General features: G+C 46.7%; 4 protein-coding genes and 2 pseudogenes across 4 annotated transcripts in view; 4 read left to right on the top strand and 2 right to left on the bottom strand.

The window, feature by feature from the left end:
- LOC125547187 (cytochrome P450 711A1) overlaps positions 1–1,540 on the bottom strand; it is a 4,608-nt gene extending 3,068 nt beyond the window's left edge. Inside the window, exons 1-2 of the mRNA XM_048711169.1 lie at positions 1,326–1,540; positions 1,099–1,251 (exon numbers count right to left, since the gene is read on the bottom strand). Coding sequence (XP_048567126.1) covers positions 1,099–1,251; positions 1,326–1,540 — 368 coding nt within the window. The remainder of the gene's footprint in view (positions 1–1,098; positions 1,252–1,325) is intronic.
- A 36,697-nt stretch (positions 1,541–38,237) lies between these two features.
- Positions 38,238–40,468, bottom strand: LOC125549186 (annotated as a pseudogene).
- A 151-nt stretch (positions 40,469–40,619) lies between these two features.
- On the top strand, positions 40,620–43,739 carry LOC125547186 (annotated as a pseudogene).
- A 4,818-nt stretch (positions 43,740–48,557) lies between these two features.
- Positions 48,558–50,268, top strand: LOC125545945 (chitinase CLP-like). The gene has a single exon (XM_048710002.1). The coding sequence runs from the start codon at positions 48,760–48,762 to the stop codon at positions 50,041–50,043; it is 1,284 nt and encodes a 427-aa protein (XP_048565959.1). The 5' UTR covers positions 48,558–48,759; the 3' UTR covers positions 50,044–50,268.
- A 2,305-nt stretch (positions 50,269–52,573) lies between these two features.
- On the top strand, positions 52,574–54,148 carry LOC125545946. The gene is made up of 2 exons (XM_048710003.1): positions 52,574–52,876; positions 52,981–54,148. The coding sequence occupies exons 1-2, from the start codon at positions 52,618–52,620 to the stop codon at positions 53,700–53,702; spliced, it is 981 nt and encodes a 326-aa protein (XP_048565960.1). The 5' UTR covers positions 52,574–52,617; the 3' UTR covers positions 53,703–54,148.
- A 6,117-nt stretch (positions 54,149–60,265) lies between these two features.
- On the top strand, positions 60,266–61,597 carry LOC125549185 (nicotianamine synthase-like 5 protein). Its single transcript, XM_048712655.1, has one exon. It carries the CDS (start codon positions 60,358–60,360, stop codon positions 61,369–61,371), a length of 1,014 nt encoding a protein of 337 aa, XP_048568612.1. The 5' UTR covers positions 60,266–60,357; the 3' UTR covers positions 61,372–61,597.
- The last annotated feature ends 10,492 nt before the right edge of the window (positions 61,598–72,089 follow it).

The following is a 72,089-nucleotide window of genomic DNA, read 5'->3' as shown; positions in this document are numbered from 1 at the left end:
TTGAAACGGTCAAAGTTTAGCTATTCAAACTTTTGAGTATCTATGCAAGAACAAACCCAATAACTTATTATGTTTACATGCCGATGTAAATGGTGATACCAGCCATGTATTGGAGACGGTTTTAGATCCAATTGTCTCTATCTAGTCCATTGTCACTGCATCATACCAGACATGGATATTTACATATGTACATATTTGTATCTATAATCTCAATCACTATAATTAGGATCCACCATATAATTAGTTAATGAAGTGAAGAACATAATTTAAACTTTTTTTCTCTTGTTCAATAATATAACATAATATTATCTAATTAATTAGTTGGCCACCCTCGTTGGCGTCTCACATGTTTGTCCTAACTTTGCATTTATCTTAATTTTTAGCATTTATTTACTAAATATGTTTAACTTTGACACGTCTTTAAACTAATTGACTAGTTTTCTCTCTTACTAGAATTTATAATTGATTTACTGTTGGTTTGAGTAAGCCCGATGGCGAGGTGGAGTTGTGTATGCTTGTTGACGTCTCATCGTGTTTCCCCAACCTTGTAATTTCGTAAGAATTATTATGTTAGAAATGTAATTTTCCCTTTTAGTTTTGATAAAATTGATCATATTATAAACACTGATTGACTCTAACTTATATCAAACCTTCTGATGAATTCATCAATTTATGTATGGTTACCCTGGTCTAGAGTGAAGAGAAAAACTCATGCAGTCTGAATTGTGCTGATTTGCTGACATCAGCACTTATGTTAGCTGTGACTTCCGGCTACCTTCAGCTCTGATTATCGATATTGGTTTTATATTTTTTTGCGGGTGATATTGGTTTTATATAATAACCTATGAATTCTTGGGCACTATAATCAGGACCTAGCATATTAGAATAATAACAATAATGATGATGACGATGATGATAAAAACAATAACAACAACAATAAAATAGACATGAAGATGAATGCTGCGGTTTGTTTATCTTTTTATTCTTTGACCGCAAAGGCTCTTCACCTGAATATTTTTTGTTTCTTCAGAAAGGTCCAATTTTACAAGATCACGTGGAACGCGAGGAAAGGAAGTCAGATTACCCATAGTTAGTTACCTGGAGAAGAAGAGGCCTTTCTGATGTATGGGGGAGTTTGCAATGGCCGAAGGCATGCTCCGGTTAGAAATGCTCTTGAACTTCTTGATGCCTGCTTCCTTGCAGAGCTCGGCATCTGCCACCACGATGAGCGGCTGCCTTCCCATGTGGAACCTGCATATGAACCCAATCAAAACCACTGGTACTATATTTTTACTTAATAGTAATTGCAATAATACGTGGGTCACCTGAAGACCGGGCCATGCTTCTTGGCGAGCATGGAGAAAACGTCGGGGCCGTGCTCGGCGAGCAGGTGGACGTGGCCGATGAGTGGCAGCAGCACGGGTCCTGGCACATGCCGGACTCTCCAGTAGGGCTCGTAGAGATATGCCACCACCAGGAAGCCGACGGCCATGGCCACCAGCGTGAGCGCGTACTCCTCCACGACACTGACCATCTCCATGGATCTCTCTTCCACGCCGGCCGTATTGCTGTGCGCGTCAGCGCGTGTGTGTCACACAGGACAGAGGACACCCTCGTTGCGTGATACCTGGCTACATATATGTCCATGGCATTGGTACTATCGAACGTATTTTATGCTACCTGTAACTGCCAGAGCACCGATTTTCTACCGCTGTTATCCTCTTCACTGATTGCCTGATTGGTGGTATCAGTCAAGCTTAGGAGTAGATGCCAATGGGACGGCCTGGTGCTATCAGTCCCTTGTCTTTGCCTTTTTGCACTCTACTGGTGGCGGGGGCAGGACGAGATGCAAGTTGCCAGCTCTTGCCCTCATCTACATCGGTTGATATATACGAGGGCGCCTGAAGCGCAGTGCGTCTCAATCAAAACATACGTGGGCGATGAGGCAAACATACACTACTACGTACATTGCTCATATGTCAGGTGCCTGAATTTTATTTATGTTTCAGTTACTTTTTTCTAGACCCTTAGATTAATATCCAACGGAGAAAGTGACGTGCTTCCCAGGGGTGAGTCTGCACGGTGCACGCTGCCTCTCGAGTCGAACAAAAGCTTCATGACAGGTCCGTTTCTTGTTGGCATTGACCCATCATACAACGAACCAACCTGTGGTTGGATGGTTAGAGGGATAGTAGTATCCCGGCGATGCACTTTCAGTGGGAAGAGATGTTCCTGTCGAGGACGAGGCGCCTACGGTGACTTCGTAAATCTCAAGATGATATGCCGGCTCAGTCTCTCGGAAGCGTTCATAGAGGTAGGGTGTGCGTGTGTATGTTCATAGGGGTGAGTGTATGAGCGCTTGCGTCTGTATTGTGTTACGAAAAAAGACACACTATACATGCACGTAGTTGCATGCAATGCAAGTTTTCTTTCCGGGATGTGGATGCATGCAAGTTTTGCATTTCTGCTGATGCTACAACATGTACGAGCGTAATCTCATCATATCTTGGAATGCATGATTGTGCTGCTGCATCTTGATTGGAAAGAATTTTTAAACATGACTGGTAACTACGCATATTGACTCATGATGTGTACAAATCTCCATATTCTTTAGTCTTGCACCAGAAAAAAATATAGTCGTCTTCTTGTTCTCCACAATGAAACAATATAATTTATAATTACTAAAAAATACATTTAATTTATGTCTGCATGTAATATCTCTGGTTATATCTGAACTACACATGTCCAAATCGTACCTCAAAGAAGAAATGCACAAAGCAAAAATCAAAGAGGAACATGTTTCTTTCTAAGAAAGAAAGTGATCAAAGTCATGTTACTAACAATAGAAATGAACAAAGACAAAAAAAATAAGAAACTATACCTTACTAAAGAAAATCGAATTATGGAGACGGCTTCACCCTATGAAATTTAGAAAATGCAAGTTAATTACACACGAAATTAACAAATCATAAATACTTGTTGTCAAACTCTTCTCATATACACACAAATTGAATATATTGAAAATTTGCACGCAAATTACACAAAACTGGCAGTTTTTTCGTACTGTGCAATAAACAATTGTAAACTAGTAGAACTTCAGTACTAATTATTATTTAAAGAGACCAATTGTAGAAATGAGTTTCATTTCAAGTCCCTAACATAATATTAAATATTGACACATGACTGCAAAAAAAATCATGATGGACAAATATAGGAGAAAATCCGACAACCAAAGTTTCACTAAGCAACAACAAGAAAAAAAGAACCATTTTTTTTCTTGTTGGACACTTTTTCCTTATTGGTAAATAAATAAATAAACTAATGAGAACATAAACTAACAACAAAAACATATATTATTCTAAGGTAGAATGAATTAAGGGCATCATTATTAGCCTTAATGAAAAGCAAATGAAGAAATAAAACTTAAAACAAACGATGACTAAAACTTGCGCACGTGTTTCATAGAACTTCCACTGGTCAACGTTATGCTAGAAGAAACATATATATTATGGAGATTGTTTCAACCCCAAAATAAACAACAAGAAAATAGAAAAGGAAGTTAATATTATACAACTATGCCTAAAATGAACAAATCATAAAAGATTATTTACACTCTTTTCTTATATTCAATAATTAGACTATATCTCTTTGTATTGTCCAAGTGTAAACTATTGGAACTTCAATACAACTAATGATTTAAATATATAAATTAGGAAATGAATTATATTTTAAGTTCATCGCAAACTTAAGCAAGGACATATGACTGCTACATCAAACCACCACAACATGCACAAAAATAGGAGAAAATCTAACGGCCAAAAAATCAACTAATCCACAACAAATAGCGGAGAAAACATTAGTGTATATGAGAAAATAAACAGTTTTTTTATTTTGTGTCAGTCATTTTTTCCTTGTCATCAAAGAAAGCAATATATTTTAGGAAACAAAATATTTTTCTGAGGTAGAATGAATTAAGGATTTAGGTGTTACCCTAAAGGAGGAAATTTTTGAAGAAAGAAACATTAATGATGAGAAAAACTTGCACATAGGTTCATAGAATTTGCATTGTACCACAATATGCAAGAAGAAACATATCGTTGTGCAATTTTCAAATAATTGTATGATTTGCACACATATTGCATAGAACTACATGTATATATCCATGTGTATACTGAATGTTCAGATAGCATAATAACAACACTAAAGATTGACATGAATGAATGGGCACACACACACACACACACACACACACACACACACACACACACACACACACACACACACACACACACATGGAAACACCTACGTGTGTGGTGCGCGCTCACAGAAGAACAATAAATTGATCGAACTTGGACATAATAACCTCCCCCCCCCTCCACCACGCGCTCATAGAAGAGAACAATAAAATTGTATTTGAGGCTTACATTACGATGCCCCCCCCCCCCCCACACACACACACACACAGACACGCACACATGTAATGGCAGAAATCAATTGAAACAAAAAAAGGCAAACTAAAACTAAAAAAAGGAACAATATAAAACAAAAAAGACGAAAACAAAAAAAAGTTCCAAGGAAGAATGGATCAAGCAGGGCATTGGTATTACCATACCAGAAGGAAGAAACTGGAAATAAACACTTAAAAAATATGATCACATAAAAAACTGCACACAATTGATACGAAAATTGCATTATTTCATATATGCAAAAGTACATGCTACCATCGGCCGGTGGATAGTTTTAAAAGATCCGTCGCCTTGCGAGCCACTCATTAGATATGAGACAATCTAGTGGCTGTGTGCCGTCCTTTACTTTGCAACAAAAGCCTTGTTGCGGAACCTTTTGTAATAGAGATCATATTACAGAAATTTTTGCAACAATCATTGTGCTGCAAAATGTTTTTCAGCAGAGATCATGTTCATAGACGTCTTTAGAATCTTTTTGCAGTAGAAATCTTGTTGCAGAAATATTTGCAACGGAGGTTGTGTTGTAGATTTTTTTTGCTGCAGAGATCATGCTGCGGAAATGTTTGTAGACATTTTTTGCAGTAGAAATCATGTTGCATAAACATTTATAATTCTTTTTTGCAATGGAAGCCTTGATGCAGAAAATTTATGCAACGAAGATAATGTTGCAGGAATTGTAGTGCGGCGGCACCAGAGGTTGCGAATGAGCTCAAGGAGGCCACAGCCATGGATGCCGGTGCTCCTTTGGAACGCCGCGACGTGGAACGACAGGAGATGGCGGTCGAGGCTCCAGCGACAGCGGGCGACGGCGGGGCGGTACAGTCCGTGCGTTGGTGCTGCTCGAGTTAGAGGCGACGCTGATTGAATCGGTGTGTGTGTGTGTGTGTGAGAGAGAGAGAGAGAGAGAACATGGAGGAGGAAGGAAATGAGGAGGGACACGCGCGGCCGAGCACTTGCTCACCCACGACGGTGATAGGGCCTCAGGAGGCATGGTTCAGTTGGTTGTGGCTGCGCACGTAGGCCATGGGCGTGTTTGGTTGCCCGCATTAGGCCCAGCCTGGCCCGCGCGGGAAGAAAGTGGCCCGTTTGATTGCCTGCATTCACTGTGCGGCCTGCATCGCACGAACCTTAAAGCACGTCCAGGCCAGGCCCAGGAGAAACGCCCGAATCGGCAATAGCTCGCGAGCCTGGCTGAGGCGAGCGCACAAGGTGGGCCACTTGCACGAGGGGAGATGGGAGGGATACGAGCTGGTATGCAGCCTGTGCGTGCTTATCTTCTTGTACCTCGAGTAACCTTCCCTCTAATTCTGTTCTTCCTATCACCTTTCGATCTACACAACGGTGCTTCGATTCGAGGTAAGCTCTATACGGAAAAGATGCACCTCGATGCTACGGTTCCATTCAGTCGATCGGTTCGTAGTTTCGTCGACCGTAAGTTCTTAATTTCATCTTCCCGTTTGAAGCTGTTCTTGACGAATTTTGTCAGATTCATCGCGCACGATCGATCGTTTGAATTTTCCTTTGACCAGCAGCCTAATCTCGCAGTTCCTCACAACATTCGTGTTGTAAGTTTTTGGTTTCGACGATCGTAGCTTCATCTGTCCTTGAACATCAGCTTACTGTACTCACCCCGCCATGTCGAGATCCTTTGTCCACGTCCTCATCCTCGCCTTCTTCTACTGCAATGCCACAGCGGTTGCCGCGTCGCTCGTCGTCATCGTCCTCATCCTCGTCCTCGCCATCCGCCATGACAAGAAGGGGAAGGACAGCCGCTGGGTCGTCGTGCCCCTGCGGCTGGTCATGGTGTTGGACCTGCTCAGCCTCATGGGCGCGTACAGCGCCGGCACCTGTCGGGACAAGATCTCAACCGTCTACTCTGCGGTGCTGGTGGCCATCGTCTTCCTCTACATCCTCATTCTCAAGACGATGGACTACTGGGACAAGAACTCCAGCACCGGCACCGGCACCGGCTCCTCCTCTGTCAAATGTCTTTGCGCGATCACCACAACTAGTTCGCCGACGGTGTCACTCGCCGTGCCGCCGACGGGGTCATGTTGGGGAACGTAGTAATTTCAAAAAAATTCCTACGCACACACAAGATCATGGTGATGCATAGCAACGAGAGGGGAGAGTGTTGTCCACATACCCTCGTAGACCGAAAGCGGAAGCGTTAGCACAATGCGGTTGATGTCGTCGTACGTCTTCACGGCCCGACCGATCAAGCACCGAAACTAAGACACCTCCGAGTTTTAGCACACGTTCAGCTCGATGACGATCCCCGGACTCCGATCCAGCAGAATGTCGGGGAAGAGTTCCGTCAGCACGACGACATGGGGACGATCTTGATGTTCTACTGTCGCAGGGCTTCGCCTAAGCACCACTACAATATTACCGAGGACTATGGTGGAGGGGGGCACCGCACACGGCTAAGAGATCAATGATCAACTGTTGTGTCTGGGGTGCCCCCTGCCCCTGTATATAAAGCAGCAAGGGGAAGGAGGTGCGGCCAGGCAAGGGGCGCGCCAGGAGGAGTCCTGAGTAGGACTCCCCCCCTTTCCATGTTGGACTAGGACTTGGGGGGAAGGAGATGAGAGAGGGAAAAGGAAAGGGGGGGGCGCCGACCCCCCTCCTTGTCCAATTCGGACTTGGGGGGGGGGGGGGGGGAAGGGCCGCGCGGCTGCCCCTTGGCCTCCTCTCCACTTCCTCCACTAGGCCCATTAAGGCCCATTAGGTTACCGGGGGTTTCCGGTAACCTCCCGATACTTCGGTAAAATGCCGATTTCACCCGGAACACTTCCGATGTCCAAACATAGGCTTCCAATATATCAATCTTCATGTCTCGACCATTTCGAGACTCCTCGTCATGTCCGTGATCATATCCGGGACTCCGAACAACCTTCGGTACATCAAAATATATAAACTCATAATGAAACTGTCATCGTAACGTTAAGCGTGCGGACCCTACAGGTTCGAGGACAATGTAGACATGACCGAGACATGTCTCTGGTCAATAACCAATAGCGGAACCTGGATGCTCATATTGGCTCCTACATTTTCTACGAAGATCTTTATCGGTCAGACCGCATAACAACATACATTGTTCCCTTTGTGTTCGGTATGTTACTTGCCCGAGATTCGATCATCGGTATCTCAATACCTAGTTCAATCTCGTTACCGGCAAGTCTCTTTACTCATTCCGTAATACATAATCCCGCAACTAACTCATTAGTTGCAATGCTTGCAAGGCTTAAGTGATGTGCATTACCGAGAGGGCCCAGAGATACCTCTCCGACAGTCGGAGTGACAAATCCTAATCTCGAAATACGCCAACCCAACAAGTACCTTCGGAGACACCTGTAGAGCACCTTTATAATCACCCGGTTACGTTGTGACGTTTGGTAGCACACAAAGTGTTCCTCCGGTAAACGGGAGTTGCATAATCTCATGGTCATAGGAACATGTATAAGTTATGAAGAAAGCAATAGCAACAAACTAAACGATCAAGTGCTAAGCTTATGGAATGGGTCAAGTCAATCACATCATTCTCCTAATGATGTGATCCCGTTAATCAAATGACAACTCATGTCTATGGCTAGGAAACATAACCATCTTTGATCAATGAGCTAGTCAAGTAGAGGCATACTAGTGACACTCTGTTTGTCTATGTATTCACACATGTATTATGTTTCCGATTAATACAATTCTAGCATGAATAATAAACATTTATCATGATATAAGGAAATAAATAATAACTTTATTATTGCCTCTAGGGCATATTTCCTTCAGTCTCCCACTTGCACTAGAGTCAATAATCTAGATTACACAGTAATGATTCTAACACCCATGGAGCCTTGGTGTTGATCATGTTTTGCTCGTGGAAGAGGCTTAGACAGCGGGTCTGCAACATTCAGATCCGTATGTATCTTGCAAATTTATATGCCTCCCACTTGGACTAAATCCCGAATGGAATTGAAGCGTCTCTTGATGTGCTTGGTTCTCTTGTGAAATCTGGATTCCTTCGCCAAGGCAATTGCACCAGTATTGTCACAAAAGATTTTCATTGGACCCGATGCACTAGGTATGACACCTAGATCGGATATGAACTCCTTCATCCAGACTCCTTCATTTGCTCCTTCCGAAGCAGCTATGTACTCCGCTTCACATGTAGATCCCGCCACGACGCTTTGTTTAGAACTGCACCAACTGACAGCTCCACTGTTCAATATAAACACATATCCGGTTTGCGATTTAGAATCGTCAGGATCAGTGTCAAAGCTTGCATCAATGTAACCATTTACGATGAGCTCTTTGTCACCTCCATATACGAGAAACATATCCTTAGTCCTTTTTAGGTACTTTAGGATGTTCTTGACCGCTGTCCAGTGATCCACTCCAGGATTACTTTGGTACCTCCCTGCTAGACTTATAGCAAGGCACACATCAGGTCTGGTACACAGCATTGCATACATGATAGAGCCTATGGCTGAAGCATAGGGAACATCTTTCATTTTCTCTCTATCTTCCGCGGTGGTCGGACATTGAGTCTTACTCAATTTCACACCTTGTAACACAGGCAAGAACCCTTTCTTTGCCTGATCCATTTTGAACTTCTTCAAAACTTTGTCAAGGTATGTGCTTTGTGAAAGTCCAATTAAGCGTCTTGATCTATCTCTATAGATCTTAATGCCCAATATGTAAGCAGCTTCACCGAGGTCTTTCATTGAAAAACTCTTATTCAAATATCCCTTTATGCTATCCAGAAATTCTATATCATTTCCAATCAATAATATGTCATCCACATATAATATCAGAAATGCTATAGAGCTCCCACTCACTTTCTTGTAAATACAGACTTCTCCAAAAGTCTGTACAAAACCAAATGCTTTGATCACACTATCAAAGCGTTTATTCCAACTCCAAGAGGCTTGCACCAGTCCATAAATGGATCGCTGGAGCTTGCACACTTTGTTAACTCCCTTTGGATCGACAAAACCTTCTGGCTGCATCATATACAACTCTTCTTTTAGAAATCCATTCAGGAATGCAGTTTTAACATCCATTTGCCAAATTTCATAATCATAAAATGCGCCAATTGCTAACATGATTTGGACAGACTTAAGCATCGCTACGGGTGAGAAGGTCTCATCGTAGTCAAACCCTTGAACTTGTCGAAAACCTTTTGCAACAAGTCGAGCTTTGTAGACAGTAAAATTACCGTCAGCGTCAGTCTTCTTCTTGAACATCCATTTATTCTGAATTGCTTGCCGATCAATGGGCAAGTCAACCAAAGTCCATACTTTGTTCTCGTACATGGATCCCATCTCAGATTTCATGGCTTCTAGCCATTTTGCGGAATCTGGGCTCACCATCGCTTCTTCATAGTTCGTAGGTTCATCATGATCTAGTAGCATGACTTCCAGAACAGGATTACCGTACCACTCTGGTGCGGATCTTATTCTGGTTGATCTACCAGGTTCGGTAGTAACTTGATCTGAAGTTTCATGATCACTATCATTAGCTTCCTCACTAATTGGTGTAGGTGTCACAGAAACCAGTTTCTCTGATGTACTACTTTCCAACAAGGTAGCAGGTACAGTTACCTCATCAAGTTCTACTTTCCTCCCACTCACTTTTTTCAAGAGAAACTCCTTCTCTAGAAAGGATCCATTCTTAGCAACGAAAGTCTTGCCTTCGGATCTGTGATAGAAGGTGTACCCAACAGTTTCCTTTGGGTATCCTATGAACACACATTTCTCCGATTTGGTTTCGAGGTTATCAGGTTGAAGCTTTTTCACATAAGCATTGCAGCCCCAAACTTTAATAGATATGCAAATTTATTCGTATTGCAGAACCGCGGCTATATTTTGAGTGTTCAGACCTCACGATATTTACTATGCTATATGCCTACATGATTGTCTCTTATACGATTGCGATTGACTCTTCTAGTCCAAGCCCCTGCCCCCCTATCGCCATTTTCTGGCTCCGTCCCTGTACATGCAGGAAGAATAAAAAAGACACCTGCACTGGCTGCATGCTGCTTCGGGGACTTCTCTACATGTACTGCCTGCATGCCAGTTTGCCTACTTTTCAAGCTAACTCAGCAATTGCCGTGCGTTGTTGTTATGGGAGTCGAACAAATATCAACCAAATAAGAGGAGCACAAAGAAACATGGTGCTCCGAGATCACGGGACACTACAATCTTTATCTATCAACATGTTATTTTAAGCTACGTTTTAATCAATTGCAGAGAGACACAAAGGAGACTCGTGCAGAGATTTGTAATTTGTGGCAGTTTCTTTGATCAAAATCGACGATGGCCGCCCAAGCTCCTCGTAGAAAATAGTACCAGCAAAAGAAAATGTGTGATACTTCAATAACTGTGACATTGTAGCAAGCGATTGACAGACAAAAAGGACAGAGTAGCAGAAAACAATGGCAACCACGACCTCTTCAATGCAGAAATCCTCTGAGCCAAACGCCATTCAAAAACTCCTAGTAGTTCAGACCATCATAGCTACTATGCAGAGGCCAGCGTGTTTTTGTGTGTGCGTGTTTGTGTTGGGTGTGTGATTCCCAGCTATGTAGAGGCCGGGTGTGTGCTTATTATGTTTGTATCCACTTGATAATCCATTGTGAGACAATAAAGTTTGTAAGAGAATAAGCGTTTCTACTCCCTCGAGGGGAGCCGCGATCTGTATATATTGATGATGGCCGAAGCCAAGCCTTGGCGTACAAGGAAGATTACAAGGAGTTTGAGTAGAATACATAAAAGGAAAGGAGTCGGAGTTTACATGGAACAATATTCTCTAACACCCTCCCTTAATCTTAACTATCTTAGATTAAGATTACTCTTGAACTCCTCAAATGGTCTTGCTGGTAAAGCCTTTGTAAAGCCGTCTGCCACTTGATCCTTAGAGGGAATAAACCGTATTTCAAGTTTCTTTGCTGCAACCCTTTCTCGCACAAAATGAAAATCAATTTCTATGTGCTTTGTCCTTGCATGAAACACAGGGTTTGCAGACAAGTATGTTGCTCCCAAGTTACCACACCATAAACATGAGATACGATTTTTCTTGATCCCCAATTCCTCAAGAAGTGATTCGACCCAAATGATTTCAGTAGTTACATTCGCCAAGGACTTGTATTCAGCTTCTGTGCTTGATCGTGACACAGTAGCTTGCTTTCTAGCACTCCAAGAAATAAGATTGGACCCGAAGAACACTGCAAAACCTCCAGTTGATCTTCTATCATCACTGCATCCTGCCCAGTCAGCATCAGAGAATGCACTCACAAGAGAGGAGCTAGAACGTTTGAAATGAAGTCCTGTTCCCATAGTATGCTTCACATATCTTACAATTCTCTTGACAGCTGACCGATGTGCAGAAGTGGGAGCATGCAGATATTGACAAACCTTATTAACAGCAAATGAGATATCTGGACGTGTGAGAGTTAAATATTGTAATGCTCCCACAGTACTTCTATACCTTGTGCTCTCTTCTTCTTGAAGTGGCTCACCTTCATATGCTGAGAGTTTTTCTGAGGAAGATAAAGGTGTAGGTACTGGCTTGCAATTCTTCATTCCCATGCGAGACAAAAGCTCAATGATATATTTCTCCTGATTTAACACAATACCATGTTGAGTCTTTCTGACTTCAATCCCGAGGAAGAAATGCAAGTCACCTAGGTCTTTCAAGGCAAGCTCTGAGCTCAAGTCATGTAGAAGTGCATTAGTAGCATTTTGTGAAGAACTTGCAACTATGATATCATCAATATATATAAGCACAAAGATGACTAATCCAGCCTTGTTATAAGTAAACAAAGACATGTCAGCTTTAGAGGCAATGAAACAAAGATATTTCAACTGTAAGCTTAATCTGGAGTACCATGCTCTGGGTGCTTGTTTTAGACCATAGAGTGCCTTATCAAGCTTGCAAACATACTGTGGTAACTTCGTATCCTCATATCCAGGTGGTTGTCTCATAAACACTTCCTCTTCCAGAACACCATGCAAAAACGCGTTTTGTACATCTAGCTGTCTTAGGCTCCAACCCTTAGATACCGCGACGGCTAGCACAAGTCTGATAGTTGCAGCTTTCACAACAGGACTAAAAGTGTCCTAATAATCAATACCATAACGTTGCTTAAAGCCCTTTGCAACTAGACGTGCCTTATACCTGTCAATGGAGCCATCTGCCTTCTTTTTAACTCTGTACACCCATTTGCAATCGATGATATTTTTGCCTTTTTGGTTTGGTACAAGATGCCAGGTTTTGTTCCTCATAAGTGCAGAATACTCCTCATCCATTGCCTTCTTCCACTTAGGATCGTCAAGTGCACTACTCAACGTTGTTGGTTCTCCTGAAATACACAACATTCCATATGGTATAGTTCCATCTTTTCTTATTTTAGGATTCCGAATACCTTTCTGTAGATGTGTCATAACTCGTGAAGAAGCTACTGGCTGGATCTCAGGAATACTGACCATAGAAGATCCTGGCGAGTCTGCATGCGCTGACACAGGAGAATCTGTCGCCTCCTGCGCAGATGATCCTGCAGCCGCTGGTGCGGCCGCCTCCCCGATATGCACATGAGGGCCAACCACCCGGGCCGGCACAGCAGATCCACTGCCCGACTGCGGTTGCAGGCGCATGCGAGGCGAGGGGGATCCGGCCCCGCTGCTGGTCCTGCCTGTTGCTGAGGTGGCGGAGCGGGAGTGGCCCTCCCTTGATTCGTTGTCGCAGCTGACAGAGGCGCGATCCGAGGCGGATCCCGTGCACGATCCGAGGTCTGCACACGCAGAGGAGTTTCAGGTTCCGCCGGATCGCCTTCGTTGTCCGTGCCAGGTTCGTCTTCTTCCTCAGCTTGCAATATAGGATCAATTTGAGCTATATTTTCAGGATTTTGATCATTTTGAGCCCTGTTTTCTCCAGAGACCTGCACAGGCAACAGAGAGGAGCAAGTACCAGTAGAAATATCGTCACTTTGATTAGTACAATTGTCGCCCCCATGATCAAAGGACCGAAGATGTGAAGGAAGAAGAAGAATCTCCTTGCGAAGAAGTGCACCGGCATTTGGATGAAGTGATACAAGCGGAAACACGGACTCATCAAAAACAACATCTCGGGATATGTAGACCCTACCACTAGGAACATCAAGACATTTGACCCCTTTATGCATGGGACTATAGCCTAAAAAGACACACTTTTTTGAGCGGAAAGCAAGTTTGCGTGTATTGTAGGGTCTAAGGTTGGGCCAACATGCACAACCGAAAACACGAAGAGATGTGTAGTTTGGTGTGACACCAAGGAGTCATGTAATAGGAGTTTCAAATTTGATAACTTTGCTTGGAAGCAAATTGATAAGATATGTAGCAGTTAAGAATGCTTTATCCCAAAATTTAAGTGGCATGGATGCATTTGCGAGCAATGCAGGCCCCATATCAACTATATGACGATGCTTTCTTTCAGCAGATCCATTTTGTTGGTGAGCATGAGGACAAGAAACATGATGTGATATGCCAAGTTTTTGGAAGAAAGAGTTCAATCTTTCATACTCACCACCCCAGTCACTTTGCATAGCAATGATTTTAGAGTTCAGTTTGCGTTCAACAAGATTTTGGAAATTGATAAAGACTTGGAAGACATCAGACCTTTTCTTTAACAAATAAATCCAAGTAAATTTACTATAGTCATCAATAAAGCTTACATAATAAGAAAATCTCCCAACTGAAGTAGGGGCTGGCCCCCATACATCTGAAAATATAAGTTGTAGAGGAGCAGTAGACACACTAGTAGAGATGGGATAAGGTAATTGATGACTTTTTGCTTGTTGACACGGATCACAAACTGACTCAACACTATTCTCATAAGAGAGTTTATTTTTGCTAAGAACGTATTTAACTATGACTGAAGATGGATGACCTAAACGACTATGCCACCTTGATGATGATGGCTTGGTGACAATGTTGGCTTGTTTGTTGGACCATGAAGATGATGATGATGATATGAGTGGGTAGAGGCCTCCCACGCACCGTCCTCTAAGAATGACTCTCCTTGTTCTCAAATCCTTAACCAAGAAAAAATAAGGGTAGAATTCTATGAGAACATTGTTATCAAGGGTGAATTGATGAACGGAAACAAGATTTTTTGATGTTTGAGGAACATGCAAGACATCTTTCAAGTGCAAATTTTTCATGGGGTTTTTAACAATTGAACTACCAATGTGAGTGATATTCATACCAGAACCGCTTGCCGTGCGAATTTGGTCACCTCCGTTGTACTTCCCCCGTGTTGTCAACTTCTCAAGTTCACCTGTAATGTGATTTGTTGTTGCACTGTCGGCGTACCAGTTTGTATCTACGCCATAGGAGACAGCATGCGCCTCCTTCTCTTCCTGATAGTTCTCTTCATAGCGCCACCAGCAAACATGTGCGCCTCCTGGATGGTGCCTGTAGCATATCTGACATTCAGGGTAGTCGTGCTGTTGTTCACGCACCTGCTGTTGTTGTTGTTGTTGTTGTTGTTGTTGTCGTGGGCGTCCTCTGAATCCGCCGCTTCTGTTTGCAGGAGAGGGCTGGCGATCACCGCGGTCACCGCGATCACCACGGCCGCGCCCCCTTCCTCCTCGCCCACGGGATCTGCCGCGGGACTGGCCACGACCTCTATAGACTGCGTTGGCCAATGAATGAAATCCTCCTGAAGACGAATCACCCAGCATCTCCATCCTCTGATCAAAAGCGGAGATCTGAGCAAAGAGGTCGTCGGCGGTGATAGTGTTCTTGACAGCGCCGATCGCCGCCACCACAGAGTCGTAGTCGCGGTCGAGTCCTGCCAGGATGTAGTCCACCATCTCCGGGTCAGAGACGGGGCGCCCAGCAGCAGCCAGTTCGTCCCCAAGGCTCTTCATCTTCGCCATATACGTTGAGCTCGACATGGTGCCCTTCTTGGTGTTGGTGATTGCGATCCTCAGATTGGTGATCCTTGCGATTGCGAGGCGAAGAGATTTGTCACCGTCGTCCAGAGCTCGTAGGTGGAGTCCTTCCCGACGACTTGTGCAAGGATTTCTAGAGACATGGAATTGAGTAGATATGATAGAACCTGTTGATCTTTGGCGATTCAGGGCCCGTACAGAGGATTCGGCTCTAGGGCCGTGGTTTTGTCCGCCTTCGTGACCTCCACCATCTTCGGCGGAGCGGCGTCGGAGTTATCCAGGAGCCCAGTAACCTGCGCACCTCGCAGGGCTGGGAGAACCCGCGTCTTCCAGAGGATGAAGTTTCCTCTTGCGAGCTTCTCTGACGGCGGCGATCCAAGGTTAAGAGCGACACCGGCTGAGGAGGCCATGGAGACGATGGTATGTGGTTTAGGGTTTTGATTTTTGGCTAGATGTATGGGAAGAGGTGGCTCTGATTACCATGTAAGAGAACAAGCGTTTCTACTCCCTCGAGGGGAGCCGCGATCTGTATATATTGATGATGGCCGAAGCCAAGCCTTGGCGTACAAGGAAGATTACAAGGAGTTTGAGTAGAATACGTAAAAGGAAAGGAGGCGGAGTTTACATGGAACAATATTCTCTAACAAAGTTCACCCTTTGTCAAGAAAAAAAAGTTCAAAAGATCATACTCCATATACTATAACAATTTTTGTGCAACCAAAACACGAACTCCTCCGAAATGTCAGTCGTGTTTGCATGTATCAGTGCTCTGTGCTCACGAACAAATTACAATGCTACCTAGGACTCGCACCTGCCCGTGCTTTGAAATGGAGGACATACAGGATACAGCCGTCTCCTTTCTTGGCGTACTCGACGTAGCAGTTGAGCTGCTCTCCGTCGTCCGCTAAGTCGAGCCCGAGTTGGTCGGTCAGCAACCATCTCGAAGCCCTTGGTCATCTGGTTTGGCTGAGCAGCGCCAGAGCCGCTTTTCCTTGTCCCCTTTTTTCACCACCTCGTGGTGGAAGAATGGCATCCCGAGCAGACATACTCTTTCAGCACAGCTTGCGACCTTGTCCTTCAGATCGTCCAGCTCCCAGCTGGCCTTGCCGGTGCCGCCGCCGCCCCAACACTGCAGGACCCGTTCCACGCAGAGCTTTGCTCAAGCATAGTGTGGGCGTTCCCCAGGACCATCATGCCTGGAAGCCCGCGGCCTTGCGGCGGCGGGCCTCCTCCTCCATCGCCTTCAAGTCCAACCACGCTATCAGCTCCTCGACCAGTGACCTGGCAAAAACATGGCCAGATCATCGACGATGGCGGGGTTGGCCATTGCGACGTCCTCGGCAGAGTCGATTAGAAGTTGGAACCCTCTCACGACGTGCTCCAGCCCCATGCATGGCGAGGGCATCAGTATGGAGGTCATCTCTTTCGGTCCATGGCTGCACTGATCGATCAGCTTCTTGACGAAGACAAGCTGTTCTCGCCCTACATGTTGCTGACAGACTCGATGATGTACCCTGCAAAGCAGTACTCATGTATGATCAGGAGTGCATCAGCCATACTATAACTCGTAATCATATATCACGCATTCTGTACAAGCAGTTCAGCAATTGCATCCATTCTGGGTGCAGTTTACAAAGAGGGAGGGAACCTGAGAAGAGTAGAGGTGAGTACCTCGTTTTCTCGCAAAAAAAGAGCACCTCGTTGCAGGCGGGAGCGACGGGAAAACTGCGTCACTACTGAAATTTTCCTCTTTGCCGAGTGTTAGGCTCTTTGCCGAGTGCATTATGTCGGACACTCGGCAATAATATCTTTGCTGAGTGCTTAACTCGGCAAAACTGCAAAACTCGGCAAATAGGCACTTTGCCGAGTGTCGTGGACAAAACGCTCGGTAAAATAACAAAACTCGGCAAACAGGGCTTTGCCGAGTGCTACACTCGGCAAAAAGGGGTCTTTACGAGTGTCACACTCGGCAAAAGGGTGTCTTCGCTAAACTGCATGGTTTTGGTTGTAGAGGTTGCATACGACCTCGGATGAAGATGGTCCAAAAATCAAAGTTGTTCATTTTGAGGAGACGGACAATTTCCGTGTTGAAAACCTTTTCATTTCAGGCCATATTAATTACACTTTTTGGCCTGCCGAGTATTTATATAGTCTCAAATGACCAAGGTTATGGCCATATTAATTGGATAGTTTATTATAATGTTCCCAAATTAGACACATAGGTGCATCTTGACATTACAAACAATGTTGCCAAATAGAGTTTCCTACTTTTTTCTATAAAAATCAATTTTCATTTTCTAAGTGTAAAAAATGGGTGTTTTCTGTGAAGCAAGTACAAAAATCGAGGTGCAAAATGGCATCACTCCAATTATCACAGTAAGTAGACCATATTTTATGCACAATTCCCAAGTTTCATGGATTTTCTAGTTTTCTAGCTATTCGCACATTTAAATGACTTTATGTCATTTTCCCGAAAGTAATTCAAATTTGAACTGCAAGTATGTGATAGCTTAGTCATAAAAGTTAGCAAAAAAGGTTTTTAGGTACACAAATAGTCATTATATGGGAGAACCACTTGATTTTTGAGAGATTCAACCCCTTGTGATGAATAGCCATGTCGACCATTTTAACCCCATTTTGGGAAAAATGAAAGAAAAAGAATACAACTTCAAAAAATGCAATCCTTTCACATGGAGTGCTTTTATGTGTATTAGTTGGGAGGAAAAATACCAAACTTTCAATATAACAAATTTGAAAAAAAAAATCCTTCACAAAACGGACTATCATGTATGAACATTAATGGCTTTCAACTTAAAGGACCAAGGTGATGGTCATATTCATTGCATAGATTATTATAATGTTCCCAAATTAGACACATAGGCGCATATTGACATTACAAACAGTGTTGCCAATTAGAGTTTTCTACTTTTTTGGATAAAAAATTAATTTTCATTTTCTAAGTGTAAAAAAATGGGTGTTTTTTGTGAAGCAAGTACAAAAATGGGGGTGCAAAATGGCACCACTCCAATTATCACAGTAAGTAGACCATATTTTATGCACAATTCTCAAGTTTCATGGATTTTCTAGTTTTCTAGATACTTTCACGCATTTAAATGACTTTACATCAATTTCCCGAAAGTGATTCAAATTTGAACTGCAAGTGTGTGATAGCTCTGTTATAAAAATTAGCAAAAAAATATTTTTAGATACACAAATAGTCATTATATGGGAGAACTACTTAGGGTTTTGAGAGATTCAATCCCTTGTGATGAATAGCCATGCCATTCATTTTGACCCCATTTTGAAAAAATGAAACAAAATGAATACAACTTCAAAAAATACAATCCTTTCGCATGGAGTCCTTTTATGTGTACTAGTTGTGAGAAAAAATACCAAACTTTTCATATGACTAATTTGGAAAAAAATCCTTCACAAAACGGGCTATGTCTACGAATATTCATGGATTTCAAGTCAAATGACTAAGTGATGGCAATATTCATTGCATAGTTTAAGTATAATGTTCTCAAACTTGGTGCCTCAATGCATCTTGTTATTACAAACAATGTTGCCAAATAGAGTTTCTAACTTTTTTGTAAAATAAGTTATTTTCCATTTTCTAAGTGTAAAAAATGGCTATTTTTTATAAAGCAAGCACAATAAACAAAGTGTAAAATGGCACCACTTCAATTTTCACAGAAACTATACCATATTTGATGGACCATTCCCAAGTTTTACAAACTTTCTAATTTTTTCTGACTATTACCGAGTGTTACGCTCGGTAAAAGTCATCCTTTTTTCTGATTGGTCGAGAGAAAGCACATTTTCAACCAATCTCAGAACAGACACAGATCGATGATGTGGCGTGGTGGCAGCTACACATCTCATTGCCCTCTCTTCTATCTCTCTCTCTCCCCCTCTCTTCTAAATCACGAGCATGTGTACATCGGCATCTCATTTTCTCATCTCTCTCCTTATCTTCTCTCACGGCCACCACCAGCGGGCGGCGGCCGACCACCAGCACCGCCGCGACATCGCGAGCGCGCCATGGAGGACAAGGCCCGCTGACATTCGTCTCCTCCGGCCGCTGACCTCGCCCTTCCGACGACGCGCCAGATCGGCCGGTACGTCGAGGTCGTGCGGGACGACCCACCGGACTCCCGCCTGCACTCGCTCGCCTCCGCCGTCTTTGCTCCTCTTCCCGGCCTAGCTGTTGTTCCTCTTCCGCGGCTCCGTCTCTTCTTCGACCAAGCAAACAGCAGCACCAGCGGTGCAGCTAGCTAGCTAGCTAGCACGCTGGTGTGTCTAGCTAGCTAGTACGCCGATGTTGTGGCTAGCCGGTGCACTAGCAGCTCAGGAAGACAACAAGGATCAAGAGCAGCAACAGCGCGCGCGACAAGCAGCAGCGGGCGCGCGATGGCAAGCAGCAGTAGCGGTCGGCGCCTGCAGTTGACCATCAATGGATCTCGGTGTTAAACTATGTATAGCTTCTGTATTTGTGTACGTATATTGTACCTATTGCAACACACTCATTATATATATGAGATAAGCCACCTCTAAAGGATTGAGCTGGTTCCCCTAAATTATTGTCTTACATGGTAACAGATCTAATTACGACCCACGCTTCCGCAAAACCCTAACCCCGCCGCCGCCCCCTCCATCGCGCCGCCGCCGCCGCCATGTCGGGTGGTGCCGCCTCCAGCTCCTCCTCTGCCGGGTTTCTCCCGGCCTCGCTCGCCACCCTCCTCTCGCTCCCGCTTGACTCGGCCACGATGCGGCCGCCGCAGCTCGGGACCAGGAGCGTTGGCTCGTTTTTCTCCAACAACTCTCCGGCTCCTTCATCGCCGGGGCTTGCGCTGACGGTTCATACGTCGAGCGCCTCTTCACCCGCCCCATCGTCCGGCGTCATCGCGCCTCTGGCCTTCGTGCCCGAGGCCACCTCGTCTGCTGTCACGGCGGGCCTCATGCCATCCGCGCCTCAGGCGGGATTCACTCCGGCAGTGCCCGTTGCCTCCCTCTACGGGGCATACTCGCCGCCGCCCGCGGGTTCCAATCCCGTGGTCCCGCCCGCGCCGCCCGCCCCTGCCCCCATGGCGTACGTGCCTTCGGCAGGTGCCTCCACGGGATCGTTGCCTCCACCGTTTCACTTCGGCAACCTCATCACCGTCAAGCTCTCGTCCGACAATTATGTCTTCTGGCATGCGCAGGTTCTTCCGCTCCTTGGGAGCCACTACTTGCTTGGCTACGTCGACGGCACTTTTCCTTGCCCTTCTGCGCTGGTGGACAGCGTGAACGGCCCGGTTTCAACCCGGCACACCGTGTCTGGACGGGGCAGGACCAGGCGAAGCTCTCCTTCATCCAGGGTTCGCTCACTCCGGCTATTGCCGGGCTCATCGTCTTCGCGAAGACTTCTCATGAGGCTTGGACCATCCTTGAGCGCTCTTTTGCGTCACAGTCGCAAGCCCGGATCAGTGCCCTCCGTCACGAGCTTGGCACCTGTGAGAAGCTTGATTCCACGGCAACGGAGTTCTACAACAAGGTCAAGGCTCTTGCTGACACATTGGCATCCATTGGACAACCGCTTACCGATTCTGAGTTCAACTCCTTCATTGTCAACGGCCTCGACGAAGAGTATGATGGCTTAGTTGAGATCATTAATGAGCGCGGAAACACGACCCCCGTGATGGCGCATCAGGTCTACTCTCGGCTTCTTCTTGCTGAGCAGCGCGTTGAGGCGTGTCGTGCCAACCGCAGTTGCGGCTCCTCCTCCGCCAACGCGGCCTACCGAGGTGGTCGCCCCTCCGGCGGCGCCCAGTCCTCCGCCTCGGGAAAGGGGCCCGCGCCGCTCCCTCCGGCCTCATCCACCCCCACTCTGACGCTACCTGGTGATGAGGGTCGGCGGGTCTGCCAGCTCTGTGGTCTTGACGGACATTGGGCCTCCAAGTGCCATCGTCGTTTTCAGAAGAGTTTCCTCGGTCTCGGCAACGACGGCAAGGATACGCGCAACACTGCGCATCAGGTGGCTATGGCCGACCGCCCGGCACCGCAGAAGCCTCAGGGCCATACTCAGTCCTACGCCATTGATTCGCACTGGTACATGGATTCTGGTGCGACGGAGCATCTGACGAATCAGATGGGGAAGCTTCATCCTCGCGAGCCCTATCATGGTTCCGATAAGATCCACACCGCCAACGGAGCAGGTATGCACATCTCCCATATTGGTCAAGCATCCCTTCTCACTAGTCATGCCACTAGGAGGCTTCAGCTTCGTGATGTTCTTAGAGTACCATCTGTGATGTGTAATCTCCTTTCACTTCCTAAACTCACTTATGACAATAATGTGTTTTGTGAATTTCACCCGTTTGATCTTTTTATTAAGGATCGGGACACGAGGGCCGTTCTACTTAGTGGGCGTCTCTACCAGGGCCTTTACCGTCTGGAGCATCCTGGAGTCTCTCGGGTTTTCAGTGGAGTTCGCGTCTCGTCGTCACAGTGGCATGCTCGTCTTGGTCATCCTGCCACACCTATCGTTCGTCATGTTTTGCGTCGTCATGAGCTTCCTAGTGTCTCTAGCAATAATGATGTAGCAGTGTGTGATGCTTGTCAACAGGGGAAGAGTCATCAACTTCCTTTTTCGGAGCATAGCCGTGAGGTGAAACATCCTTTAGAACTTGTTTTTTCGGATGTATGGGGCCCTGCCCAAACTTCTGTCAGTGGTCATAACTATTATATTAGTTTTGTGGATGCTTACAGTCGTTTTACTTGGCTCTATCTTATTAAGCGTAAATCTGATGCGTTTTATATTGTCGTTCAGTTTCAAAAACATGTTGAACGTCTTCTCAAGCATAAAATTGTTCATGTTCAGTCGGACTGGGGTGGCGAGTATCACAACCTCAACTCCTTCTTCCAGTCGCTTGGGATTGCTCATCGTTTAGCATATCCACATACTCATCAGCAGAATGGTTCTGTCGAACGTAAGCATCATCATATTGTTGAGACTGGTCTCACTCTTTTGGCCCATGCATCGGTTCCTTTCCGGTTTTGGAGTGATTCTTTTACCACTGCTTGCTTTCTTATCAACCGTACTCCCACACGTGTTCTCAACATGAAGACTCCCCTCGAACTTCTCCTTAATGAACAACCCGATTATATTTTCTTTAAAGTATTTGGGTGTGCTTGCTGGCCGCATCTTCGACCCTATAATAAACGCAAGCTGGAATTTAGGTCCAAAAAGTGTGTCTTTCTTGGCTATAGTTCCCTTCATAAACGTTACAAATGTCTTCATGTTCCCACTAATCGTGTCTACATTTCTCGGGATGTAGTGTTTGATGAGCGTGTCTTTCCGTTTGCCAATCTACCTGTGTCCACGGATGCTCCTCCGTCCATGCATTCATCCTCTCTTGCCTCTGACCAAATTTGATGATGTTGCATACTCTCCTGTGTTATTGCCTAACCATGGTGCAGGAACCGGACGTGGGGCTCGTTTGGAGCTTTTGGAGGACTCCCCATCATCATCATCGCCGCCCTCTGTTGTGCACGTCGATCACACCGCGACGTTGCATGGCCTTGATCCGTGTGCCCATGCACGCTCGGTGGATGCACCTGAGGCACCGGCCTCGTCCTCTGATCGGCCTGGGACGCCTGCGTCTCCCGCGGCTCGGCCCGCTACGCCGGCCTCGCCCGCGTCTCCAGCGGATCAGCCCGCTACGCCGGCCTCGCCTGCAGCTCAGCCCACTATGCCAGCATCGCCTGGGGCTCGGCCTGCTACGCCGGCATCGCCCATGGCTCGGTCCGCTCCACCGGCCTCGCCCGCGGCTCTGTTGGATAGCTCACTGGCAGGTTCTGGATCCACCGAGCCGTCTGCCACGATGGAGGACCTGGTTCCATCGTCTGGCTCCTCGTCGCCCAGGCCCTCGCTGACTGCTTCCTCGACCTTGACGGCTCCTGTGTTAAGTCCACATACACGCAGTAGCAGTGGTATTTTTTGACCAAAGGAACGTATGGATGGTACTGTTGCTTGGTTGGCAGCATGTCTGGCTACTGCTATTGCGGATCCGTCTTCTGAGCCCCGCTCGTATCAGGCTGCCATGCGTGTTCCTCATTGGTGAGAGGCTATGGAGCAGGAGTATCATGCTCTTCTTTGTAACGAGACATAGACTCTTGTTCCTCCCCCACCACGGGTTAATGTTATTGACTGCAAATGGGTGTTCAAAGTGAAGAAGCACTTGGATGGATCTATTGAGCGTTATAAAGCACGCCTTGTTGCCAGAGGATTTCGGCAGCGCTATGGTCTTGATTACAAGGACACCTTCAGTCCCGTTGTCAAGCCTACCACCATTCGGCTTCTTCTTTCTCTTGCTGTCACTCGCGGTTGGTCTCTTCGTCAACTTGATGTGCAGAATGCCTTTCTTCATGGTTTCTTGGAGGAAGAGGTTTATATGCGACAGCCGCCTGATTTCTCTGGTCCTGATCGTCCTGATCACATCTGCCGTCTCACCAAAGCGCTCTATGGTCTGAAGCAAGCTCCTCGTGCCTGGCATGCTCGTCTTGCCTCAGCTCTTCGTGCTCATGGGTTTGTGTCGTCCACTGGAGTACTCCGTTCTATATATAGAGTCCAAACGACACTGCAAGTCCGTGATCCTGAAACGAAAACCTGATCTAAGCCGCCCCAACTCGTCCCGTTCCAGCCGGCGACCATGCCGAAGGCCGCACGGTCGCGAGCGACGCCCCTCCATGCCGGGCTCCCGGATGATATCAGCATATGGGAGATCCTCGTCCGCCTGCCACCTGAAGCCCTACTCCGTTGCCGCTCCGTCTGTCGCGCCTGGCACTGCATCACCTCCACCCGTGACTTTCTCCTCACCCACCACGCCCGGCAGCCCACCCTCCCTATTCTCCGCGGCGACAACAGCATTGGCGCTGGCCGCTACTGCCTAGACATCATCCCTTTCGACCACCGGGACACCGCCGACCAGCGCCGGTTCGTCACGCGACTTGCCAATGACTTCTACCATCTGGAGGCCTCCTGTGATGGCCTCCTCAATCCTCATCCTCTCCATCCAGAGAAGCCACTTCTCCATCTGCAACCCGGCAACACGTGAGTGTGCTCGCCTCCCCATGCTTTCTGGCTTCACGATGTTGGGGATGTATACACATAGCCCAATCAGCGAGTACCGGCTATTGTTGTACTCGACCTCTAGGTCATCGTATGATGATGGCTCCTACATCTTCACATTAGGCTCGGACCAGCCACCGAGGCACATAGGAGGCCTGGAAGAAAAGAAGTTGATAATGTGGGCCCCTAGACCTGTATTGTTCCGTGGTAGCCTCCATTGGAACTCAATGGAAGATGGGAGCAGAAGCAACATGATAATGGTATTCAACACCACTGCTGAGTCATTCAGAGAGATGCCTGCTCCGGTTGTTTTTTGTGGCGTTGACCTGTTTGAGATGGATGGAATGCTAGCTATGTCTAGTTTTAATGATGTAGCGACAACCATTGATATCTGGATGATGCAAGACTACGAAAGTGAGGTCTGGGCCTTGAAATGTCGGGTTGAATTGCTGGTTACAAATCTCGGTGCGCAGTTTGGAATATATACCCAATACCGGAATGTTGTGGCCACGTCTTGGGATGGTGAAGTGCTCGTGCTGGCCAAATTTGAGGATAGGCTACTTCAGATTGACATTCATGGCAAGTTGGTTGCTAGTTTCCATTGCAGAGGCCTTGATTTTAGTTGACTTCGGCTCAAACAAACTTTAGTTCGACATACTTTTTTCCTGACACTAGAAGGTTATGCTGTAAATGCTTTGCCTTTCATCTGACAACGTTTGAGCAAGGTGGCCTCATGAGCTGCGATATCAAGTATGAGCACGTTGGCTTCATTGTTGACATATAAAGTCTTGATCTAGAAAGTCTCAGTCATTTTATTGTGTGCTGGAAATATGCCTTAACTTATCTGCAATCTATCTCTATTTTATCATCATCCTTGCTTTTTTTATGGAACTGGAGAATTATTTTTCTTTTTTTAATCATGATCTTTGCTGTACTATTCAGCAATCTATCCCCTAGTGTCTCTATATGTTGAACTGAATAATTTATTTCATTCAGGTCTTCTTTGTTCATAGATAATTTAGTGGTCTTCTTAATAATCATTATGTAGCAATCTACGTCCTATTTATTTCTTTTGTTCTATGTAACGATGAAATGTGGCAAATTATAATGATTATACCTGGTTTTTGGAAAACCTTGGAGCACTATTCCCTAAATTAAGTTATTACACCATTGTCATTTTTATTTGATGAATCCATTGTCTCTCTGATGGGTACATATGGAGAATAAGCTCACCTTTAAAGCAAGAGTCCATGCTAGCATGCTTGGTTTTATTTATTTTCTTAAAAGTAGTTGTTGCAGTTTTTCTCCCTAACAAAGAAGTGTTGTACTGCCAAGTTAGCAACAATCTCCTTGCAACCTTGGTTGTTCCATTGACAAATCTAAACTGGAAGGATCTCTTTGAGCTTCAATGTCTTTCCGCTGCCTTGACTAATCAAGCACTCTTGGCTAAGCAGACCTGGTGGCTATTAGTATTCCCGGATTTATTATGCGCTTGATGAAGGCAAAGTATTACCCGCAGGGCCACCTTAAAGATACTGTTTTTCCGCATTCTGTGTCGGTGACTTAGTAGGAGATTATGCATGGACTAGAAACGCTTAAAGAAGGGGTGATTTGGAGGGATTTTGACGGTTCTGGTATAAATATTTGGAGAGATGACTGCCCCCAAGGATTTCTAGACTCAAACTTTCAGCTAAAAAGAACATAACTAGAATCAAGTGGGTGTCTGACTTATTCTTTAGTGGGACAAGGAGTTGGGATTAGAACTTAATTAGGCACCTATTTTATCCACACAACGCGGAGGAGATCCCAAAGATGTGTATTCAATTGTCGGGGAGGGTGATTTTGTTGCTTGGTACCATGACAAGAATGGATTGTTCTCCCTTAAAAGTGTGTATAGGTTACCATTGAGTCTAAAGGGTCGAAAGGAAGAGCTAGGTCAATTTAGTGATGCTAATAATGGAGTAAGAAGGCTTTGAAATATAATTTGGAAAGCCAATGTTCCCCAGAAGTTCAGAATTTTTGCCAGGCGAGCCGCTTCTAACAGCTTGGCGGTACATGTTAACAGAATTGCGCACCACCAACACTATCCTGTTATGTGTTCTATTTGTGGTGAGGAAGATGCGAGCACTTTTCATGCTCTTCTGAGTTTTCCAAAGGCGAGAGCTCTGCATTCGACCATGAGAGTATATTGGAATATTCCTTAGTATGAGATCTCCAAGTATACCGGCCGAACTGGCTGCTTATTCTAATGGCAAGTTGAGTTCTCCTCTTCATGAGAAAATTATTTTTATTTTTTGGAGAGCATGACATTTAAGAGATGATTTGATTTTTGGTAAGGGGAAGGAATCCATGCTTGGCTCAGCTTCTTTTGTGAAAAATTATGACTTTCACCACTTGTCACTCTATTGAAGAAGTTTAGTGTCAAACCACAAAGGTAAGGTAGTGGTACATGAGATTAGCCTCGCCGCTACTTTGTCGAAGACCTAGGTGGTGTGGAAGCCTCCCCTATCTGATATTGTTAATATTAATGTCGACGACTATTTTGTGGAGAGTATCATCGCCGCTAGCGTGGGAGTTGTCGCGAGGGATTCTGCTGGAGAAGTCATCATGTATTCGTGGGACTTTATTGGGTTATGCACAAGTGTGGAAGAAGTGGAATTAAGGGCCTAGTTTGTCGGTCTCTACATAGGTATTACACTTCATATGCCTATTATTTTGGAGACTGATGTTCTTTTGTGGCATCCTCTCTTGCGAAGGATAACTTTACCGAAAAAGGCTGGCGCCCCACTTTATTGATGAAGCAACAACTAATCATACATCCAAAATATACAACTCGACACCAAACCCACACACTAAAGACAAGATACAAGGGTGAGAGGAGAACAACTAAACTACCCTAAACCACCCCAAACAAACTACCAGAGGAAGCTACTTGAAGTCTCTGAAATAACTTTGCTTGAAAGGATAACTTTGATAGGTCCCCACTCGTGGATCTGAAGAAGGATGCGTAGAGCATCACCAAGCTTCTCAAAGGATTTGAGGTGTCTAAAATTAATCGTCAAGCTAATGTTGTGGCTCATGGAATTGCTATGTTTACCAGGACAGATGGTGTTCTTAATAGATTTCCGCCCAGCTGCATGGCGTATGATGTAATGAATGATTGTAATAACGTTTTAATTAATTAATATATAGTGGTGTTTTTAGAAAAAAGAATTATCTCCATCATTTCACTTTAGGTGCAACGCATGTTAAGGAATGCTTCATCAGGTAAATGGCTGGTTATTACCAGGCTCAGGTCCACATTGTATTCCTCTTGAGGCGCTGCATAATTACCATCCATGGCCCATGTTCATTTTCATCGTGCAGGATCATTTCAATTAGCAATAATCAGAAGCAAAATCGCCATGTCTTTGTTGGGCAATAAGCCACGGCAGGACGCGTCGGGTGCCTGTGTGTGCGCGCGCCAGACATGTCGGATGCGGTCCGGGCCGCGTTGGGTCCGTGGCATGCTTGTGTCAGTGCGTGAGTGTGGAGCACGGGGGTGTCCTAGTGCGTGTACACCGTGCGTGTGTGAGTGGGGCCAATCTGTTGGCGAGTGAGGAGGGTGCGATGAGCTGGTTCGTTGTGAGCTCGCTACGACCGGTACGCGTGTGTGCGCGTTGTGAGGGCGGCCAGAGCAGGCTGGACCGAGTGCTCCGAGTAGATGGGGACGTGGGTTCGTGCCCTGGGCGTGTCCATGGTATAAAACCCCCCATGTGTGCATTGTAGCAGTGTGGCCGGGGTTTGTGCTTGGAGAAAATTAACCGTTGGTGCAGCGGGCGTTCGGGCGCCAGATAACTCCCTGTGTCCACCGTGTCTCCTTCTCCTTCCTTCTCTCGTGCAGTGTGCGCCAGAGAGAAGTCCAGAGAGAGGGAGAGGACTCCGGCGAGCTAGGGCAAGTGCTTCGGCTCCAACAATTGGCATCAGAGCCACTTTGCAGAGGTGATCGCCGGCGGCCATGGCGCTTGTCCCACACGGTGCTAGTGGCGGTGACGCGATGTCGTTGCCCGTCACGCCATTGAAGCCGACCAACTACACCTCCTAGGCGACCAAGGTGGAGGCGATCCTTGATGCCCAGGGGTTGTGGGGCATGGTTGCGCCGGCGGAGGGCACGGCGATCAACGCCAAGAGCAAGACGATGTGTGCAATGCTGCTGGGCGCGTTGTCGGAGGAGGTGTTGATGCTGGTGGTGATGAAGCCCATGGCGAAGGAGGTACGGGACTCCCTCAAAGTGCGTTTCGTCGGTGCCGATCGGGTGAAGGCTGCACGGCTGGCGACATTGCGCGGCGAGTTCCATCGCCTTCAGATGGACAACACTGACGAGCTGGATGTCTACGCCAGAAAGTTTAGCAGCATGGCGGTGAGGTACGCGGTGCTCGGGGCGACTCTCGACGATGCATCCATGGTCAAGAAGCTGCTCAACACCGTCTGTACGACGCGGTGGCTGACATCGAGCAGTTCTATGATGTCGAGGAGATGCCCTTCGAGGAGGCCCTCGGTGGTCGAAAAGCCTTCGAGGAGTGGACTCGGCGGCGCACGCAAGTCGGCGGCGAGCGGGCGGGCGAGCAGCTCATGCTCATCGCGGCTCAGTGGGCGGCGAGGCGGCGACAGTAGGGCGGAGGCGGCTTAGATCATGACGACGACAGCGCTGGCAGCATGACATCAGGCGTGGAGGGAAGAGGCATGGCTGCTGCTACAACTGCAGTTGGCGCGGCCACTTCCAGCGTGAGTGCACGCGGCCACGGAAGGTGCAGGTGGCGGAGAAGGCACTTCTTGCCGACGTCGACGTCAAGGGGCCGACACTCCTCTAAACCGTGGCTTAGGGGGTGAGTGTTGGGCAATAAGCCACGGCGGGACGCGTCGGGTGTGTGTGCGCGCGCGCCAGACGTGCCTGGTGCGGTCCGGGCCGCGTCGGGTCCGCGGCATGCGTGTGTGCGGAGCACGGGGGTGTCCTAATGCGTGTACACCGTGCGTGTGTGAGTGGGGCCAGTCTGTTGGCGAGCAAGGGGGCACGATGAGCTGGTTCGTTGTGGGCTCGCCGCGACCGGGACGCGTGCGTGCTCGTCGTGGACCGAGTGCTCCGAGTAGATGGGGACGTGGGTTCGTTCCCTGGGCGTGTCCAGGGTATAAAACCTCCCTTTGAGCGTTGTGACAGTTTGGCAGGAGTTTGTGATAGGAGAAAATTAGCCCTTGGTGGGCGTTCGTGTGCCGGAAAACTCCCGTGTCCACCGTGTCTCCTCCTTTCTTCTCTTCTTCAGTGTGCGCCAGAGAGAAGTCCAGAGAGGGAGAGAGGACTCCGGCGAGCTAGGGCAAATGCTTCGGCACCAACAATCTTTAGAAAAGGATTGCACCAGGAATTGTGTGGGCAATGCCGTTGCAGAAGCAAACTGTCATATCTGTCGATATGTAAGCTGTACCTGATTCTTATAAGAGCTTGGCGCACTTTTCCTTAACTTAAATGTCGGTACCATAGTCAGTTTTTCTTTTCATGAATCCATTGCATATGGATGGGCATGGGACTAAGCTCACCATATTATAGGGAGACTCCATATATGCAGACATGCTTATAATTTTCCTAAGAATATTTTTTTTTGTAAAGAAGTAATACCCCGGCCTCTGCATATCTTAATGCACACAACCATCTTATTAAAAATCCGGGTCCAAATCAAAGTCTCAAAGTCTTAAGCAGTAGTATAAACCATAAAAATAAATAAATGTGACACAACCGGGGAAAATAGGGTAAGATGACTAAACACCTATCCTATTAATTATTGGACCGTCATCTAAACCGGTTGTATGTATCCCGTACAACCGTCTCACATCGGTTGCATCCAGTAGCCATATGCTTCTTGTGGTCCACATGGCTGTGTAACAACCACGTACGGATCTAAGTAGATGCCCTGAAGATGACCTGCAAAAAAAATTGTGTTAGTTTGTCTGTTAAAGGCAACATCATTTCTACAGTTCCATGTGGCCCAAAGTAATGCACACACTTTAACTCGAATATGTGTCGTAGTCTTAGGCTCTATCCCAGTTAACTAAGTTCCAAATAAATGTGATATCATACTGGACGGAACAACGTTAAAAGCCATGTGGATCGTTCTCCACAGTAGCTTAGTAAGTGGACATGGGATAAAAAGATGTTGTATTGTTTCATCCTTATCACAAAAGCAGTATCTTTTACTTCCTTCCCAACTATGCTTGGCCAAATTATCCTTTGTCAAGATTACTCCCTTATGCACAAACCACATAAACATTTTGATTTTCAATGGCACCATAATTTTCCAAATGTGTATGGTCTGCGGGATAGGCCTGGTGTTGATCAAATCTGTATACATAGATTTAACCGAGAAAACTCCAGACACTGACAACTTCCAGTATATGGAGTCTGCTGCATCAACCTACGCATAACCTACACATAAGATGTATCAAACTATCCCATCGATCACCCACTAACGACCATCGGAACTGAATATTAAGAGGAATGGATTCCAACACTGTGCCAACGAAAACCTATTTCCGTTGTACAATGTTATATAAGGAAGGACACTGCAAGGACAATGGATACTCACCCAACCAGGTGTCCTCCCAGAACCTAGTACCATGTCCATTCCCTACAATGAATTTGCTCCGGTTGGAGAAGGCAACCTTTGTCTTCATAAGCCCCTTCCAGAAAGGAGAATCAGACGGACTGCCGTTATTTGAGCCAGCATTTTGGAATGCAAATATTTATTATGCAGTAACTGAATCCATACCCCTTCATAGTACAGTGGTTAGGTTTAGACAGTTATGTTTATCTCCTTGCGGACACTGGTTTGGTAGGAAACCAGCACCCATGGATAAATTAGTAGCTGGGTTTTGACAGACAATATATTTTGCATGCCTGCAATCTTAATGTTATCCTTTAGTCACATTCCCAGCATAGTGTTTTAGGGGCTGTTTGGATTGCCTTCTCAGGCTTCATCAGATACTAGCACCAAACTTTTTTTATGTCCATGAATTATCATCATCATTTGTAGGCCACGGCCACTCTCTGTCTTTGTCAATCGCATCACACTGTTACATTTCATAATTAAATCCACTTGTGCGCATCATCGTCGTTGGTCAGGGTCGGGCTGTCAAAATCCGAGGCCCTGTGCCAGACTCTAAAATGGGGCCTATCTTTCAATGGCCGAGCTACAAAGAAAAATTGGGCAGAGTAATCTAACGGAAAGCAAAGAAAGGACTTAAAATTGTAACCATATATAGTAGTATTTCAGTAGAAATAATAAATAAATGATACTCTATTGTTACCATTGATTATCATATCAGTAGATTCATCCTTGAAGCAACAAGGCAAGCTCGTATGCTCCCAGGAAAACAGAAGAGAATAGAGTGTTAAAGCCAACTCTGGTACACTTGATAAAAGACAACAATCCACTTGATAAATTGCACTAAAATAGCAGGGCAAGCACAATGAAATTTGGACAGCATATCTAATATTAAAGGAAGAATTGTTTCAACATTTTTTTTGTCCATCAGATTTTTCGCACGTCAGCCCTTCTACCAGCACGCTCGACCCGAATCTCGTGCGTGCCTTTGTTCGTCTCAGATTTTTTTTCCAGTCATGTCCTCAGATTTGCATCCGTCACGAGACACCAGGCTAGGCTGGACCGATGCGAGAATGACCTCTGTCGGCTCGATGGGCCAACTCTAGCTCGGTCAGGCACGTCCGGCCCATAGAGTATGTGTTGGCCCATGGTGGACCTCAGCATGCCAACAGAGTAGCGAAAAGAATGCATGTTCGCCAGGATTCAAACTTGGTATGACATGGAATAAGGACGGGCTCCTAAGCCAACTCGGCTATTGTGCGTTCATGTATTCCTAAGGAAACAAATTTTTAATCTTCGTTCCATACATTCCTTACATTAAGTAGATGAAAATATAATTAGCACGGAGAAAAAATTATAAGCATTTCTTTAATTTAGGTTGGTTGCTATAGGAGGGCTAACCCGAATAGTTTGTCACGTATTTGAAGCTTGTCATGGTTGTAATGGTGATTGCAATGTTTGCTTTATATTCTTGCGCTTCATGGTTTAGCATGCAATATGACTTATTGCATGCGAAATTTTTAATTGCAAATACTTGATAAGGTGCCTAAATATAAAGATGTGCTTGATGTATTCATGAGCTCCTGGTTTTCCACATAATTTTTGACATTTGCACTGAAAGTCTGTGGTGAAAGAAAAATCTTCTCATATAGTTGGTAGAAAATTCATACATGAGTCCCCATTGCGTAGGAGCCGGGCACCTTGATTTGGGTCCTAGGTTGAGTCGTAGATGATGAACTCATCCGGATAGAACTTAGGTCCATGTAGGGTGCGGGTGCGTATATATATACACCAGTCGGTTATGCATCGTACCGTCAGATTGTGAGATAAAGACAATCTCTAGCTGTATATCTCTATCTTCATGGATGGACGACACACCAGGATGTCTGCAGAACGACCGCGTCGTCAGGCAGAAGCCCACCTCTCTTGACCCGCCGGTCCTGACTGACACAGAGAGGGAGGACGCTCTAGACCAGAAGATCACGCAGTTGGGCCTTGCTAAGGATACCCGTCTCACACTGTTGTGTGCAAACGAGTCCCCTAGGAAGAATTGGGACTCCCGCCTCACTCTGTTGCGTGTTTGAGTGCTCCCTAGGAAAAATTAATCATTGTGTGGAGGAGTAGGAGGCCTTGGGCACTGTCGGAGGCCTGGTCGGTGCCTTGATGAGGCATCCTCCTGCTTCATCAGACCTGCCCAGTAACATAGAACAGTGCGGGCACCATCACCTAGAGGCTCCCAGCCGGGGCTGGTGCTGGTGGTGTCGGGCGCCCCTGCTCGCACTGCCGCCTCGCCATGTACGGTAGAGTGCGGACAGGGTGATGTCAGGCCACCGCGGAGGAGGAGCTCCCTACCAATGAGCTTGCAGAGGAGGAGCTCCCACCCACATCCATCTGCCAGCGTCGGAGTGCTATGCGGAGTGCAAGCTCCTCCTCATCCGGATCGGATGAGCTCGACGGGTCAGAGGTGGCAAGCCCCACCCAGTCAATCTCGTCGGAGCCAGATTCGAAGCCGGCCATGTCATGGGATGGTGGGGAAGCTTAGATCCGAAGGGGAGTGGATGGAGGAGAGCAAAGAGGTGAGAGGAGTGAGGTTTGAGCTATGGTTTTATCTGAATAAGCTTTTTTTTAGACGGGGGGGGGGGGGGGGGGGGGGGGCTAGGCTAGGCCGCAGCCAATGTGGCAGGCTTGCCCGGCTGGGCCTCCCATATCCGCCCCAAATATGGCCTGGATATATGGGGATTTCTGGACAGACCGAATAAGCCGGTCAAAATAGGGGGACTGGTTGAGTGATTTTGTTCCTCTTTTTTCTGCTGGACAGTGACCTGGATGTCCGCCCGGACGTTTTGAGGGGTCCAACTGTAGATGCTCTCATGGAACTGGTGCGGTTCGTCCTTTTTCAGACTCTTGGCACACCCCGCACCTTATGCCCTGAAAACCAACACGGCGGGCTACTTGTATCGCGTGGTCCCGGTGAGCTCATCCTTGACACTGATTCAACCTTGTTGATATCATATGAGTTCCACTCATTCAGTCTTGTTGATGTCCATAATTTATTGTATTTTCTGTCAGAATTTTGTTCTTCTTGCTATGCAAATTCCAGTGTTTAGCAGTATGTCCTGTCCAAATTTCAGTTTTTGTTGTACAAAAATTTAGTGCTGATGTTCTAAGTTTTACTTTACTAGGAAAATTGCCCTTGTGTTCCAATGGGGATACATTGTGACATTGTCATGGCAGTGAAAATGGTAAAGAAAACATGAAAGATTTTGTGTGTTTTACTTCCTCCGCTCATCCCGGATCATCCCCTTCTTGCCCAACACTATGTACATCGAGTGTTGCGCGGGCATCGTTACCTAATATCTGACCTGCCTGAGCTTCGCCAGGAAGACCGACTGTCGTCCCTATATTAATGGCCCCACATGGTGGCAATGTGTAGCAGCCTCGGTGAGGGTATGGCTTACGGGATGACAAGCGTGATCTAAGGACTGGGGGGATCATGCTGAAGAACAACGCTTCAAGACTGATGGCGAGTGCTTGTAGTGGGTTTCCCGGCGATGCTTGAACCCGCTTTCCTCTTTCCCGTCTCATTCTCTCGACACTGATGTATTTCCGTTATGTTGCAGTAATGGAAAGGGGTAATGCCCGGTTAAAAAAAAATGGCCGAGTTGGTAGTTTTATAGTCAATTATTAAAAGACAACCTGGTAGTTATTATGGTTGTAACTTCTATCATGTCAATTGAGTCCGTTGAAGAGTTGGATCGTGGCAAGATTTAACTGAATTGGTGGTATGGAATATAATGGGATTTGGATTCTTCTCAGCCTGTAATATCAAGGGATTTTGGTTTGTATGAATATCTACATAATTTATACCTGATCATAGCAAGACTTAACGAATTGGCAAATTTCTGCAACCAATTCACAACCACTCAATCAAACAGAATAAAAACATTACTACATCAGAATTTTTTGAAGAATTGCATCTGAATTTATTAGAAGAGAATACCCTGTACGTAGTTGCAATGAACAACACAAACAAGGCTTGGATACCAGGAACTACACCCAGGACTCGAATGCAGATAGCGAACAAACTGAAAGCCTGAAAACCATGGTCCAAAGCACTTAATCACTCGCGACCATAGAGTTTATGTAATCAGGTGTACATCACAATGCCAAAGCGAAGTGCCACCAAAGTTCTCACCAATTCTTCTAGCAATAAAGTGAGACCAATTACTTCTTCGATTGGGATTAGCGCGCTCCAGCCATGTCTTAGCGGATTCAATGACAATTACTACTAATGCTGTGAGCAAGTTGAATCATTTGGCCATGCTTAGGCCTCCTTTGGTTTGTAAGATTTTTGTAGGAATTCTATAGGATAGGATTTGCAAAGGAAAAATTCCTTCAAGCCCTTTGGTTTGTAGGAATGGATTCTTATTCCTATGTAGGATAGGAATCAATCCTTCACGTTTTGGAGGAAAAAAACATTAGCCCAGACTCAATGGAAAAAATCGAGTGTGGTTTTGTGTAGCTCAAGCTACGTGGTACCCCTTATCTTAGCCATTCATTTTTGCATCATGATCCGTGCAGGCATATTTGTCATTTTTGTTTCTCTCAAACGAAACAACGTATAAACTTCAAACTTTGCAGGACAACCAAACATTCTAATTACTATGTGGGAAAAAACTTTCAGATTTTTTCATACATTTTAAATGCTAAAATTTATTTTTTTTAATCAAAAAAATCCTCATTTTGTATATTTATGTTGGTCCAAAAAATCTGAAAGTTTTTTCACACATTGAAGTTGTAAATTTTGTTTGATCTGCAAAGTTTGAAGTCTATATGTTTTTTCATTTGAGAGAAACAAAAAAGAGAAATCTTCTTGCTGTAAGTTAGTTGAAGAGTACGGATCTCAAAGCAATGTTGAAGGGATGGAGATAAGAGGTTCCATGTAGCCTGAGCTACAGAGAAACTTTACCATACATAAGCTCTTATTATCCACTTGATCTTGTAAAAATGGCTGACTATTTGTCGATATATTCTGCAGGACCTCAACAGATTTGCTTAAAACTGTTTTCAACCTCATGATATCAGTCACACTTTTTGTTGGTCTATTTGACATGCGTGTGATGCAGGTACATGCCTGTGATTTAAAGGCTTGATTCCTCATTTTGGTCTAGTTTTTTGCTTCCTTGCAGTCTTTCCTTGTCTCAGAATACCCTCCTTCCTAGAATTTCGGTCTTGTGCTCTAAATTGCTTTCACTGGTTGAGCCTATTGTTCTGTTAAAACATTGATATTTCTTTTCTAACCCAACCAGGCTGCTATGAACAAAGGTCCAGACGAATCTAAGAGCGGCGACCTTTTATACGATCATCTTGATGGAAAAGACGAACTTTCGTTTGACATCATGGCAGATGCCGGCGATTGTGGCAACTCTACATATGCCATAGCACCCTTACTTGCTCAACGTTCTTTAGTCGTAAAATCTGATGATTCCAGGCTTATATTTCCCGGTGGAGAACTACTACTTATTGGTGGAAACCTCGTGTATGCTGCATACTTTGATCGTTTACACCATTTGAAGTTTTCAGTTCATGTTTGCTGATTAATGACTAGTAAATGTTTTGCTTGTCATATGCTAATTTATGAGAAAAGTGATTCTACCATGCATGGGAGAGCCTTCCATCTTTGTTAGAGATTCGTGCACCAATGGCTTGAGTATTTAAACTTTTAAAGTCATCTGGCAACAAATGCTACTGCAAAGTACTCCCTCTGTCCCATAATATAAGAGCGTTTTTGACAACGCTCTTATATTATGGGACGGAGGGCGTACTATGCTAGGTGGATGCACTCCATTCCTCTCTCCCAACTACTAGTTCTCTCTCCTGCACACTAGTACATGTAATTTATTTTCATTCTTAAACTTCAAACAACCATATATTTTAAAATAAGTAGAGGATAAATCCGTGGATGATTTCTTTGAAACAAGGGCAATATTTAATATGTTTTAGCAATTTTGAATTTTGAGTTTTTGAAACACAGTGAACCATTTACTAAATGGTGTGCAAAATAATTAAGTATACCAGACTCGAAAACACGATGAAACAAGACAAATTTGGTTAGTCTAACATTCATAGTTCTTATAGTTTCATCAAGTTTCAAAATCATATTTCAAAAATGAAGAAAATATATGCATGGTTAGTCTTGTTGAAAAGATCTTGTCACTAGGAAGGCAAATATGTAAACATACCAGAAAGCAAATTTTGTGTTTAATAGCTAGGACGGTTTTGAATTTGGGACTAACCTTAAAATGCATGGGTGATTTGAGGAGGTAGGAGAATCTAGGTAGGGGATAGGATAAAGTAGGTGTGTTCGCTGTCATAATGGAATTGATGCCATGCATGATATTTCTGGTGCGTGGTAGAAAAACCAGTCTCGCTAGTTTATCTCAAGTTGCATTCCAGACATATGATGCCATCTTCTTCTCTTTTTTTGCCAGCTTGTTATATTGGATATGTTTTTTTTCATGTTGATCTTGGAATAAGCTCTTCAAAAAGTTGTTGATTTGTTCCTTTCTTTTGCAGATATCCAAATCCATGCTCATTTACATATGAGCAGCATTGTTTCTGCCCTTTTGAGTATGCTCTCCAGCCTCCTGCTTGGTATATGCCTGAACACATAACATTGGAAAACCCTGAACTTCCTCTTGGAGTTTCTGAGCTCAGGCAGTATAGCCGGCCACAATGTTTTATGATTCCTGGCAACCACGGTAAATATTACCTACCTATGATCTGCACTGTACTTTGTGTTTTATGACATTCATATGCCTATCTTCTTCCTTGCCCATCAGTGTTACAATTTTTTCTTGGCTTCGGAGAAGTTACACTATATATTTTTTAATACAGTATTGTGAAGAGAGCTATGTAAATAATGATGACAAAGGCTACTCCACAACATGGGCTTAGCCCCAGCCTCTGTACGTATGTGCCTCCAGTCACACTGGATGAGCATGAGCTGGGTAAAGATGTGCTTCGTGCTCTGCGCAGATGCGCCTGAGGACTCCTGTAGGATACACCAAGTTTTAGCACCACAAAGATATTCTCAAGTGAGCCGAGTCACGGATATGCCTGTCAATTTTGTCTTTGGTTAAATAGCATCCTGTAATACCTTCCATGCCCATTCACCCAAGCTTTCTCCACCTCCAATGCCCTTGGCAACCATGCCAGTTGTCACCTCTAGCAGAACGACACCAAAACTATATATGTCAGTCTTCTCGCTCGCCTTTCCATTGTACTGAAAGTATTCTGCAAAATTTGGATTTAGTTAGCGTTCATTGAAAATGTTTGAGATGCCTTGCTGGATTTGAGACTCACTAGGGGGTCATGTACCCGTGTGTACCACAAATGGCTGACATGTGGTGGGACTGGCCTGGGTTGACACCCTTTCGAGAGTAAGCCCAAAGTTGGCGATCTTGGCGTGGAACTCTGGTTCAAGCAAAATGTTGTCTGACTTGATGTCCCTTTGTATAATATCCTGTCCACACTCTTGGTGGATGTGGTTGAGGCCCCTCGTTGCGTCAAAGCGATGGTCAGCCTCCTCCGCTAGTACAATGGTGCAGGGGCGCCCTCGTGGTAACGGTGGTGCAGCCAGTCGTCGAGGCTGCCCTTCTCCAAGTGCTCGTAAACAAGCAGCTTGGCATCTTAGCTGGAGATGCTGCAGAGCAGCTTGATGATGTTGTGATTGATGCTCCCGAATCTCTTCAACTCCGAGTTGAACAGTTTGTGGTCCGGATTTCTCATGTTGCATATCTTCTTGACAGCCACTATTCTGCTGTTGCGATCCTTGGTGGCACCATCAAGGCTAGGAGGTGGACACGGTACACCTTTTCAGACCCGCCGCTGACAATAATGTTCTCCTCAGATATGTTGTTGAGCACGTCGGATTTTGTGATGTCCAGAGGTGTGAATGGTGTCATTTTCCAATCAGCCACAACTTCTTTCACCACTTGTGTGTTCTTCCGCCGCCGGAAGAGCAGCCATATGATGATGCTCATGGAAACGATGATGACTCTGATATCGAGCACTAACAAAATTATCACACGCTTCTGGAGGTGGCTGCCTCCATGGCATTTTGGGAGATTTATCCTCGAGTCCCACTTGGAACAGAGCCCATGGCTTCCAAGGAAGCTGTGGTTGTACTTTGCACTTTGCAGAGAGAGGGACACCTCCCCATTGAGCTGGTTAAATGACAAATTGAGGGACACAATTAAATGGTTGCCGAAGTTGGGCAAAATTTTGCCTGTTAGCTCGTTGTTGGACAAATCAAGGCCTAACAGTGATGAAATTTTCTCAATGTTCCATGGAGGCATTGCACCTGATATATGATTGTTGCTAAGGTCAAGTGATTTGAGATTTTGCAATAATTTAGTTGATGTTGGTATGGATCCAGGTATCTTGTTCCCACTTAGTGACAATTCAGAAAGCATGTGGAGATTGCTCATGTTGATAGGTAGCTCTCCCGAGAGTTAGTTATTCTGCACCATCAACATCAATAGCCTAGTTCCAAACGTCAGGATCGAGCTGGAGAAGTGGTTGTTCTGCATCTCAATTCGAGAGATATTCGAAGATCTCTCCTTCGGCATAGTGCCAGCGAAGTTGTTCGATATTAGCACTATGTGCACCAACGGCAACCACCATATATTCACCGGAAATTCCCCTGAGAAGTTGTTACCGAGCATAATGTTATCCAGTAAGAGGCAGTTGCCAATGGTCGCTGCGAGCTTGCCGAAGAAGCTGTTTTAGAAACTACTATGTTGAATAGTTTCCCGTGAGCGAATATCTCCTCCAGTAGTGAGCTAGACAAGCTTTTGTTGTAGACCTCAATATTTCCAAGCGGCGAGTGCTTCCCAAGTTCTTGTGGCACCTCACCTGAGAGCATATTGTCAAACAACTGGATGTATTGGAGGTTGCGAATGTGGTCAATGCTTTTAGGGATGGGGTCTATGGACTCATTGTTGTATAGGATGATAATGGTTATTTTATTGAGTGTCCCAAAGTCTTCTGGTATGCAGCCAGTGAGTTTGTTTGCCGACAAGTATATCTTAATCAAATTCACCGTAGTGATGTTGTACGACAGCTCCTCGGTGAGTCCATTGTCATATAAGTACAAGATCTCAAGCTTTCCGTGCTGCAAGATCCAGACAGGGATTGAACCACTAAGCTTGTTTCCCCACAGGTCGAACATGGCTAGTTCCTTTACGCTTGAGAATGCCTCTATAATCTCGTCGGTGAAGCCATTCATGTCAAGAAGCAGGTTTTGGAGTGTCGAAAGCTCGACCATCGGCATCGGCAGAAGTACACTAAAGTTGTTGTTAGTTAGGTTGAGATGCTTCATAGATGGTGATAACTGGCTGATGTCTTGAGGAAGGAATCAATGGAAGCCTTTGTAGGAGAGATCAAGGTACCAAAGCAAGGAGTAGGCGTAGAGCATGATGCCGGGGAATCTCCCAATGAGCTTGTTGTACGAAAAGTCAAGGTGGATCAGGTACGTGAGGTTGCACATAGACGGAAGGATGCTGCTGGTAAGATTCAAACGCTTGAATGAAAGCCCTCTAACTAGATCTCCACTGCTCCCCACACAGCTGACACTTGCCCAATTGCAATGATGCGTGGGGCAAAACAACCGGTCATTGCAGCTGGGATGGTGTCAGCTGCGTGGCAGTGGGTGGAGGCCTAGTTACGGGGATTTTCTTCTAGTGTTAGAATCTTATCGGCAATATCCCTCCATCTGTGTGCAACCTCAAGTACCTGATCCATCTTGACTTTTCATACGACAAGCCCACTGGGAGATTCCCTGTCATCACGTTCTACACCTACTCCTGGCTACAGTACCTTGATATCTACTACAACGGCTCCCATTGAGTACTTACTCAAGATATCAGCCGGCTATCACCATCTATGACGCATCTATACCTGACTAGCAACAAATTTTGTGGTGTTCTGCCGACGGTGATGGCCAAGCATTAGGCACTTCAGAGCCTACTTCTTGACACGAATGGCTTCACCGGTGAGGTTCCAGAGGCATTCTCAAGCCTAAAGGAACTAACCATTTTGTACATGTAGGGCAACAAGTCAATGGTTTGATCCTCGTCTGCATCTGGCAGCACCAAAACCTCGAGATTTTGTACTTGTATGACAATGGACTCAACAGAAAGCTGTCGTGCAACTTCACTGCAATGAATTTGATTAAAATAGACTTGTCAGCAAACAAACTCACTGGCTACATACCAGAAGACTTTGGGTCACTCAAGAAACTAACCATTATCATCCTATACAACAACGAGTTCATAGGCCCCATCCCAGAAGCATTGGCCTCATTCATACTCCAATACATCCAGTTGTTCGACAATATGATCTCGAGTGAGGTAAGGTACCACAACAACTTGGGAAGCACTCGCCGCTTGGAAATTTTGAGGACTACAACAACTTGTCTGGCTCACTATCGGGGCAGTTATGCGCCCATGAGAAACTATTCAACATTGTAGTTTCTAACAACAGCTTCTCTGGTGAGCTCCCGGAGCATTGGCAACTACCTGTCGCTGGATAACATTATGCTCGTCAACAACAACTTCTCTGGGAAGTTTCTCGTGAATATATGGTGGTTGCCATTGGTGCATACATTGCTAATATCAGACAACAACTTCACTGACACTATGTAGAAAGAGATATCTTCGAATATCCCTTGAATTGAGATGGACAGCAACCACTTCTACAACTCGATCCCGACAATTGAGACTGGGCTATTGGTGTTGATGGTGAAGAATAAGCAACTCTCGGTAGAGCTACCTTTCAACACAAGCAATCTCCACATGCTTTCTGAATTGTCACTAAGTGGGAACAAGATACCTGGATCCGTACCAACATCAATTGAATTGTTGCGGAATCTCAAATCACTTGACCTCAGCAACAATCGTATATCAGGTGCAATACCAGCATGGAGCATTGAGATGATTTCATCACCAGTAATCCTTCATTTGTCCAACAACGAGCTAACATGCAATATTCCTCCTGGCTTCGGCAACCATTCAATTGCGTCCCTCAATTTGCAATTTATAACCAACTCAATGGGAGGTGTCCCTCTCTCTCTACAAAGTGCAAAGTACAACCACGGCTTCCTTCGAAACCGTGGGCTTTGTGCCAAGCGGGGATCAAGGATAAATCTCCCAAAATGCCATGGAGGCACCCACCTCTACAAGCATATGATAATCTTATTAGTGCTCGGTGTCACTATCATCGTCCCTTGTATGAATATCGTCATACGACTGCTCTTTCGGCAACGGAAGAACACACAAGTGGTGAAAGAAGTCGTGGCTGATTAGAAAATGACACCACACCTCTGGACTTCACGGAATCTAATGTGCTCAACAACATATCTGAGGAGAACATTATCGGCAGCGCGGGTCTGGGAAAGGTGTACTGTGTCCACCTTCCTCGCCTTCATGGTCTCATTGAGGATCGCAACAGCAGAATAGTGGCTGTTAAGAAGGTATGCAACAAGCAGTCTGACTCGGAAGTGAAGACATTGGGGAGCATCAATCACAAGAACATGATCAAGCTGCTTTGCAGCATCTCCAGCCAAGATGTCGAGCTGCTTGTTTACAAACACATGGAGAAGGACAGCCTCAACAACTGGATGCACCATCGTGAATGCACGGGCGCCCCTTCACCATTGCACTGGCCGACAAGGCTGACCATCGTTATCGATGCATCCAGGGGCCTCAACTACATCCACAAAGAGTGCAGACGGGCTATTATCCATCGGGACATCAAGTCAGACAATATTTTGCTTGACCCAGAGTTCCATGCCAAGATCACCGACTATGGGCTCGAATGGTTGTCAGCCCACGCCAGTCCCACCACAGGTCAGCCATTTTTTGGGACACACGGGTACATGGCCCCTGATGACAATCTCAAATCCAGCAAGGCGTCTCAAACATTTCTGTTGAATGCTAACTGGATGCAAATTTTGCATAATACTAATAGTACAATGGAGGGGCGTACTAGAAGATTGACATCTACAGTTTTGGTGTCATTCTGCTAGAGCTGACAACCGACATGGTTGCCAAGGGCGTTGGAGGAGGAGAAAGCTTGGTTGAATGGGCATGGAAGGTATTACCGGATTGCTCTTTAACCAAAGACAAAATCGTCGAGCATATCGGTGGTTCAGTCTACTTAGAGGATAATTTTAATGGTGCTGACACTCGGTGTTCCCTACACGAGTCCTCAAGCGTATCTACGGCCGAGCATGAAGCGCGTCCTTCCACAGTTCATGCTCATCCCATGCGACGGGAGGCACGTATGTTTAGACGTTGAGGCTGAGACCATGTTGCGGAGGAGCGGGTCCGAGAAGGGCACCACCAGCAGTCGGTATGGCCGCCGGCGTGACTCTGTAGCGCATGCATCGATCTGGACTAATTAGGTACTGTCCCTTTATATCACTCGTACTGAACTCAATTTTCTCGTTGTAGGCAGTCGAATTTACCAGTAGGTTGTCTAGCCAGACTTATTTATTGCATTTGTATGGCCTAGTATCATTCGTCATTTATTCATAAGTGGCTAGTATCTAGTTAACATTTGACTTATTGTAATTAGGTGGATCATATTGCCGCTGGTGATCACTTGGCTCCCCCACCCGTCTAACCAGATCTAACCAGATGGTATATGGCTCGTCTCGCTGCGCCTGCTACAGTTGCTTTCGGCATTCACGTGACCATGGCTTAGATGAGTTTGGGCTTGTAGAATGCGCATCAATAATCATGTTTGCTTTTCTTGTGCTGATCATATTGTAATTGAGTGGCTTCATGCCTTCGCCAAATGATTACCTAGCTATAGCAAATTAAACAATGTCGCAATAATATTAATGCACTTTAAAGAATCCAGTCTCCTTATCCATTGCTATGTCAAGGCCGGTAGTTGGGGATCGTGTGTGGGAAGAGAAAATGTCAAGGTGGGTTAACTACATACTAGAAGGGTTGGGCGCGCTTTGCAGCGCCATTGGTGTTGTTGGGTTTCTTAGAAACATTATTCGCTCTGTTTCAAATATCAGGTGTATTACATTTTTTAAAAGTCAAATATTTTTAAGTTCCATCAAATTTGTAGAGAAATACATCAAAATACATAATACCAAGCTTTCAGGTGAGTATAATTAGATTCATCATGAAATGAATTTCCATCTTTTTTTTGTTTAATATTGTTGATGTTGACATTTTTGTCTCTAAGCTTGGTCAAAGTTAAAGGGATTTGACTTTCTAAAAAAACTAATACCCTCATATTTTGGAATTGATGGAATATTTAGTTTGGCGGGTCAAGGAGATGATGGAGTGTTTTTTTTAATAATTCGATGATTTGGTGGGCCTTTCTCGATATGATTCTGTGTTATCCGCTAAGAAACACATATTTATGTGGGGAAATTTCTGTGTCGGTAGCTGTATGTACTATATTGGTGCTGCAATGTCACAAGATGGCATTTATTTTTTCTAGGTGTTAGGAGGATGCACAGGATCAGTTGTTGGTGATTGATTTGAAAAATGATTGGCTTGATCAAAATCTTAGACCAGATCCATAATTGAATATCTCAATCGAATTGAAGAGCTTCAAAATTAGGGAACAATAATGGATTGAAATAATTAAATGGGAGAGCTTCTTGAGAAATTGTTAACCCAGTCAAAATTGGGGTAACTCAATTTTAAATTGAAGACCACAATTAGTTATGATGCCTTAAAAGTGAGGAAGCATATTGTATAGTATAAAATAATTGAATGAGAGAGCATTGAGAAATTGTTGATTTGATCAAAATCGGGTGCCTCAATTTCAATTAAAGACCTTAATTGATTGTGAGCATTTTAAAATTAGGGAGCTTAGTGTTGTGGACTATTACTAATATAGTTTCACATCTAGCCCGATGCCTTACAGTGCAGGTTTAACACGTCCTCCTCTAGTACAGTTTGTTAATTGTGAGCAAAATGCCACTTTCTGCCTCCCTATGTTTTCCTCACTGCAAATGTTCTTAATCACATCCTTACTATATATGTATATGCCTCATGTTAATAAGTGTGTCCTTTATTCACAAAACTTGAATAGTTACCGCTTCATACGCATGGAACAGACAGTGTAATTGACATGTGTTTTAGTCCTAAAAAATGATAATTGAGCATAATCATTTTCGTCTTTGCATGATTACCTTGCTAAGAACGCCAATCTCTTCTTGTAAATTAGTTCACATTGAGATGGTGGCAAAAGAAAATTTTGTTGTACATGTTGCTTATCAATTCTTTATATTCCCACTGACAAGAAGGTGAAAAGAGCGTACGCTAATAGTCTGAACTTCTGAACATGAAGTATGTGTTCATTTTGTGTTGCCAGTGAAAAATGAGTATTTGGTTGCATATCCTTGCATTTTTTTTATCTTATTAAAAGGTTCCTTTTATAGAGAACTCAACTATCAGATTGATGAGCAATTTTAGCATGCTCCTTTTTACCCCTCTTTTCACATGGGAGGTAAGAAGGTAAGAGCATGTTAAAAAACCCTCCAGATTGATGACTTTTGAATGATTCAATGTTATAAAGTAACGAGAATCCAAACTAAGCGTGCATGATCATGATATATATTTTTTTCTCCTTCCAAGTTCCAAGCAATCGCAGTAGTACTGTACTTGTTTTCCAGATTTTTATTTTTATTTTTTCAGAATCTCCAAGGTATTTATTTAGAACAGAAAATATTTCGTACTATCAACTTTAAATTCTTGAAGCCTTGTTTTCGTATATGATAATTTTTTAGGCATTCTACTATCAAGGTTATTTTTTTCCTAAAGAAAGTTAATTTTTTTAGGGGAACCATATCAAAGTTATGGTTTTTTCTAGGGTAAAAGCTAAATTTTATTGATCAAAAGCCACATGAAGTGGGATACAAAAAAGATCGTGGGGTTGAAACCAAACATGGCGCCCCCCTTCGAGAGAATTCAAAATTTTAGCTAGTCTATCTGCGTCTGTGTTTTCACGTTGGATTGGCTTCTATGTTTTCACGTTGGGCTCCGACCGGCAACCGAGGTACATCGGTTGGCCAGAGATGGGGTCGGCGTACTTCAACGTACCTGCTCGAGTGTGTGATAGCTTGCATTGGTATGTTAGGTGGCAAAGCAAACTGATAGTAGTATTTAACACCATAACTGAGACTTTTCAGCAGATGCGTGCTCCAACTTCTCCCATTAGTCAACCATGCAGGTCATATATCTTTGAGGCGGATGGCACGCTAGGGATCCATACACGTCATACTGCCATGAAAGAAATTGTTGATATTGGGTGTTGCAGAACTATGAAAGCGAGGTTTGGGTCTTAAAGTACCGAATCAAACTGCCGGTTGCAGAAGTAATGGGGCGGTTTGAAGGCTGCGATGAATTGTGGTATGTGAATGTTGCTTTGGAGCATGGCCGAGTGTCTTTACTGGCGAGTGTGGGCGAATGGGTGTTTCCCATTGACAGTGATGGAAAATTGGTGGACAGTTTTCATCGTGGTGTCGGAAGCCTCTGTGGGTATGGATTTCGGCTCAAACAATCTCTTGTTCCGCACAGTTTCTTTACGGCACTCGAAGTCTCTGTTGCGAGCACTTCACCTTTCATCTGATGGTGGTTGAGTGTGAGGTGGTGCTTCTTAACTGCGTGGTTTTCGCATCCTCTAGGCTGGAATACCTTTGAATCAGACCAAGTATGAGCCGGCTGGCTTCTTCTTTTTTACTTTGATGTATACGAAGTTGTGATCAGAAGCTCTGAATTTTTTATGTGCTTGCATCATTACATTGTTTTCTGTTGCATTATTTCAAGGACTAGTGCTTCATGGAATGTTCGATCTTAAGTTTCAGAAGCAAAATTTTCTTGTACCACTGCGCACAAGAGAAAGGTTTGTCACACATTTTGTTCAAATCCGCAGCAGGACATTTGTGACAAACTGACAATACATGCAGTTGTGAGAGTAAGCACTCCGATAACTTGTTACTGGTACCAGTGTGTACTGCTTGTATTATGTGCCATAGCAGGGTATTGCTTGAAGTAAATAGCATAAAACTACTACAATTCGGACTAGGGTTCAAACAACTAACGATATTTTTCGCTGATAACTATCAAGTCAAGGGTCGGTTGTTAAAAAAATAAAATCTTCGTTGTTAAAATTTAAACCGGTTTATGATAGGTCGGGCCCGCACCTAAACGATCTGTCTATTTGACCGTTAATTTGACTGTTAACTAACATGTGGATCCCAGATGTCAGTGTCAGGTCCTTTAAAAATTTGAAAAAGCAATCGGGCCCCTCCTGTGGTCATGCGCCAGCAGCCATGGCGCCGCCGCGCGAGCTCCCTTCCATCGCGCGGGGTGTAGGTGGCAGACTTCGTCGCCCTGCTGGAGGTCGCCATGGAGAACCCCACCCAGGGACGCCTCCTGCCGGAGTTAGCCGGTCGTGCCACCCGTAGCCGAGACCCACCTCCACCTGGATCCTGCACGACGGTGGCTGCTGGGGGTTGGCCGGCGGGGCAGCGCCTCTGGCCGGTGACGCCATGGCTCCATGGAGGGTGGCACGTCGGCTGCCATGGCTGCAGGCCGAGGCTGGCGGCGCGTTGGGGAAGAAGAGAGCCACGGTGAGGAGAAGAGGTTTCGGGGAGAGGGGGCAGTAGTGGCGGCGATGAGGTGGAAGGAGAAGCGACCGACGCAGGTGGAAGGAGAGGCGGCCAGTGCTTCGTCGACCTCGTGTGGAAGAAGAGAGACAGGAGGAGTGAAGAGAATGTGGAAGAGAGCTGACATGTGGACCCCACATGTCAGTTAACAGTCAAACAAACGGGCAAACAATTAATTTTCTTACGTGTGGGCCCCAATTGTCATAATCATGATCAATTATAAAGCACGGGATGATTTGGGTTTTTTGAAATAGCCGACCCCTGACTTGGTAGTTACCAGCGGAAAAAAATCGGTAGGTTTTTAAAACCCTAGCCCGACTTATAGTAGTTTTATGCTATTCACCATAATTGCTTGGCCACTCAGATTTATATATGCTCTTTGGTGCAGACAGTTCTTCCACAGCTCAGTTTTTTTTAAGCTGAAGAAGCGAATTGAACGGACAAGTTTCAAGCACGAGGCGATCTAGGATCTCTCCTCTATCCCTTGGGATTTGAGACTGGCTGCGGAGGAGCTTGCACAGCAGCTTCCAAGCCCACCTCGGCTACATACACGCACGAGGTATAGTGTGATCGGAAGTTGACCCCCCGCGAATCTCGATGGCCTTGACAATGGCGATTGATTCGTCGGAACTTGACGCCGCGAATCTCGATGGCCTTGACAATGGCGATATTAATTCGTCGGAACCTGCCATATCCGAACTCCCAAGCTCCATCGAGCTCAAGTTGGCCCTCCACCACCCCAATGGCGCACGCCCGGCCCAAGCCAAATCACTCACGTACGCCTACTGGCCCTTCTGCTACTATATAAACACGCACGGCCACCCGACTGCGATCAAAACCTTGCAACAGTAGCTATAGTGGTACTGGTAGAGTGGTACTAGCTCAGAAAGTTGTAGCAAATCGTGTGTCGTGCCATGTCGCTACGCCGCAGCTCGGCGGCTGCGCTCGCGGCGCTGCTGGCGCTGGCGGTGCTGCTGGGCACGTCGGCGGACGATGGCGGCCAGCCCATCGTGGCGCGCATCAGCAAGGACACCTCCACCCCCACCCCCCTCTACACTATCGCCATCAAGGTCGGCGGGGTGCCGCTCCTGCTCGACCTCGGCGGCCCGATGCTCTGGCTCGCCAACTGCCCCACCCCGCACCGCATCATTCCATGCGTCTCCCACGACTGCGACGAGGTCTCCACTACATACCGCCCGCCTGGCTGCCCGAAGCCCAGCCTTCGCGGAGACGGGCCGTGCGCCTGCCCCGCCTACCCGCGCAACCCGGTCGACGGGCGCTGCCGCTCCGACGACGCCACCACCATCACGCTCGCCGCCAACACCACGGACGGCCAGAACCCGCTCCTCCCCGTCATCTTCCGCGCCGTCGGGTCCTGCGCGCCGGGGGAGCTCCTGGAGTCGCTTCCGGCGGGGGCGGCCGGCGTTGCGGGGCTCTCCAGGCTGCCGCTATCGCTACCGACCCAGTTCGCGTCCTTGCTCAAGGTGGCGAACGAGTTCGCCCTGTGCCTGCCCAGCGGCGGCGACGGCGTGGCAGTCTTCGGTGGCGGCCCGTTCCAGCTCCTGGCCGCGCCGCCCGTGGAGCTCGCCGAGCGGCTTCGCGAGAACCCGCTCCCTCTCCTCAAGCACCCCTACAACGGCGGCTTCTACTTCGGCATCACCGGCGTCGCCGTGAACCAGCAGCGCGTGCCGACGCCAGACGGCGTCTTCGACCTCGACGCCGGCAGCGGCACGGGCGGCGCCGTCTTCAGCACCGTCACGCCCTACACGGCGCTCCGCTGGGACATCTACTGGCCGCTCCGCAACGCGTTCGACGTGGCCACGAGTGGCATCGCGCGCGCGGACAAGGTGGCGCAGTTCGACTTGTGCTACCAGGCGTCCGCGCTCACGGTGACCCGGGTGGGCTACGCCGTGGCCAGCATCGAGCTGATGCTGGACGGAGACCGGAACTGGACGCTGCCCGGTGCCAGCTCGCTCGTGCAGGTGAACGAGCAGACAGTGTGCTTCGCGTTCGTCCAGATTTCGTCGTCCATGCCGGCGGCGATCGACTCGCCGGCGGTTATCCTCGGGGGGCACCAGATGGAGAACAACCTGCTGATGTTCGATCTGGTGAAGGAGACGTTCGCGTTCAGTGGGCTGCTCCTCGGAATCCGCACTACATGCAGCAACTTCAACTTCACCATGGGGAGTTCTTATTAGAAGAGTGTCATGCATGCACTGATCTTGCATGTCTAGCGCCACCGCCACCATGTTCATTTGTGCTCGATGTAGACTGGTTAAGGGAAGTACTGTCGTAGTGTTGTGTTCGTAGTAACAAGAATAAAGTTTTATGCTGGTGGCGGTTGCCACATATGTGGTGCTTGTGCTTTTGGGCGTGTTATGCCCTAACAAGTGTTGTGCCATGAATGACTTATGCTTTGATCCCTTCTTGTTGTTCAACCCTTCCACTTGTAGTTTTTCTAGGGTTTTCTTCAGTTCCCCAGTCACCAATGAGGGCTGGTGATGCTTAGGTCGTGTACATGTTTTTTATGGTGTTTTTTTTTGTTTGGTCGCGCCTTTTTGTGATTGTTAATTAGCATGGTTCAGAAAGAAAAATGATACCAAATTGATACATTTTTTTAACACGGTACAGACGCGATCATACGTTCATCCCTATAAATACACGCACACCTACTTTTCTGAGCACCTACGAAAGGCTGAGCTGGCACATCATTTTGAGATTTAACAAAGTCAACAAAGACACCTTTGTAGTCGACGGAAACGTCTCCTCCCACTGAACGCACATCACGGGAAGGACTGAAATCTCTACTCCTATAAAAGACTCAGTTGGTGATGATGGTGTGTCTGCCATCCGTCATTTCTGACCATTAGATCTGCATCTAACGGCTCTGAGGTAAGTTGTGGCATTTTTGCAACAATAGCCCACTTCTCTACTCCAATTTGCAGAAAACCCCTTATTATCTTGCAAGCAACCACATCCCTCCCTCACCTCATCAAAACAACCTGAGAAATATATTTGGAGTGAAACATAATATATTTTTAGTGGTATATGTATATCAAAACAAGAGTGTTTTGTTTCAAGTTTGTAAACAAGTACTATTCTACTTTGGATCCGTTGCAATGCACGGGCACATTGCTAGTAAATTCAGAAAAATGCGAGCGCCACTGTCCTTGAAACCATCCAACCACAAGTTGGTTCACCAAATTGATACGTATTGAAGGTAAATTGGCGACATTGTGCAAATATGTCCACTGCGGGATCAAAGGCTTATTTATAAACTCCATGCTATCAAGGTTTTACCAGAATTTTACAAGGATACATGATATGGCCTTACGTGCATTGCGTAGTTTTTTTTAAATGGCCACATCTTTTTGAATTGGGTAAAGGTGGTTCTCGCAACATTACCAAATTAAATATTGAAATGTGTATTTTGATTGCACCCTTTTTAATCAGGACTGTTATTTAAAATTTTAGACGTGAAGTTTATGTAATGGTTTATGAAGTATTAATATGGGACATTTGAGAAATCATGTGAATGCTGCTTTAGGGACAGTTTGATATCTTCAGAACTGAACCACGCAATAAAATGGTGTAAATGTAGGTAGGACTCAACAATAGGGAGGGGAATGAATTGAACATGGAGGCATATATATGCACCTGTTTTTTTAATTAGTAATTGCAAAATGGTAGAAAAACCATGAAAGATTTTGATAACAAATTTGCTCAAGTGTTACTCTCGTGTAAAAAAATTGGTGATGAAATGACTTCCGTGGTATTGTTGGAAAAAAATCAGCATTATATTAACTCTATATTGTTATGGAAAAAATGTTTTTCTGCTCAGATTAATACCGGACTTTTCTTGTTGTCAATTTTTTATACAACTACGCCAATATGGCAAGTTTCTCTGAAAAAAGTGTTAGAAGATTTTTTGGTTTTTCTTGAATTGCTAATATTTTCCTCTGGATTTTTTTATCAGGTTCATCTACAACCAGGTGTACCCTGGTATGAGCAATGCTACAGCAACGGAGTATTACGGGACCATTACGGGCTAATCTTGACATGGCAGTTATCTATTGGATTAGGGGGGAGGGGGCCCCACCCGGGTGAAAATCAGGGGGCGGAGAGAATTGTATGGAAAGTCGCGTAATGGTCCCGTGTGTTTAGCATTTTCGACCCTGGTATTTTCTTGACATGTAACTGGTCAACTGAATTCCAGCAAAAACAACTCAGTAAACTGAGAAATAGGAAGTCAGAGGAGTGTGGAAATATGAAGTGAAATCTGTTTTCATTTCTTAAGGAGAGCTCCATGGGCTTCGCGTCTGTGCCCCTCGCTCAAAGCCTGGGGGCGCAGGGTTTGGAGCCCACCGCAAACGTTCCAGACAGAGCCGTCCATGGCGGCTATTTTCTCAAAAAAAAAAACCGTCCATGGCGGCCGGCCAAGAATTGATTAGGACGGTCAAAAGGGACTTTGGGCACACACGTAGCTCCTCAGTAAGTCAACCAGCTACTCCAAGTGCGGTCTCTGTGCGCTGGCGAAGACAGTCAGGATGCGATCGAGGACGATCAAATATCACATGGCTAGTTGACATTTCGATCCGCCACACGTACGAAACATGCAGGTGAACGCAAAGCGTCTCCGGAGAATGCTGGCCTGCAGGGGGGAAGAACGTCCGCTATAAAACGCCACGTTCACATGCGCCAAACACCTCACCACCACCACTACAGGACGGCCCATCTGAGCAGTGTGCTTGATCTACCGAGGAGGAAGACCGATGGCGCGGCAACTGGTTGCTGCGGTGGCCGCTCTGGTGGCGGTGTGCGCCCTGGCGGCCGCCGCCGGCGTCCAGGCCCAGCCGCCGAGGAAGCTGCCGCCCAACTACCACATGATCAGCCCGGGCAAGTTCGGGCAGAGGAGCCAGCAGCTGTCGTGCAAGGACACCAACGGCAGGAAGGCGGGGTGCATGGGCAAGTGCGACAAGCGCTGCCCCAACCAGTGCATCGTCCTCTGCCCCAGCTGCAAGACATACTGCAGTAAGTTTGAGTATACTTAATTTACCATGCAATGCATGATATCTTTTCTCTTTGTGTGTATGTGGTGTCATTGACTTTAGTTTTGCCGCGTCTGTGGGTTCCAGTGTGCGACTTCTACGCTGGCGTGTCCTGCGGCGACCCGCGCTTCACCGGCGGCGACGGCAACAACTTCTACTTCCACGGCAAGAAGGACCAGGACTTCTGCATCGTCTCCGACGCCGACCTCCACATCAACGCCCACTTCATCGGCAAGCGCAACCCCTCCATGAGCCGCGACTTCACCTGGATCCAGGCCCTCGGCATCCGCTTCGCCCACCACCGTCTCTTCATGGGAGCCCTCAAGACCACCAGCTGGAACGGCGACGTCGACCACCTCGAGATGTTCTTCGACGACGTGGCCATCGAGATCCCGGCCGAGGCCGGTGCGCGGTGGCAGTCGGCCGCCGTGCCAGGGCTGACCGTCACGAGGACTGCGGCCACCAACGGAGTGAGGGTGCACCTGAGGGGCGTGTTCGACATCATGGCCAACGTGGTGCCCATCACCGAGGAGGACTCGCGCATCCACAACTACGGCGTCGCGGGGTCGGGCGACAGCCTCGCGCACCTTGACATCGGGTTCAAGTTCCATGACCTCACCGACGACGTGCACGGCGTGCTCGGCCAGACCTACCGCTCCGACTACGTGAACGAGATGAGCGTGCGCGCGAACATGCCTGTCATGGGTGGTGCGCCAAACTATGTCTCGTCCGACATCTTTGCCGCCGACTGCGCCGTCTCCAGGTTCGGCCGCAACACAGGCATCTCCATGGTCACCAAGTCCGACTGAACTATGCAATAAGTTGCAGACGTGAGCTTTGCAGTCACCTCCACCGCACTACTACACCCCTGATCACAAAATGGCAACAAATTTCTGCTTCGCACAATCAACCAAATTAGTGGTGTAATGAGGATGGAAATAAAAATGTAACTGAAGGTCAACCAAAATTTCTGCTTCGTTTCATTTAATTAATATTCAGTTTTGCTAGAACTCATCTAGATGAGATTTAATTTGGTCTCATTCATCTTTTATAGCCATTGAATGTGATGCTATAAGATGCATGTGTGCTGACGTGGGTTGTATCCATTCTTGTTTTTTAGGTGAATGAGACCAAATTACGTCTCATTTAGATGAGTTCTAGGTACTCCCATTAATATTATTACTCCCTCTGATCAGGTTTATAGGATGTCAACCATGCATGCTTGCTGGTATATGACATATATTGATTCTTTTATTTTTGCAAAAAGACATATATTGAGTTAGTAAGATTCTCTTTCAAATAAAGTTTCGAAACATGTAATATTTCTTGTATATATACCGCATATTTTTATTACACAATCTAGAAATTCAAACATGTGCCCGCCGCGTCGTTTCCATGTCACTACTAGGAAAATACTTATACATAGAAATTTATCAATAGCGTTTGTTTGTGCCCCATGCTACCGGTAATTATCAGTAGCGCTGGGCACAAAGAACGCTATTGGTATAGATTAGCAGCAGCGCTTGTTTTTTTTGGGCACGCTACTACTACCTCCGTCAGTTGACCCGCGGACAGGTCATACTACTAGCGTGGGTTTGCTAGGACGTGCTAGCACTAGAAACATAGTCGTAGCGCGGGTCGCCACATGCGCTACAACTAACCCAGCCCAGCGAGAGAAGCAACCCAGCCCAGCGAACAACCTCTCCATCGTTCTCTCATTTTCCTCCTCTTCCTCCCGCGAGCCCTCGCCGCCGCCAACAACGACGGGCGAATCCGGCTACTTCCCGCGGCCCTCGCCGGAGAAAAGCACACTCACGAGTTCTCCTGGCGACGACGCTTCCTTCCCTCCGGCCAGATCCTCTCCTCCCGGCCGCAAGCGCTCGCGCGCGACCCCTCCCCGCGGCTAGGGTTTCGGCTGCCTCCAACTCCGGCGCGGTGAGCTCTCCTCTTCCCTTGATTCATGCCCTCCTCTCTCCCCGCCCCCTCACTAGTTTCTTCAATTCGGTGCCGCAGCCACCCTCCTCCATGTGCGAGGACGACCACCACGGCACGCACACGGTCGAGCTTGCCGTCGTCTGCTCCGGTGCGGTGCTGGGCCAACGACCTCCGCCTCCATGGCTCCTAGCTTGGGTAAGCATCCCCATCACCATGGCCGTTTCACTTTCTTCCTCCTTTTTGCATCCTGTTCTTGCTGCTCCATTGATTTGTTCATGGAGGCCATAACTTTATCCTTTTGCTGCATCTAAAAGCTGGTACTCTCCCAGTCCTGATAATACACATGGACTCACATTTGGATCTCTGTATGATTGGTGTTTTATTAGATGTTCAGATGCATGGTCTTGGCAACACTGTTGGACACTATCATCTTGTACTGCTGTCACACATGGCATTGACCAAACAGTGAGCACAAGCCCATGCTTCGTGAACTCTTGGGGTAAGCACAGGTAGCAATCGTCGAAGCAGTTTGATTGGTGCTTATATGTGATAACATTGCAGTGCTTCATAGTAGTACCGTGTGCAAGGTACCTGATTCATTCATTTATAACTGAAAACAATCTTGAGGGTCTTAGAAAAACAAAACGTTAACTGAAGAAGAAGAAAATCAATACTGAAGGAATTAACCAGCAAAAGATGAGGATGATTACTGTGGGGGTTTACAGTACTGCACAATAATTTTCTGTCTAAATACTAAAGTTAGTGACAAAAGAAACTAAAGTAATTGAAAACCAAAGCAATTTAGGAGCCTCAACTAGTTATGTAGCAGTAGTACTACCTACGACCATCGGCCAGATTTGTCTAAATTTATACACATCAAACAGAAATGGGACAGGTTGAATATGCAACCACAGCAGAGAGCATGACACAATCTATAATGTCCTCTGCTCTTCAGAGGGATCAAAGCTACAAAATTAGTTTTCCTTTGTAAAACGAAGATGTAGGCGTCAATAACAAAATGTGCTGAGATTTCATGACTATCCTAGCAGTACTTCTTCCTCACTAAAAATCAACTAAGGCCAGGCATGTTATTTCGCAGACTAGATTAGTTCAGTAGAATTCATACTACATAGTACATCACCTATTATTAATGGTCCCAAGTACAATAATGGTTACATAAAGATCAGGTCTAACTAGTAGGGAGGAAGATTAATTACACATCTTCTGTCAACTACTAAGGCTTCCTGTGTTATTTTGCAGACTAGATTAGTTCAGTAGAATTCCAGTTAGATCAGGTACAATGCCTGTTGATGGTATCAAATACATATGGGGATGAGTAGTAGTGGTTGGAACCAGTCAAGGGGAAATTGCTATTAGGACAAGCAGAGTACAGTAGGTGGTGATCAGGATGCCCGAAAGCGTTTTCACAAGGCTAGCCTTCTGTACGACCAGGTAATGTTGTTCTCAGGTCATTTCAGAGTTACAATATTAAACATGTCTTCAAGGTGATTCTGAAGCTTGTGTCATGGGTTCAATCTTGTGGCAGCAATAACAAAGTTCAATATGTTGGCTTATTGTGAACAAAATGATAAGAGTTGTATATTCTCCTATTTTTGTTTTGGTGTTTGTTTATGCTGTTCCCGTCAACCTGCCAATATGATAGCCAACTTTCACTATAATCAGAAGGAGTCTATTTGCCATAATGTGTAGATGCTATTTCTATGTTATTTTTCTGTCTACTAACTCCTTGTTGCTACCAGTTAACGATTTCCTCAACAATGATTTAGTATAAAGCAGCATCTACTTTTGCTGCATTTTACTGCAGCGTGGCACCGATATGATAGCTTTATTCCATTTCTGCTGTTTATCAGCATGCTATCATTTGTAGTTGTTATTGCATTTTTGACAAAAGTCGAGTTTATTTTTAAAAAGGGTATCGCTGACTGATTTGTGTTCTCACCCAGGCTCATGAAAGATATTTATCCTTGAAGAAACGAACAATGACAGACAAAGCAACTGCAGTTGAGGATGTAAGTTCCTTTCTTTATTTCACATTATCGAACTTTTCTTAGAAGTCATGATCACTAACTAGCTCCATAGTGCCAGATCATCATTTGAGCAAGCTCGTTTCAACCTGGTAGGTGTACTGCTTCCCAGTATCTCTATTCACTGTATCTCTGTTTGAGCAAGCCAGATTTGGACGCTGACGTGTACTAACAAGTTTTTACTTTCTCGACTTGGCCGCAGGGGTGATCAACACGAAGTACCGCAGCCCGGTGGGCGTCATGCTCTTCAACCACTCGGAGGTGGACTTCACCGGGAAGCCGGCGACCGCGTCGCACAGATGATCGCGACGCCGGAGGTCGCCGAGGTGGAGGACCTTGATGCCATCGTTCGGGAGGGAGGGAGGATTCGGGTCCATCGGCATCTGCACTCCGAGTCTTGGTAGATACATCTAGATAAGTGGTCTGATTGTTTGTGTCTAATGTTAAATGGGATCTCATGATCTCTTCGAGTTGAGATGTTCAATGTTTCATCCATGAATGCTGCAATTCCTAAGATGGTTCTGTGATCTGTGAGCATAGTTTATTTTGCACTGGCCATGTCTTGATTTGCTAAAAAGTTCCTACTGCATCTGACTTTTATTTTTTTAATTTCTAATTAGATAGCTATAGCATGGGTGGGAAATAGCACGCTACTAGTGCTCAGGATAGCAGTAGCGTAGGTGTGGAATAGTGGTAGTGTTGGTGGCACCGCGGTACTACTAACTTTTTTAGTTGTAGCGCGGGGTAAAAAACGTGCTACTGCTAAAATTTAGCTGTAGCGCCTTAGTAGTAGCGCGGGAACCCACGCTACTAGTATGCAGAAAACCAACGCTACTGGTAATGTTTTTCCTAGTAGTGTGTGGCCGCAGGGTGTGTGTGTGTGTGTGTGGGGGGGGGGGGGGGGGGGGGGGGGGGGGGGGGGGGGGGGGGGGGGTGATTAGGTTTTCCCTCGCCGTTGCCACCTCCTTCAAGCGTCTCCGAAGAGGCCGCCGCCAGCTAGCCCATGGCGACGGCGAGACCTCTCCACCCCATTCCTTGCCCTACCTTCTTCTCCCTGGCTGCTCCCTCCTTGGCATGAGTTCGAATCTGGCCAAGCTTCGTGCTGCTTCTTTTCCGAGCATTAGGGGTTTGGCCAGGCTTTTGGCCGTCGTCCCTAGCGATGTAGCTAGTCGTCGACCATCGCTGATCAATGGGGTGGGGGGTCGGTCCTCGGCACCATTGAATCTGACCAGGGGGAGGTTCAGTCCACGGTTGCGTGCGATGGCCCCTCACACTAGCTTTGGGCGGTGCCACCGCACGACTGAATCTGACCTAGTTGGTCCTTCGCCATGACTGGACGCCTCCTCCTCGATCTGGTACATGAACCATGGGGTTCGTGTGGACCTGAGCTTCATGGATTTCATCTATATGTGTTGGTGGTTGTATGAGGTGGAGGGTCTACAGGCTCGGGAGGAGTGTTGGTCGGACAGCGAGGTTTGTTGGCTGCGCATCTGCGACTCGTCTCTGTGTGTGGAAGGCGTGCAAGGTTGGTCTCTTTGATGTCAGAACGGTGGCTCCGGGTGGAGGGCTTGGCGGTGCTTTCGCAGCAGGTGCTTGTGCTTTTCTTCGCATGCGAGCGACAGGGAAGCTCGCGTGGGAGGCTTCAAGGCTGGAAGTTGACAAGGTCTCACCTCTCTCGGTTCTAGGCATTGTACTCATTGCTACCCGCCCACTTCACCTCTCCGTCGGTCCCTTGCTCTTGAGTGTCGTTCCCCTCTTGGAGGCTTCATTGTGGGTGGCTTCCTCCTCCTCCGAGTTCAACATGAAAATAGTTGGTCTGTTTTAGGACCGGGTAGTGATGAACTGCAGCATATCATCTTGAGATTTACGCAGTCACCGTAGGCGCGTCGTCATCGACGAGAAGTCTCCTCTCACTGAAAGCGCATCGCCGGAAATCCTGAAATAAATCCAGGAGTAATGCGAGCACCAGGATTTGAACCCTGGTGGGTTGGGGATACCACTGTCCATCTAACCAACTCAACCACAGGTTGATTCGCTCAACGGTGGTGCTTTCAAGGTGTACAAGTGTCGATTGTGAGATGGTGCTCAGAGTCCTCCGACGGCAATTTTCATCCAGGCTCTAGGGTGGTGAGTGCAGAATCACCTGACGACTGCGAGGGAGTGGGAGGCTTCTCTAGGAAATGGGGCTGGATGGTGTTGTCTTTGTTGACTTTTAGGTGTTGGCGATGGCATGGCCTCCCATGCTGGCTTGGTTCTTAGGCTAGTGATAGTGGGAATAACTTAGCTAGTAACATAGCGCACTTTGAGAAAATTCTGTTTATGTGACAAGTAATTAATGAGAGATGGTAACATAATATGTTACTGTAACATAACGCTTTTCAAGACAAGATGAGTCTATGAGCTAATAAATAAAGTAATCTATGATACTACTATTATGTTACTTTGCATTATAAAGGTAGTAACTTAGACTAGTGTCATGCATATGACACTAGTCTAACTTACTCCCACTGTGACCAGCCTTACCTCTGGTTGCTTGATCGCTGAATAGAACTTAGAAGATCCCAAGCAGTTCTTTCCAATCAATGTTGACTTGTCGTTTTCTGGTTTGTGTCACTGTTCCTCGGCACCATTGTATCCTGTCGTTTATTTTTCTGGTGTGTGCGATGTGGTATTGAGTTGTTTTGGATTACTGTACGGACTTCTGGGCTGTTGCCTTTTCTAAATAGTAGAAAAAGAACTCATGCCTGCCCTATGCATAGTTTTTTTTTCCCAGGTGTCGTGCTAAAATTTTAATAAGGTAGTGCTTCACTAATTTATCACTCTAATGTCTCAAATAAAAAACTAGTCGTAAATTATTATCACTCTTAATTGCAACGTTGCACAGGAGCTGGAGATATTTTCAAACGAATGATCTTTTGTAGTTAGGATTCACGAAAGTGTTGCATGCAGTATCTGCGACCAGTTAAATAAATCGAACATTTTTTATGGCAAATTAGGTTCGGAGAGGATAGTAAGTCTAGTTCTTGGCGAGCATGATAAATCCGTCTTCATTTATTTTTATCAGCAAATTGTCATGTTTGCAAACTAAATTTGTCATCATCGCACTAATATCAATTGCCATGAAAAACGTTAGATTTAACATGTCAAAAAAATGTCGTCAGTTTTTTGGTAGTATTTCCGTAAACTTAACTGTCAAACGCATCAGGCTTTTTAAAACTACTCCCCTGTAACGTAGGTACGTCCAAAATGGAACAGAGGCATGAAACAAGCCTTTGGCATGCGTGCGTGCATGCACGCGTGAAGCGAGCCACGAAGTGCCGGCTGCACGACACGACGTGATCGAGCTCCGGTGCGATGCGAGCTTATACATAACATAACGTGTCCATCACCACATCAAATTCCAGAGCAGCAGAGCTCTCACAGTTGCTGTCTCTCCGAGCTTCACACATCAGCGTCGACCTTACCACGTAAGCACAACGCCCAGATGGAGGCCCAGTGCAAGGAGGCGGCCGCCCTGGTGAAAAAGATCGCCAGCATCCACGCCGCCCTCTCCAAGCTGCCGCCCCTGAGCCCGTCTTCCGACGCCGACGCGCTGTTCACCACGCTCGTCGCCGCGTGCGTCACGTCGAGCCCCGCCGTCAATGTCACGTCGCTGGGCCCCGAGGCCGGGAGGATGCGTGACGACCTCGTCCGACTCTGCGCGGACGCCGAGGCGCGCCTCGAGGCACAATGCGCCGACGCGCTCGCCGCCCTCGACGGCGACCCGCTCGACCACCTGGGGCGCCTCTTCCCGTTCTACGACAGCTACGCCCGCCTGGGCGAGCTGGAGCACGCGCTCTTATCCCGGCACGCGCCGGACCACCTCGCCGTGCCCGCGCGCGTCGCGTTCCTCGGGTCGCTGCCGCTCAGCCCGCTCCTGGTCGCCGCGCGCCACATGACGGACGCGGCCGTCGACTGCTACGACCGGTGCGCCGCGGCCAACGACCGGGCGAGCAGGCTGCTGCTGCGCCCGCGCGCCGACGACGACGAGAAGCGTGGCGGCCTGGCCGAACGCATGTCGTTCCGCACGGCCGACGTCGAGGACCTGACGCGCGATCTCGCCGCGTACGACGTGGTCCTCCTGGCGGCGCCCGTCGGCGTGTCGCCGGGGCAGAAGGCACGCGTTGTGGCGCACCTGGGCGAGCACATGGCGGATGGCGCGGTGCACGTCGCGCGGAGCGCGCACGGGGCACGCGGGTTCCTGTGCGCCGTCCTGGAACCCGCGGACGTCGCCCGGGGCGGGTTCCAGGTGCTGGCGGTGCACCACCCCGACGACCGCCAGGTGATCAACTCCATCATCGTCGCCCGTAAGGTGGCGGCTGTGGGTGGACTCTCCCAGCTCGCGCCGCCGGTGTTGAGCCCGCCGTGCAAGTGCTGCGAGTCAAAGACACCGCGCAGGAGACTGCTGCCGACGACCTGCCACCTCGACGCGATGAACGAAATCCGTAGGCGCGCATAGTAAATGGTACTACCCTAAAAAGTTGAGTGATGAACGAAATCCATAGGCGCGAATGAACGACTGCCATGGGTGATGTCACTTGCTACTTGTTACTGCACTTACCAGCATAGGCCATACTGAGACAGAGTACTGAGTTACGAGTACCATCTATATGTATGTACTCCCACCGAAAAATACAGGGGGTTTGTAGCTGCAATAACGGTCAGAATAAAAAGGAATTCTTCTCCGTGTGTATCGGGTGGGTGCGATGGTCTCTCGCCGCACCCGGCAACTTTCGAAAGCAGGGGCAAACCACACAAAATGTCCTTTTTACATCACACATCAAAAGTTTAACGGCAACTTCAAGGTTTTCTATCTCTAAGAGCATCTCCAACGGCCGCATAAAAATTTGGCGCCCAATAAAAGTTCGCGCCACTTTAGCACTTTAGTGCGCCGGGACCAACATCGCTTTTGCAGACGCCCAAAAACGCGCGCATAAAAAGCACACAGTGTAAATTGTGAAGCGCGCGCAATTCGAAGCCCAAAATATGCTGCCTGCGATAGCGTTTTTCAGCGCACATCCAAAAACTTTTAGCGCTACAGTATCTGCTGGAGCTGTGCGGCGCCCAAAAAACAAAATTTTAATACGCGGAGCTCTTTTTAGGTGCCTGTTGGAGATGCTCTAATTAAAATAACAGCTATGAAAATTCCATGCGCGGCCCACCGAAACAACGTCGCCCCACCGGAACCTCGCTGGAGAGCCTCCGCCATGCCATGTGTCCACCCTCGTGCTAGAACATCACATACCACCGCGCCACCGCCACCACGCCGGGAGGACGTTGTGCCACCACCGCCGCTCGCGGCCATGCCGCTATGCACAGTCCCTCGCCGGTGGCCAGCACGCGCCCGCCCCTGACTGGCGGGCCCAGGGGAACAAATTAAAATTTAGCTAGTTTTGCATAATAAAAAATAAATCAAAAAAATTAGAGAAAAAAGTTTGCAAGAACTGACAAAAGTTTCTCCTAGACAAATGTCCCTAAAAGTTACGGGAAGCCAAAAAAAAGTGGTTTTAGGGGAAGGCATCGAGGGGAATTGTTGGAGTTGCTCTAAGACGCTCTTTTTGCAAATTACTGTAATATTGTTTTTCCTCTCCGCTCATCACCGGCTGGCCTGGCATTTTATCTCGCGGTAGGCGGCCCGTGCTAAGGTCCAGCTCAATATTACTAAACATATGGGAGACTTCTAATGGATTCTACAGGGTGAAGAACGTGCCATCTTTTTATCACCTCCTGCCGCCTCTGAATTTCACAGGTGGGCCTGTCCCTCTTAATGTAAGCATCAACGCTCTGGTTTGCTCCACACTTAATATTATGGCAGAAGCTATCAATGACAAGCATTTGGGGTTGCCTGCCACCCTAGGTTTGGACAAAACTGTTTCCATATTTAGTTGACCGGTTGATCTTGAGAATAACAGGATGGTTGAAAAAATACCTCTCTTCTGGAGATAAAGAAGTGCTTATTAAGTCTGTTTCACAAGCCATACCAAGGTATACGGTGTCGATCTTTAAAATTTCTAAGAAAATATGCAAAGGAATTACGGATGCGATCTCTTGTTTTTTGTGGGATGATGATGCATCATACAAGAGAATGCACTGGTTTGCATGATGGAAGATGTGCATACCTACTACCTCTGTCCTGATTTATTAGTCCTTCTTGTAGTTTGGATTAAACTTTGACCTTTGATTTAACTATCAAAAAATAAGTTATATACCCTAAAAATAGTATCAATGGAAACCTCTTTTCAAATATGAATCTAACAATATAAGTTTTGTGACAAACAACTTATAATTTTTTCGCCAAATCTATGGTTAAAGTTGGCACAAAATACGAAGAGGACCAATAAATCCAGATGGAGGTAATAAGAGTAAAGGATGAATAGGATTTCGAGACACTCATTGTTTTAACTTGGCACATTTGGCAAAGGAAGCATGGCGGCTTTTGAGAACCCTGATTTCCTTTGTGCAAAGATTCTCAAAGCAAAGTATTACCCTGATGATGATCTTTTGAATGTTAGTTTAAAAAAGAAGGCATCCTACACTTGGCAAAGCCTAATGGCACGAGTGGAGACTCTCAAACATGGTCATATATGGAGGGTGGGCAATGGACAGAAAATTAAGACATGGGATGATAGCGGGATTCCATAGTCACCCACCAGGAAGGTTATCTCCAGTAGCGGAAGTCATCTCCTCTCCCGAGTGTTAGAGCTTATTGATCCAGTGACGGGATATTGAGACACGCTGCCGATGAACCGAACATTCTGTAGCGTTGATGCTCAAAGAATCCTCGTTGTACCGCTGTCAGTTCATGAGATGACTGATTTTTTGGCTTGGAGCTTCACTACAACGGGCGTCTTTACAGTCAGGTCCGCCTACCATGCAGTCTAGGAAGCTCAGTTTGGTCACAACTTGCAAGGTGTGTGCAGTTCATCTTCACCAAAACCCACGTGGGAGTCTGTTTGGGGTTTGAATTGCCCGGGAAAAGTTAAGATCTTCATTTGGAGAGTCCTCAATAGCTCTATTCCCTGCCGGGCATGCCTAGCTGACAGGCATATCAAAGTTAAACCCCAATGGCCAGTGAGGGAGTCCTGGATTAGGGGGTCTCCGGATAGCCGGACTATATCCTTTGGCCGGACTGTTGGACTATGAAGATAAAAGATTGAAGACTTCGTCTCGTGTCTGGATAGGACTCTACTTGGCGTGGAAGGCAAGCTAGGCAGTACGGATATGTATATCTCCTCCTTTGTAACAGACCTTGTGTAACCCTAACCCTTTCCGGTGTCTATATAAACCGGAGGGTTTTAGTCCGTAGGACAACATACAATCATACCATAGGCTAGCTTCTAGGGTTTAGCCTCTCCGATCTCGTGGTAGATCAACTCTTGTAATACTCATATCATCAAGAATAAATCAAGCAGGACGTAGGGTTTTACCTCCATCAAGAGGGTCCGAACCTAGGTAAAACATCGTGTCCCCTGCCTCCTGTTACCATCCGCCTTAGACGCACAGTTCGGGACCCCCTACCCGAGATCCGCCGGTTTTGACACCGACATTGGTGCTTTCATTGAGAGTTCCTCTGTGTCGTCGCCGTTAGGCTTGATGGCTCCTACGGTCATCGATAGCGATGCAGTCCAGGGTGAGATTTTTCTCCCCGGCCAGATCTTTGTGTTCGACGGCTTCGCACTACGGGCCAACTCGCTTGGCCATGTCGAGCAGATCGAAAGTTACGCCCCTGGCCACGAGGTCAGGTTTGGAAGCTTAAACTACATGGCCGATATCCGCGGAGACTTGATCTTCGACGGATTCGAGCCCCTGCCTTGTGCGCCACGCGGCCACGATGAGTACGATTTATCTCTACCATCGGACCGTATTCAGGAGATCGCACAGGCAGCCGCTCCGACCCTCAATTCGGAGCCAGTTTCTCCATCCATGGACGGGTGGATAGACCCTGTCACGGAGGTCGTACCCTCTGCGGCGATCGAGCCGAATATCGACCTTACCCTTCACGAGAGCTGTGTTGCCAAACTGCCAGATCCTTCTCCGGCCACGGACTCCGAACCGCGTGTGCCCGTTCCTATCGAATCCGATTGGGCGCCGATCATGGAGTTTACCTCCACGGATATTTTTCAGCACTCGCCCTTCGGTGACATACTGAACTCATTAAGGTCTCTTTCCTTGTCAGAGGGATCCTGGCCGAACTACGTCCGGCAGGATTGGGATGCGGATGACGAAGAAATTCGCCGCCCACCCACCACCCACTTAGTAGCCACTGTCGATGACTTAACCGACATGCTCGACTTCGACTCTGAAGACATCGACGATATGGACGACGATGCGGGAGTCAAAGAGGAATCACTGCCCACAGGGCACTGGACAACCACCTCATCATACGATATATACATGGTGGACACACCCAAAGAAGGAAATGGCGATGAGACAACAGAGGGTGACCCCTCCAAGGAGCAACCCAAGCGCCGGCGTCAGCGGCGCCGCTCTAAGTCCCGCCAAGGGAAAAGTGGTGATACTGGCACCGGAGATAATAGCACTCCGGACAGTGCCGAAGACAACAACAATCCCCTCCAGCAAGATTTAGCGCAGGAGGATGGAGGAGCCAGCCCTCCTGAGAGAGCGGCAGATGGAGAGGCGGAGGATGATAATTACATGCCCCCCTCCGAAGACGAGGCAAGCCTCGGCGATGACGAATTCGCCGTGCCAGAGGATCCCGTCGAACAAGAGCGCTTCAAGCGCAGGGTTATAGCCACGGCAAATAGCCTTAAGAAAAAGCAGTAGCTTCAAGCTAATCAAGATCTGCTAGCTGACAGATGGAATGAAGTCTTGGCAGCCGAAGAGTATAAACTCGAACGCCCCTCCAAGAGTTACCCAAAATGAAGGTTGCTACCCTGACTGGAGGAGGAAGCACCAAAACCTACATCTTCGGTGTATGACACGGCTGATCGGCCACCTCGTGGCCGTGACAGAGAGACATTCCAGCCAAAAGGTCAGCCCGCACCCCGATGTTATTCAAATAAAAAGGCATGGGGAAATACACCAGACCTGCGAGACGTATTGGAGGACAAAGAAAAATATGCAAGATCGATCTACGAATCACAAGGGCGCGCCACTATGCGAGACGATAATCGTCACGCCGGATACAGTAAAAGTAAGTCCGGCCGGGCCGAACACAGCAAGCAACACTCATTCGAGCTGCGCCACGACATAGCCCAGTACAGAGGTGCCGCACACCCCTTATGCTTCACAGACGAAGTAATGGATCATCAAATCCCAGAGGGTTTCAAACCCGTAAATATAGAATCATACGACGGCACAACAGATCCTGCGGTATGGATCGAGGATTTCCTCCTGCACATCCACATGGCCCGCGGTGATGACCTACACGCCATCAAATACCTCCCACTCAAACTCAAAGGACCAGCTCGGCATTGGCTCAACAGCTTGCCAGCAGAGTCCATTGGCTGTTGGGAAGATCTCGAAGCCGCATTCCTCGACAACTTTCAGGGCACTTACGTGCGACCACCAGATGCCGATGACTTGAGCCACATAATTCAGTAGCCAGAGGAATCGGGCAGGCAATTCTGGACACGGTTCCTAACAAAAAAAAATCAAATCGTCGATTGTCCGGATGCAGAGGCCCTAGCAGCTTTCAAGCACAACATCCGTGATGAATGGCTTGCCCGGCACCTTGGCCAGGAAAAACCAAAATCTATGGCAACCCTCACGACACTCATGACCCGCTTTTGCGCGGGAGAAGATAGCTGGCTGGCTCGCAGAAATAACATATCAAAGAACCATGGTACTTCGGATACCAAGGATGGCAATGGCAGGTCACGTCGCAACAAGCATAAGCGCCGCATTAACGGCGACAATACCGAGGATACGGCAGTCAATGCCGGATTCAAAGACTCTAAACCCGGTCAGCGGAAAAAGCCATTCAGGAGAAGCACTCCGGGCCCGTCCAGTTTGGACCGTATACTCGATCGCCCGTGTCAAATACACGGCACCCCGGACAAGCTAGCCAATCACACCAACAGGAATTGTTGGGTGTTCAAGCAGGCCGGCAAGCTAAATGCCAAAAACAAAGATAAGGGGTCACATAGCGATGACGAGGAGGAGCCCCGGCAGCCGAACACCGGAGGACAGAAGAGGTTCCCCCCACAAGTGCGGACGGTGAACATGATATACGCAACCCACATCCCCAAGAGGGAGCGGAAGCGTGCGCTCAGGGACGTATATGCGTTGGAGCCAGTTGCCCCAAAGTTCAACCCATGGTCTTCCTGCCCGATCACCTTCGATCACAGGGACCACCCCACTAGTATCCGTCATGGCGGATTCGCCGCATTGGTCCTCGACCCAATCATTGACGGATTTCACCTCACCTGAGTGCTAATGGACGGCGGCATCAGCCTGAACCTGCTTTATCAGGACAAAGTGCGCAAAATGGGTATAGACTCCTCAAGGATCAAACCCACCAAAACGACCTTTAAAGGCGTCATACCAGGTGTAGAGGCCCATTGCACAGGCTCAGTAACACTGGAAGTGGTCTTTGGATCTCCGGATAACTTCCGAAGCGAAGAGTTAATCTTCGACGTAGTCCCGTTCCGCGGTGGCTATCATGCACTGCTAGAGCGAACCGCATTCGCAAGATTCAATGCGGTACCGCATTATGCATATCTCAAGCTCAAGATGCCAGAACCTCGGGGGGTCATCCCAGTCAATGGAAACACAGAGCGCTCTCTCCACACGGAGGAGCACACTGCGGCCCTCGCAGTAGAAGCACAAAGCAGCCTCTTAAGGCAATCCGCTAGTTCAGCGATTAAGGACCCGGACACCTTCAAGTGCGCCCGGAGTAATCGCCAACAGGACCACCTGGCACGTTTCGAGCTCGCATAGCAATGCGGCCCCCACCCCGGTCCCAGCCAAACGGCGAAATCCGTGCCACGCGTACATAATTACGCATTAAAAATACCATGGGCACAGGCGGGGAGGGGGGCACGACGGCGGCACGCCCCAAGTCGCGGCTTAAACCACACTAGGGGCTTCCCGCTTTGTTATTTTTCTCTTTCAGGACTTCAATCTCTGGAAACCCTGTCCGGCAGCGTGATTGCCGAACGCATGATGCAACATCCAAGGAGGCAGAAAGCTATGTCACACCACGGAACTCCCAGGTGGATTACGATAACGAGTGAAGTATTTGCTTTAATACTATTCCCCAGCTTTCCCTTGGAAGGGACATGTCAAACGGTCCTACTTTTTGCTTATCGCACTACTTGTATCATTCTGCTTTAACGCACCTTTTTGAATAAAAAATGCATATCATTAAGGCTATTATTGCATTCTTCTTATATATATATGTTCATTTATGACATCCAGCACCCGTACACTCTGGTACGGCCAATACGCTAGGGGCTTAAGCATACCCCATAATACGGCGTGAGAAGTCCGAACACTTTCGACAGTGCGGCACCCCGAACTTATAGCATTATATGCATCAGCTCCGAATCATGTCTTGGGTCAATAGTTGGGTTTGCCCGGCTCCCATGTTTTGGTACCTTACGTTCCACTATATCGGCTAAGGTAGCACTGGGAGAACTACTGCGATTGTGCCCCGGTTCTGCTGGGCTAAGCACCTCAGTAGAGAAAGCTAAAACTGACTGTCATGACAAGGCGAGAGACTGGTCGCTGTTCGAGAGGTTTCGAGTCCCTAAAGGCTTATACCGCTTAGAGCGAGGAGTCGGCCCTGTCCGGCTTAAGGCGTGTATCGCGCCCCGAATTCGGCCTTCCGAATACTAGGGGCTTCGCTAAAATTTAAAATTACAGAATTCTATGACTAAGTGAGAGTGATAACACATTATAGTCCGATTGCCTTGTTCGTTGTGCTGATCACCTCCCTTGAAGGACCCAACAATGGGAACAAGAGTGCTCAGTTTATCCCGAACACCCCAGCACTCGTGGCGTGGGGGCGGAAGCCGATGACTAGCCATCTCTCAGATTTGATAAACAGTCGAACAGAAGGTAATATTTTAAATTCAAACAAGCGTTTCATAGAGCATATGAACAAGTTTTCATAAATACAGGATTACACAAGAAAGTTTACTCGAATATTATATCTTTCGTACACGCGTCCGCTACGAGACGAGCACCCTTCAGGACACCCTCATAGTACATCTCGGGGTGGCGATGCTCCTTGCCCTCCGGCGGCCCTTCCTTAATCAACTTCACGACGTCCAGCTTGGCCCATTGCACCTTCACACGGGCGAAAGCCCGGCGTGCACCTTCGATGCAGACGGACCGCTTGATGACTTCCTGCCATGGGCAGGCATCCACAAGCCGCCTCACCAGGCCGAAGTAGCTGTTGGGAAGGGCGTCGCCAGACCACATCCGGACTATAAAGCCCTTCATGGCCTGTTCGGCCGCCTTGTGCAGCTCGACTAGTTGCTTCAGCTGGTCGCTCAGAGGCATCGGGTGTTCGGTCCCAGTATATTGAGACCAGAACAACTTCTCTGTTGAGCTTCCCTCCTCGGCCTGGTAAAACTGTGCGGCATCCGACACGCTGCGGGGCCAATCTGCGAATGCTCCTGGAGAGCTCCGGATTCGGGTAAGTAACAAGTAATTTACTTTCACATGCTTACTTTGCATATAGAATGCCTTACCCGCCGCTATCTTCTTCATCGCATCAATCTCCTGGAGGGCCTTTTGGGCTTCGGCCTTGGCATTTTTTGCGCTCTCGAGGGCCGCAGCAAGCTCAGACTCTCGCGTCTTCAAGTCAAGCTCCAACGCCTCGTGCTTCGTCATGAGAGCGTGGAGCTCTTGCTGCACCTCGCCCACCTGTGCCTCATGCCTTTCGGTGCGCTCCTTGGCCGCTTTGGTTTCGGCCTCGGATAGCGCTTGCTTCAGGGTCGCCACCTCGGTCGTGGCCCCTGGCAAATTTACGATGATCCTGTCATTTTGCAATCGCATTCTTTTTATACATATCCATAGACTAGGTACTACTTACCTTTGTTCTCCTCGAGCTGCCTCTTGGCAAGGCTGAGCTCGTCCTTGGACCCTTTAAGGTCCTGCTTCGGTGCGGCGGCCTCCGCAGTCAGTGCGGCAGAGGCCAGCAGCGAAGCCTGCATACGCATATTGACATACCTATATTAGACTCCTGCGATATTGTTTGATCCTCCGTTCAGCTTTTCTTTGTGAACACTGCTACGTCTTGAGCTTGCGTTGGTTTTCCCCGAAGATGAAGGGATGATGCAACAGAGTAGCGTAAGTATTTCCCTCAGTTTTTGAGAACCAAGGTATCAATGCAGTAGGAGGCCACGCTCAAGTCCCTCGTACCTGCACAAAATGATAGCTACTCGCAACCAACGCGATTAGGGGTTGTCAATCCCTTCATGGTCACTTACGAGAGTGAGATCTGATAGATATATTATTTTTGGTATTTTTGGTATAAAGATGCAAAGTAAAAAGTAAAAGCAAAGTAAAAGGCAAGGCAAGATTAAAGTGATGGAGATTGATATGATGAGAATAGACCTGGGGGCCATAGGTTTCACTAGTGGCTTCTCTCAAGAGCATAAGTATTCTACGGTGGGTGAACAAATTACTATTGAGCAATTGACAGAATTGAGCATAGTTATGAGAATATATAGGCATGATCATGTATATAGGCATCACATCCGTGACAAGTAGATCGAAACGATTCTGCATCTACTATTATTACTCCACTCATCGACCACTATCCAACATGCATCTATAGTATTAAGTTAGAAACAAAGTAACACCTTAAGAAAGATGACATGATGTAGAGAGATAAATTCATGCAATATGAAATAAACCCCATCTTGTTATCCTCGATGGCAACGATACAATACGTGCCTTGCTGCCCCTTCTATCACTGGGTAAGGACACCACAAGATCGAACCCAAAGCTAAGCACTTCTCCCATGGCAAGAACTACCAATCTAGTTGGCCAAACCAAACGGATAATTCGAAGAGACTTGCAAAGATAACCAATCATACATAAAAGAATTCAGAGAAGATTCAAATATTATTCATAGATAGACTTGATCATAAACCCACAATTCATCGGTCTCAACAAACACACCGCAAAAAGAAGGTTACATCGAATAGATCTCCACAAGAGAGGGGGAGAACTTTGTATTGAGATTCAAAGAGAGAGAGAGAAGAAGCTATCTAGCTACTAACTATGGACCCGAAGGTCTGAGGTAAACTACTCACACTTCATCGGAGAGGCTATGATGATGTAGAAGCCCTCCGTGATGACGGCCCTCTTCCGGCGGAGCTCCGGAACAGGCCCCAAGATGGGATCTCATGGATACAGAAAGTTGCGGCGGTGGAATTAGGTTTTGGCTCCTGTTCTGATTGTTTGGGGGTACGTGTGTATATATAGGAGGAAGAAGTACGCCGAAGGAGCATCGAGGGGCCCACGAGGCAGGGGGCGCGCCCTAGGGGGGCGCCCCCACCCTCGTGACCGCGTATTTTGTTCCTTGGAGTAGGGTCCAAGTCTCCTGGATCATGTTCGGTGAGAAAATCACGTTCCCGTAGATTTTATTCCGTTTGGACTCCGTTTGATATTCCGTTTCTTCGAAACACTGAAATAGGCAAAAAAACAACAATTCTGGGCTGGGCCTCCGGTTAATAGGTTAGTCCCAAAAATAATATAAAAGTGGAGAATAAAGCCCAATATAGTCCAAAACAGTAGATAATATAGCATGGAGCAATCAAAAATTATAGATACGTTGGAGACGTATCAGGCATCCGCAAGCTTAATTCCTGCTCGTCCTCGAGTAGGTAAATGATAAAAAGAGAATTTTTGATGCGGAGTGCTACTTGGCATAATTTCAATGCAATTCTTCTTAATTGTGGTATGAATATTCAGATTAGAAAGATTCAAGACAAAATTTTATATTGACATAAAAATAATAATACTTCAAGCATACTAATAAAGCAATTGTGTCTTCTCAAAATAACATGGCCAAAGAAAGTTATCCCTACAAAACCATATAGTCTGGCTATGCTCTATCTTCACCACACAAAGTATTTAAATCATGCACAACCCCGATGACAAGCCAAGCAATTGTTTCATACTCTAACTTTTTCAAAACTTTTTCAATCTTCACGCAATACATGAGCGTGAGCCATGGATATAGCACTATAGGTG

The sequence above is a fragment of the Triticum urartu genome, chromosome 3 (assembly GCF_003073215.2).
Source record: "Triticum urartu cultivar G1812 chromosome 3, Tu2.1, whole genome shotgun sequence".
NCBI lineage: Eukaryota > Viridiplantae > Streptophyta > Magnoliopsida > Poales > Poaceae > Triticum > Triticum urartu.
This window is presented reverse-complemented; position numbering and strand designations above follow the sequence as displayed.

What these genes read in the sequence shown, in the direction of transcription:
- LOC125545946 (XM_048710003.1), top strand. Translation starts at nt 52,618, where the DNA reads ATGGCGCGGCAACTGGTTGCTGCGGTGGCCGCTCTGGTGGCGGTGTGC. An exon ending in CAGCTGCAAGACATACTGCA is followed by an intron (nt 52,877 to 52,980) that starts GTAAGTTTGAGT and finishes TGTGGGTTCCAG; the next exon opens with TGTGCGACTTCTACGCTGGC.
- LOC125549185 (XM_048712655.1), top strand. Translation starts at nt 60,358, where the DNA reads ATGGAGGCCCAGTGCAAGGAGGCGGCCGCCCTGGTGAAAAAGATCGCC.
- LOC125545945 (XM_048710002.1), top strand. Translation starts at nt 48,760, where the DNA reads ATGTCGCTACGCCGCAGCTCGGCGGCTGCGCTCGCGGCGCTGCTGGCG.